This window comes from Onychostruthus taczanowskii, unplaced genomic scaffold, assembly GCF_017590055.1.
Source record: "Onychostruthus taczanowskii isolate IOZ18803 unplaced genomic scaffold, ASM1759005v1 scaffold11, whole genome shotgun sequence".
Taxonomy (NCBI): domain Eukaryota; kingdom Metazoa; phylum Chordata; class Aves; order Passeriformes; family Passeridae; genus Onychostruthus; species Onychostruthus taczanowskii.
The window spans coordinates 3972181-4043200 of NW_024497629.1; the positions used below are offsets into that span (position 1 = coordinate 3972181).

Consider the following 71020-nt stretch of genomic DNA (forward strand, 5'->3'; position numbering starts at 1 on the left):
CCACTTGTCACTCTCAAGCATGTATGAGTTTTCCAAAATTCTACTACACAATACCCATTCCATATCTATATAATATTATATCAACCCCTCTTACTTTATACAGTCTCTTTTTATAAGTTGCATCTCTGCATCTCTCACCCGCTCCTGGATGAGGAGATACTTGCACAGTCCCAGACCAAAAGGCCAATGGGCGCTGGAGTTACACAGTGCTACCAGTGACATAGTTCTTTTATTAATTACTGTTCTACCTTCTGTTGGTTAATGACTCTCTTGCTTCTCATGTTAATTAGTCCATGTGCTCAGTCTTTCTTTGCTTTTGGGTTGGTGCGTTTCCTGGGTCCGACAGTTGCAATCTGCTGCTGCTGGAATTACCCTTTACCCAGTCTGAGCCAACTGCCGCACAATGCTGAACTGACTTTATTCCTTTCTTTCTTAGTTTGGGAGTTCTGCCAAGCGTGGGCCTTGTGGCCCATAAATTCTGCTTTCTTTGTGTCCATTATCAGTGTGACATCCTTCTTCCCAAGCTTTATTAACCTCCCCCTAGGCCTGAGATCATCAAAACTTGTCCAGCTGTAACTAACATGGCAGTATTAGCGACAAGTAATTTATCTTTCTAATACCTCAACATCACTGAGAGCTTGCTAGTTGCTCTCTGTTCCAACGATTATGTCTCCTTCCTTTTTGATTAGGGACGGCTTTAAACTGAAAGAGAGCAGCTTTAGGTAATATATTAGGAAGAAATTTGTAACTCTGGGGGTGGTGAGGCTCTGGCACAGAGAAGCTGTGGATGCTCCATCCCTGGAAGTGTTCAAGGCCAGGCTGGATGGGTTCAAGGACCAGCCTGGTCTAGTGGAAGTCGTCCCAGCCCATGGCAGGGGGATGGGATCTACATGGTCTTTGAAGTCCCTTCCAACCCAAACCATTCTATAATTCTATGTTGATGTAAATTACACTACAAACACCCTGCGCAGACAACCTGCGGTTCGCAAACTTTGGAATTTTCGTGTAAAAGCAGCGTGACCTTTATTAACGAACTGGCAGAGCTTTCTTACCAAGAGGAGCGCGCCCAAACCGCCCGGGTCGAGAGACGCCCTCACGGCCCGGGTCGGGGCGCGCACACCGCCGCCGGGGCGCGCACACCGCCGCCGGGGCGCGCACACCGCTAATGGCGGCGGCCGCTCCCCCGGAAGCGGCGCCATTTCCGCTGGCGGTTGCCAGGGGGACGCGGGGCTGGCGTGGCCGCGCTGCCGTGAGGGCTGGCCCGGGCGGCTGCCGCTCCGCCGGGATGTTCATCTACCTGTGCAAGAAGGTGCTGCTGGGGAGGCGCGGGGCGGCTGAGGGCTGGCTGCCCTCGGGCAGGGGGAGCTGCCCTGGGGAGTCCCGGAGATCGGGAGCGCGGAGCTCGCGGGGGCTGAGGGGAGCCTCGGGGCGAGGCGGGCGGACATGGTGCGGCACGCCCGGAGCGCTGCCCCGCTCTGTCCCGCCGGTTCCCTCGGCCTTGCTTGGGGCTTTTTCGCTCTCCGCTGCTCCGGCAGCTCCGCAGCTTTTCCCCCGACAGGCTTTGGACGCGGCTTTTCCGCTGGAGACCGAAGCGCTGTGCGCTGTGTGACCCCTGCCGCCTGTCTTTGTTACTCAGACACCTTTGCAGGTGTCCTGTTATTATTATTTACTGCATGAGTTCAATTGCTTGAGGGTGGCACAGTTTCTCTAGTGCTTACAGTTCTGTCTTCTCTCTTTTTTTGCATGTACAGATCTGTTAATAGAAATAAATTTATCTCTTGTGCTGTTGTAGGTGTCTCTGAGGTGTTCAGACAGACGATGCAAAATAAAATGTGGTTATCGCAACTGTGTAGAGATACAAAGTACTTCTTTTTCAGATTGCAATTCCCGGTAATATTCGATTAAAATGTATTTCCTGGAATAACCAAGGTTACATAGCCTGTGGTGGAGAGGATGGATTACTGAAAGTTATAAAATTAGAAACACAAACAGGTAAATGGCGGGGGGGTGGGGTGGGTGGGTGGTGGTGGTGGTGATGGGGTGTGTGTTTTAGTTTAGTTCTTTTTTTTTTTTTAAATTTTTATCTTAAGAACAAAACCCACCACACTTAGGCATAAGTTCTTCCCCGAGTTACATGACAATGTTGCATATGTTTTAAATCTGTACATAGCTATTATGTATTTCTTCCAACATCAAATTTTTTCATCACTGTCTTATGTATACAATTTTTCTCCAACTGCTCATTTTTGGCACACAAATAATTTGTCTACCCATTAGACCCATTAGATCTGCTGAAGTTTTCTTCACTGCTGCTTCCTTTTTTTTTTTCTTTTCAGGTCATATAATTAATTATTTTTGTGTAGGCTTCCTGTTTATTTTGGAACTTACTTTGTTATTTCTTGATTTTATTTTAATGTTCTCTACCATCGTAATTATTTTACAGAGAAAACTGTGTATTGTCTTTTAAATAAGTATGTTCCAGGAAAAGTAAAATCCATTTTCAAAAATTTTTAAACTTCTTTTTCTGAATGCAAAGAAATGTGGTGACTAAGATATTGTTGTGGGGTTTGGGGTTTGTTTTTCTTTGGTTGTTGTTGTTTTTCTTTTCTTTTTTTGTTTATTTTGTTGGCTTTTTCCCCATATCAATTTTGATGACAGATGTGAACAGCAAGCACATGGAACTGAGGGGTGGAAATTTCATACTGCAGTTACTATGTACTTCTTTTTAAGTGGTTCAGTTTATGTAAATAGTGATTACAGCTTCAGTATTCATAGAAACATGGTAACATGTATGCTTTGTTAGGTTTATTTTCATAGTGAATTTTGTTATTTTTTAGATGAGGCAAAGATAAAGGGACTAGCAACTCCTAACAACATTTCTGTGACTCAGACTCTTGAAGGTCATAGTGGTAAGTGTATTTGGGCATTTGGTCTACTTTTAGTTAGAATAGAAATACAAGATTTTGTGAAGCTGATAGAGTCATTTTGGTATAACTTTTTATTGTAAATCCAAAATAAAGGTTGTGAGTATTCAGCATGGTATGTAACAGCTTAGCTGTATATTTTTACCATGATGTCCTGGATAAGGCTCTTTGGGTTTTCTTTTTAATAATGTCTGTGAGATTACGTGTTACAGTAGCTTTCCATTTTCTTCTGAAGAAATGAAAATTGGTTCAGTAAACTTGATTTCTGTGTTAAATGTATTGTAATTTTTGCTTTTATTGACAAATTACAGAATGTGTATATGGATAGACTGCAGTGTACAGACAAAGTTTAGAGAGGTTAGAAAGCAAGATGGAGAAGTGTAATGTGTGAAAGTAAAAATTTAATGCAGCAAAATTAGGGAGAACTTAACTTCTCACATGAGAAATGTTGAATGGTCATCAGCCATGGACAATGGGATATGAAGAGGATGCTAAAATCCTTGCATTATTTGAGGAAGTGGATTTTTTAATGAGGACTTGCAGTTGAAATCTTCCCAGAGTCAGGTTATTTTAAGGGCTTAACTAAATATGATTGGAACAAATTAACTGTGAGGAATTGATTTAGTGAATACTTTGAATAGATGTCTTCAAATCTGAAATAGATTACTATTACCTTAAAAATCCCTGACAATTAGAATATCTTTGATTGCATCTGTTGATAACGTTCTTGACTGAAACACTAAAAATGGAAAGGATACAGAGAAAATGGGTACCCAGCAGTGAGGGGAGGAAAAAGTGTGGTACAATTTGATCTGCAGTATGGAACTGATAAGATTTCAAGCATTTCAGATATTTGTGAGTGGGATCCCATATGAAGCTTGAGGGTCTGAAGGTGTATAGAGTGCTCTTTTGGGTAACTGTCAGGGAGATTATGTTTTAAAAGTGCAGCAATAGTGAGGCTCAGACTACTAAGAGGAATAAAACCCCCAAATGTCCTACAACTGTAAAATTTTGTCAGTGTCCCAAAGTGTCAGAGGTGGTCAGAAACTGCAAAACCATGATTTGGGTTTTGGGTGTGGAATCAACACTGAGCAGGATTTGGAGAGGGAGTTGCTCCAGTGGGTGGATACAGAAGCAAGAGGAGCTCTTGGGCAGAATTTTGAAAGAGGAAATAAATGACACTGAAAGAAGCCTACAATTAAATCAAAGTCAGCAATGTAAATTTCTGAAAAGCTCCAGGTTGATTAAGTTGGAAGTTGTATTTTTTATTAACTGAAATAATGGCAATAAAAAGCTTTTTATCAATTTCTAGGTTTTGTTCAGGTTGTGACATGGAACGAACAGTATCAAAAATTGACTACCAGCGATCAAAATGGCCTCATCATTGTGTGGATGATGTACAGAGGTATTCTGCAGGATAAACTTGAGATGGGATGATCTGTGTCATGAGAAATATTTTTTCCCTCACTTGCAGTTTTTACTGTTGTTTTTCAGAGTGTTTATTTTGCAGATTGTATAGCTCAAAATAGTTTTAAAATTATTTTCAAGTTTTATTGTAGTACTTGTCTATTTTTTTATAGTGTAGTCACATGAGACAAGGCACTTGTCCTGCAGAGCTACCATAGATGAAGATACAAGTGCTTAGCCATGTGCTTGATAAACTGCTCTAAATTTTTTATCTCTGTTGCTTGGAATGCAGTATGCAAAATATATTGTGCACTGAGCACGAACATGTTAGTAGACTACAAAAACTTATCAACATTGCATAAAGCATCAATGAAATACTCTCATAAAACCTATCTTTAGAAATGTTTAAGGTAGTGAACCAATATGACTAACCAGTGAATGACTATAATTATCTTTTATTGCTCTTGAGCCTTTCACACACACATACTGCGGTTCACTGGAATTCATTTAAAAGCCAGCAAACCTCACAGTCAAGGTAACCACTTTCCAACACATGTGGGAAAGAAAAAGAAAATAAAGGGTTTTCCTATTCTCTTGGGAATTTTAATTTAATGAAAAATGGAAAAAAATCCTAGCTGTTCTTCTAATTTCAGGAGTAAAGAATAAAAGTCTTTCTGGCTGATACATGGTGGCTACTGTCACATAAATAATCTGTTAGTTTTGAAAAATAATCAGTAAATTATTTATTACCTATTCCTAGCAAAGCCAGTTGTTCCCTCTGTTTATGTTTCCTATTTTATTGTCAGTTCTGAAATTACTTAAGCACAGAGCTCTTTGGTAGGCCCCTCTTGGACTTTGGCTCCCCTCTCCGAGTCCTCATTCATCACCATTGGCTTTGGAAGTGAGCAGCTCCCATGGGAACACTGGGTTTCACAGTAACTGTGTCTGTGTCTTCTGGGGACACTGTACTGTAGTCTTGCTAGGCTTTTGCTGAAAGGACAGTTCAGTGGTTAGCATGTACCTTGAGTCCTCTAGAGGTTTATCAAATCACAAGTGCAACTCAGTTTTTCTTTCACTTCTAATAGGCTCTTGGTATGAAGAGATGATTAACAACAGAAATAAGTCGGTGGTTCGAAGTATGAGCTGGAATGCTGATGGACAGAAGATTTGTATTGTATATGAAGATGGAGCTGTGATTGTTGGATCAGTGGATGGTAAGATTTTAAGCCCTACTAATTGTTGTGCTATCACACAAATTGATTTGTAGTGCTATATACAGAGTGTCTCTGTTTCACTAGGTAAACATAATTAATAGTTACTTACTAATTGTTGCTTTGACTTTAGCTGTTTTAGTTTTTACATTGGTAGCTTGCATCCTGTTTTTAATTTTGTGGTATGTTTATTAAGTCAATGTTTTGTTCCAGGCAATCGCATTTGGGGAAAAGACTTGAAAGGCAGCCACCTGTGCCACGTGGCCTGGTCCTCCAATAGCAAAATTTTACTCTTTGGAATGTCAAATGGAGAGATTCACATTTATGACAATCAGGGAAATTTTATTGTAAGTTCACTGTGGTATAATTAAGGGTTGTAATTATAACATCAGGGTATAATGATAATTATATATAAGGATTATAATTTAATTCAACAGATATAAAAGCTCACTTTTAATTTATTTAATGCTTTTTAATTGGTGGATATCAGTACTGAGAACTGCACAGAGCTTTTATTCAAGAGTTCTTTAGCTTTTTATTATAATTACTTTTTTTTTGGTAGCTAAATCATTATCACATCAACTAATGCCTCTTGGCCTTGCAATAGTTACTGAAAATGTAAAAGTAGGAATGGTCAGACTGCTGAAATTAAGTTAAACTCATTGGGACATCTGAAAATCTTTACTTTCAAAGATGTTTGTGATGGTAGGTCAGATTTAATATTTTTTAGCTGTTGTTTTTTTCTTTCTTTCATTATTTGGGGGAACTAAGGCTGGCTTAAAGGATACTGCCTTCCTACAGCTTCTGCTTCTTAAAGTATTAGCATGCTTTTGGAAAAAGCGATAGTTTATTTTCCTATTGCTTCTATTATTCTTTAGAGAAATCCTGGTAGTGAGTAGAAAAAAAAAGGGAAATAGCTATAGTATATTGTTGAATTCCTGCAACCTAGATTTATTTATTTATTTATATCTACTTAAAGTATTGGAATATGACTATAACAAAAGTAAAATACTGACTTTAAAACCTGTGTATTTGAGACCATGTTCTTAACTTTTAGATGCTTAATATGGTGAATTTTCTTCTCCTTTCCATTACCTTCCTAAGAAAGTATCTGCTATCCTTCCCATTTTCTTTTCTTTATCCTCCCACTGTATCTTTCTTTCTTTCCACTGTGTGAGTCATGGTATTCCAACTGCTACAAATTACTGAAATTCTTTAAATAATTTGCTGTCATTTCCCCCACCATATCAACAATATATATGGTTGTGCTCTCTCTCCCTCTCCCCCTCTCTCCCATAACTTACCTGGCATTCCTCTTGGAATTGATTCAGGAATACTCTTTGTCTTTCAGACAAACCCTTACTTGTGTTACCAGGTATTCTGGGCTAGTTATTGCAAAAGTTCTCTTAGTTGGTGTTATAATTTGGACAGTAGTTTTTTTCCAATTATTTTTATATGTTATTCAGCAAACTTTTGTCAAGAAAAAGCAAAGAAATGTTTTTTTGTTTTGTTATTTTTGTTGATGTTGTTGTTGTTGTTGCATTTTCTTTTGTTGTTTTTAAAATATTGTGCCTATGAATGGTTTGAAGTAATAATTATTTTTTGCTGTGTTCCAGGGGGTTTCTCGTGTCTGTGTACATGTGTCGGTGGTGGCTTTTTATGTTGTTGGTTTTCTTTGTTTTTAAGTTACTTTTCAAAGAAGGAAAACGCCAACATTAGGGTACTTCTTTGTAGTTAAAAATATATGTTTTTGTATGTCTGATCTGGCTTTTATTATATAAGGAAGTTTTTCAAACCCATAAAATTCTGAGAACTTCAAAATTTTTCTTGGGACAGGAAAACAGTTTTGCTTAGACATTTTGTCTTTTGCAAGTGTCAGTAGAGATTTAAATTATTCTTTAATTAACATGTTTTCTATGACTTTAATTAACCATTCTTGCACAGGTGAAAATGAAGCTGAGTTGTTTGGTGAATTTAACTGGAGCCTTCGGCATTGCTGGGATACACTGGTACCACGGTACCCAAGGCTACATTGAACCCAACTGCCCTTGCCTTGCTGTCTGTTATGATAATGGGAGATGCCAGATAATGAGAGATGAGAATGACTACAGTAGGTACAAATTGTAGGGTGCAAGTCACTGAGCTTCTCTTGACCCAAAATGCCTATTTGTGTTGATATTCTTAATGTTTATTCCTTAAAAACTAGATCCTGTTTTGATTGATGCTGGTATCAATGTAGTGTGTATTCAGTGGAACTCCAATGGAAGCATTCTGGCACTGGCAGGCTCCCTCAAAGCAACTTCTCAAGATAAAGATATCAATGTTGTGCAGTTCTACACTCCCTTTGGTGAGGTAAAAATATTTGATAAGTAGTATGAATGTTTGGGTTTTTTTTTTTTTTTCTAAATTTTGTTATGTTTTGCTACAGGGTCATTACTGGTGGAATTTGGATGCCAGAATGTAGATGTTTAGTGGTTTGAGGTATCCATCCATCTGGCATATCCATATGGATCTGAAAACAGGACCATGTACACTTTTAGAACATTAGCATAGGGGCCAGCATGAAAATCCCAAGTGCCTCTCAAAACATTAGTGATAGGATAAGTGTGGTGTCTGACTTTGAACACCAGATCCCTGAGATGAGACTATGGAAGAAAAGCAGTTTGGAGCTTAGGCAGCAGTCAAGATGTCAACATCTCTGTATCAAATCCAGAAGTACTTGTCTTTCTACACTGGCTGTGTAAGAGACCTGGGCATCTCTAGATTAGAAGCTGAAAATACAGCAGTGAATGAGTATTGGTATTAAATACTTGGTATGTGCTCTTTTATATGGAATGAGTAAAACTGAAAAAAGGCATCCTGTATCAGTAAAAGCAATGGCTCAGAAACCTCAGAAAAGCTAATTTTTTTTTCTAAACTTCTTAATTTGGCTGTTAGGGCTATTGTTTTGTAAATGGTTTTTGTCCATCCTGGCTTTTTATAGTAGATTAAATGTTTGATAGTTGAGAGACAACTGCTCAGTAAGTTTTTGTTGTGCTATTTTTGTCTTGCCAGGTAATATCCCGTTCCCTCTTAGTAATATAGGTGAAAATGAGTAAGTTAGTGTTATGTATCAGAGTGTGATGAAGTTTGTCCTTTGTACAGAGGAAGTACTGGCCAGCTCTGAGCTGTGCTGTGACAGGGGTTAAGATCCAACATCATCTGCAGGGGTTGCCTTAGTTGAAAGGATTTAATGGAACCAAAGGTTTTGGCAATAATGTTGCATCTCTGGTTGCTGATGTCCTTCGGATTAACTGAAACCGGTGTTCCAGATTTTGTATTTAGTGTTTCAATGTAAATTCTTCCGGTTTTAGAATTGTTTTGTACTTGTTCTGATACTCAGATATGGTCTTAACTTTTTGGAAGATGGTATTTTCCATGAATAATGTGTGAGCAGTATTTTGACTTGGTATTTGCATCTAATCAAAGGCATGAAATAGGTACTCAAAAGGAAAGTTAGACCTGAGCATCAATGCTCTACTCAGTAAAATGTATTTTTTAAAGCCTAAGATTATTCAAAAAAGTACAGTAAATAGTAGATAAGTGTATATTTTACTACATACATCTATATTATTTGCAACTAAAAAGGTACCCACAAAGAAGTGCTCTGTGGGACTAAGGTTATAGCTTTTGAAAATATTTTTTTTCTAATTGTTTCCTTCATTCAATTTAAAATTCTTCAGCAAAATAAAGATATTGGAAAAAAGATGGAAAGTGTACCAACTGCCTTTCTTAGATTCTTTTGGAAAGGGGATAGAGAAGAGGAAAATGTCCATTGCCTCCGTGAAAACTGTGTACCTCTGCAGCTAATTAATTGCATGCTCTTGACTTGGAGTAGGGATATGTTTTTATTTGTTTAAGCTATCATCTGTAGTTAAGAGTGCTGTACATGAACTGATTAATACACTTCCAGTGGCAGTGAAACTTCTGAGGCATGTCAGGATCAGTGCTACTGCTGTGTTTTAATTGTGAATGAATTCATAAAGGCGAGTCAAATTACCAACCAAAGAGAATAATGTTTATACTGTCATTCTCTATCTGTTTATTTTTTCAAGCTTGAACTATCACTGAGTCCTGTTGTATGTTTCTCTCTGGAGAAATAAAACACAAGCGAAAAAACAGCAAACCAAATCTGAGGTGAAAGAACACGTTATGGTGTACACCTTAAATATCACTCTTTCTTTGCATATGTATTGCAATCTGAGAATTGTTGTGGGGTACTGTAAAGAATATCTATAGGGTTTTTTTCAACAACTAACAAAACTGTCATTTATGTATTTTAGAGTGGCTTTCCTGTAATAAATTCAAATCTTTTTCTTTCCTTGTTCTAACCAAGCACTTACGTACGCTGAAAGTTCCTGGCAAACAGATTTCTTCCTTGTCCTGGGAGGGAGGTGGACTGAAAATTGCACTGGCTGTTGATCATTACATATATTTTGCAAACATTCGTCCACATTACAAGGTATGTAGTAATGTGAAACTTAGTTGTATTAATAAGTTTCCTGTTACTTTCTTTCTGATCAGATTGAAAAAGTAGCTTGCTCTAATATACAGACATACATACATACATATGTGTGTGTATATGTATATATATGAAACTGGTGCTTAACTTAGGATTGCAGCTTGATCAACACTACTGACCTGCAGTTTTAGTGGGATGTGAGTCTGTCTTGGAGATGCAGTGACTTAGCCATTGCCTGTACAATGCATTTGGACTTTCATTTTCACAATAAGGAAACAGAACTGGGCACGATTCTAAATTTGGTAGGACTTGAGGATGTCATTAGGTAAGGCTGCTGAGTTTTCACTGCTGTTTGCTTAACTAGGTTGGGCTGAGTCATATGATGGGAATTGTTTGAGCCTTACTTTACTGCCATTTTTTTTGGTGATTTATTCATTTGAGCTGGAAAGCTGAGTAGACACCTGAACAATAGGAGTGAGAGCAACCTGATAGATGTACTTCCTGCTTACATTTCAGTTCTCAATATACTTCTTACAAGTGTGTATCATCTAATTCTAAATGTTTTATCTTGTTTACCACCTGAGTTTTTTAATTTGGTGTCTTTTTTTTTTTTTTGGAGTTAGAACTATTTCATTTAAATTTACAGTTTAACAAATAATAGCAAGTACTGTCCAGTATAGAGTATTGTATACTTCTTTCCACAGCAGAGGACATGTTCTTTAATCATCAGTGTGTAGCCACTGTAATTAGAGAGAGTGCAATGTGAGGGACATCCTGCAGCTATATTGAAATGTATTTTAGTTAGGGAGTTGTAAACACAAATCTGCTAGGAGGCTTTTTCAAACAGTTTGTTGTAAATATTCTGGAAAGACTTTAGAAATCTGAGCTGGAAATTAGTCTTGCAGAAAATGCTACCTAATGTTTATTCTGGGAGATGTGCAACAGCTGGAACACAGGCTTGTTGCTTTTTCTTAAACTCATCAGCATCTAGGAGACCATGTGTGTTTCAAGATCTGGCATAGTTTGCAAATTAATAATTCTTTGAAACTTTTGTTTTAGGAACTGCATGTGTAAGGTCATTTTTTTCCATTTTGCACAATTGAAAAGGAAAGAGAGATGTTCAAATTAATTTATTTCTGCAGCAAGTAAACTCTTAATAAGTGTTAGTGTACTCTATTTCAATGTTAAATATTTTCATGGTGAATGATACATGAAGAAAACATGTTTTTCTTCATGTTTTACTTCTGCTATGTTTTGGTAATATAAGTAACTCCCTTTTAGGAGCTATGTATTCTAAAAGGTGACAGTCATTAAATGGGAGTGATTCAAATTTACAATTATCTGAGGCTGGAGTGGAATTAATGACCTGGAGATGAAGAGTTAATATCACATTACCAGTGTACTGAATAATCTGTTTTCCTCTCTTTTTCAATAAGCCATAATAAGACAAAGGAGGTTTTAAATTAACAGGACAGTAAGAACTATTAATTGAGCTGATCTTTTTCTAACCTATTCGTAGTTTGCAGGAGTTGTAATACTAGTTTAGAGTCTCTGGGCCTATTCTAGAAGTTCTTCTGTTGATGCTGTAGTTTATCACTTTGGTTTAATTTCCTGAGGAGTGTGGGAGCCTCTCTTGCCAACACTAATAAGCTTTCTCTCCTCCCTCTCTAGTAGATGTTGATGCAGAGAATTCTATTAGATTTTCTACAATTCCATCATCTGCCTTTAAGATTTTTGCTTCATGGCTCATTTATTTGACAGTTTCACCTCCCTCCTATTTTCTGATTCTGTTGTATTAGAAAGGATTTTCGTTATTATATTTTGTACTTTGAATCAGTCAAATGCAATAAATGCATCCTCATGTATATTCTTTCTTTTGCCTTTTTGCCCTTTCTCCTACTTGTTACAGCAATAATTACATTCTTCTGGGAGGAGGGGAGGGGTTTTCTCATGGTGCTAATACAGAAGAAGTGATGTGAGTTATTACAGTGCTCCTATATGATTGCACTGTTAAAGGTATTTATTGTATTTCCTTTGGGAAATGAACTTCAGGTTTCTGAATCAGTAGTCACAAAGCAAGCATTTTCATGGCAAAAACCATCATCACACTGGGTATTTCTGAATACCTGCTGAACCATATAAATATACCTAAATATACCTGCTGAACAAGGAGGAAACAGGGCAAAGTGAGATCTTGTCACATTTTAAGGTTGATCCTTTGGTTCTGAAGGTGGCAGAAAAAGCTTGCTGTGATAGAAAAGCTTCTTTTGCCAGTTTAATATTATTCCAATATCTTACTATGTGAGCTGTGTTCTCATAATAAATCAGTTTGTCACTTGACAGGTAAGAAATATTGAATACTAGTTGTGTATATGAAATAAACTCTTCCATGGCTGGAACAATTCATTATTGAATTAGTATAATTTCTGATGGTTTTTACCAACATTGTCTTTCTTGGCAGTGGGGTTACTGTTCCAATACCGTTGTTTACGCCTATACCCGAGCGGACCGCCCAGAGTGCTGTGTGGTCTTTTGGGACACAAAAAACAATGAGAAATACGTGAAATATGTCAAGAGCCTTATTTCCATAACAACTTATGGGGACTTCTGTGTTTTAGCAACTAAAGCAGATGAAAATCAGCCTCAGGTAAAATCTGTCTTAATTTTCAATCGAAATGCTCTGTTCCACGTGTCAGTTCTTTACAGCCAGAATAAGATGAAATGTAAAAGTCTGAATCTGCCTTAGAGTTGTGTCAGTTGTCATTTGACAGAATGGTGTGAATGGGCTCAGTGTTCAAAACCATAGAAACCCAACAAAGTAGCTGATTCAAAGTAACTGCATCTACAGATCAACTCCTTGTTGCCCTTAGTTACCTAATAAAAACTGCAACCTTCCAGATGAATGTTTCTTCAGAAATATTTGGAACAGTTCTCCAGAGACAAGGTAAAAGCATCACAATGGTAATGAATATTTTGTCAGTCAGAAATGGAAAAAAAGGGGCAATTTTTTAGGTGATATAAGTTACATTTTACTGCAAACTTCTTTGTTTATTAATTTTTTTATGTGTAATCACAATTGATAAATGTATTCTTTGGTTTATGAACGTTCTGTTAGTGTTACATGATACTGTTACATGATTTTTCCTGTGTAATTATTTCAGAATTATTTTCTGTATCACTTATATATTGCTTACAAAGGAGGAGCAGGAGACAGAATCATTTGGTGCCATGGTAAAAAACCCCAAACATGCTGTAGTGCTGCTTTGCTTCATTGTGTTATAAATGGTATACTGTCATATGGATTGAAAACATGGGATTGTGGCCATAAACATTTGGTGAAGTTGAGTGCAATAAAATAATTTTTTTTCTGAATTGTCATTTTAAAGGAGGAAACAAACAGTTGAGAGACTTAGTGTAACTCTATTGGGCATAAATAAGAGATTTAATTTTCACACTTGAAAGTTACAGGTAGTAAGGACCTATCATTTGTTTGGAAATGGCTCCAGTGTAATTATTAACACTGAGTTGCCAGTTCAGGAAATGAAGTGCATAGGCTTATGGATAGCAGTTCATTAGAGTTGAGTAATTATTAACACTGAGTTGCCAGGTTTTAGGAAATGAAGTGCATAGGCTTATGGATAGCAGTTCATTAGAGTTGTTGTCTGAAAACTGATTTGGTTTACAAGAGATTTTGGTCATTAAAATTGTGGTTTCAGAATAGCAGAATTTAAGCAATAGCTAATGGGAAAAAAATTACTTAATTTCAGCAGGACCTGTTTAAAGATATTGCAAAATTGTCAGTAAATTAAGAAGTACTTCATGTTGATTTCCATAACAAGGCTGGAATGGAAACTCCCTGCCCTGGCACTGCCTTGTGTGGGTCATACAGCCTGTCTTGGATACTGTTACTCCATTACTCCTTGACAGGCTCTGATCTGCTGACTTGGAGTCTCAGAAATTACTAGAAAGGGCATAAAAGAGAAATTTATTGTAGACTGAATGGGGGGTAATTTCCCAGAGAATAATTAATGTAAAGATGATGGAAATGAAAAACAGAGTTAATAAAGCCATGTGTGTTTTTCTACACAGGCAGAGGCACAACATATTTTTTGAAAATAGAAATCTGAGAATGCTGGTGAAAAGTTTTAACTCATGAACAAAGAAATAAAAATACTATTTTTGTGAGGTACTTATTGGTGGCCAAACCAGAAAAAAATAATGAAAAGAAATCCATGTTCAACTCTTTTTCTTTGGAAGAATGAAGTTCATACAGTAGGTGAAAAGCTAAATTGAGCTGCTCTCGTGATGAATAAGATGTCAGTCTATCAGTTTAAAAGGGTAGCTGTACAGTTACTGTAGTCTGCTACCACAATTACGTGGATTGTTGAGGAGGTGAAAGAGCCATGAAAAACTAATTATCTTTTATCTCCTGGAGAGTCAGGGTAACAGCTCATGGGTAATTCACATTTTGGTAGCCCTGTATATTGTATTTATTTTAAGTTTAAAAACTTGACAATAAAAGTTGCTCCTTTACTTCTTCATTCAAGGCATTTCCCTATGCAATAACCATTAAGATATTTAATCCTTGATTAGACCTGAAGAATTAAATACATAAACTGCAACAATGAAGCATTATTGTCGAGCGAATTGTTATGTATTTGCATCTTCCTGAATTTAACAGCCCAGTCTCTGAGGTAACTGTGCTAATAAAGCCTTCCTGAGTGAGATTACAAGAAGGCAAAAATTTAAAAAACCCCCTCATCACTTCTGTGGTACCTGTGGTACTGCAGGGCAGAGGGAGAGCCTTACTGACAATTCTCCCCACACTGTTACCCTCTTGGAGGTTCAAGGAGGTGGAGATCTGCAAAGGATAGAACAAAGATCCTAACTGCTGGGAGTTTATTAGATTACCTTTTTCATGAGCAGCTGATGAGAATGAAATCCCTGAGTCAGGGGTGTATCGTGCCTGTAAATACTCCCAGCGCAGCCTGTGCCTCACTCAGCAGCAGAGGAGACGCTGCCTGCCTTGCCCATGTGTTGTCTTTGGATTTCACCTGGTAGATTTGCTCCCATACATAAAGCAGGTGGTTACTTGCCTGTTTTGTGCTTGTTCTTAATTTATAGTGGTAATTGGCAAATAACTCTCATTTACTCTCAGTTGCTCTCATGCTTATGCTGCTTTATATTTGCTACAGTCGTGGTCTCTGTGTTTTCTGTGGCTGATGAGCATGAGAATGTGTGGCGTGGGTTATGAGATGCACCTTCACAGAAAACTCTGTACAGCTTACTGATCTACAAAAAGTGTGGTAGTAATGACACTTGCTTTTATTTCCACACAGTATGTGCTGGTTCTCTGCAATTCTATTGGCACGCCCTTGGACCCAAAATATATTGATATTGGTAAGCAACTTGCAATAGTCTTATTCTGTAATCTGTGTTGGAATTGACCTGTTAGTTATCTTTTAGTAAAGAAAATGGCTTATCAAACCAGTAACATTCCTTGTCAAATTGGCTGTACTTAAACTGATTCTTCCAGTTAATGCAAACTATGGATAATATAATTTTTAAAAATTGCTACTTTTCTTTATTTTTTTTTTTTAATGGATGTCTTTTGGCAATTCAGATTTTCCTTCTCAACAGTGGTAATTCAACTTCTTTATACGAAAATGTACTTTGAAAAGGGTCCAGTTGTATCAGAGGAAGTGAAATAATTAGATTTGGACTTTCATTTAAAAATAACTTGTTGCTGCTTCCCAAATAACTTAACTTAAACATCAATTTCTTGTGTTTCCGTGTTGAAAATATCCTTGTCTTTATCACAGTTGTTTTATCTGAGTAGTTTCAGATTATAAATTAAAATTATATTTTAAAAAATCAGTGGATTATAACACAAGTATGAATACACCCCCAAATCCTCACTAGTGCTGAATTCCAGGCTTTCCCTACTGCTTGTTTGCTGCAGGTGTGGTACAGAACATTGCCAAGTAATCGTAAGCCACTGTTTTCTGTGATTTTTGCTTGAGAATAAAGATCATTGATTATTTTCCCTTTAAACAGATGAGGGAATTGTAGTCAAACTGACAAATTAATCAGTTTTTTGACTAATTAATCCACTTTTATTTGTTCCGGTTTTTGCTTTATTTTTGGTTTGTTACCCAAATAGATCTGAATTTGGATTCAGAGTAGACACTGTGAACCTGTTTGTGAAACTGTTTGCAGTTTTCTTTTTAAACCTTGATTCTTTGATTAACTTTTCTGTTTTGTTGCAAGGCTAAATAACTTATTTAAATTTTTAAAAATATTGATTTGCTTTTGAATGAGAGGGAAGACTCTATTATGACAAGAAACCTAATTTTAAAAATTTTAATAATGTAAATTGCCTTCTAGAGCCATTGTTTTATCCTCTTTGCAAAAAGAAACTTTTCTGGCTAAATTAGTCTCAGTAGAGAAGTTAGTTTAAAGTGCTAATACTTGGTATTAGTATTAAACAACAAAAAGCCATTCTCTCTGATAAAATTGATGGGTAAAGTGTCTAGCAAAGTTTTGGTAAGATAGAAATGATGAGGAAAGTAAGGTGAAGAACAAGGAAGTAACAGCAATTCACAGAAGAATACAGGTAGGAAAAAAAATGTACCAAGGACTAGAAATAATCAAGATCATAAATGATTATTTTCCTTTGCTTCTAAATGGTTTTATACTTTATTATTTATAAATTAAATTGTAGGTATAATTTTCTAATGTTCAGTTTTTCAGTGGTAGCAGGAGGAAATCAGCTGTGACGCATACATGTATTTTGAAATTCATGCCCTATACTGTAGATCATAATTAAAATTAAGAGTATACTCTGGTGAATCAGTTTGACTACTCTGTCATATGGAAAGTTTATGAAATGTTGTGGTAGTTTTAGTCTTGTGATTTCTGGTTTTGTCCCTTTGATGTCCTCTTGCCACCTTTTGCAATAGAGGGGCCATATCAGAATCTGAAAGAATAACATGTCCAAGAGGTTCAATACCAAAACATTTGCCAAGACTGGAGGAAAAAACATCAATAAGACAACCAAACAATGCCCTCCCCTGCCAAAAAAACCCCAAACAACCCAAACCAAAAAACCTAAATCCAAACCAGAATCCCATGAAGTAAGATGATGTGATGGGGGTGGTGGTGTGAATTGGGTGTGTGATTTGTCCATGTCCCGTCTCTGCTCCTGATCAGATGTCTACACTGTTTGTGCCCACTGGTTTCTTGGATTTACTTGGCAGGCAGGATTGGGGTGGTGGGAGAGGGTTCAGGGAACTTAGAGGGAGTAGTTCTTCTCATTTCTGCAGCTGACATCTAAAATAAGTGGAGTGAATCATTGATGAAGGGGGTCTCTTTGCTCTCCACTGGGTATGAAGAAGCTCAGGGCAGCCAGCTCATCTCTGTCAGAGATGTCTAAAATTAGGTGAGATGAATCCCACTCACTGTTAAAATTAGCTTTGCATGTACATGTCTAACTGTGCATTTAAACTCTTTGCTTTGCACTAGAAAAGTGTTCAGTTTATGTGAACTTTCTGAGTCTATCTGTGAGAGTTTAATTTTTTTATTTTATTATAAACAAAGATTTTATGATTCTGCTAGTAAGACCCATCTCCTACAGCTGCCTGTACACAAGAGAAGAATCTTTTTCAGTAACTGGGAACACTTAAAAAGAAAGGCTATTTAATTGAAAAATGCTGTTGTTTTTCCAACTGTACTTGAATTGTGCTGGAGAGATTGAACAGTTTCTTCCTTTGGCATGACAAAGCTTTCTGCACTCTACTGCTGTTCCCTCCAGTACTGGAGGACCAGCTAAGTGCATAGAGTTGCTCTTTCCTAGAGTGAGTTGACTTGTGAAAATGCTGGGCCTTATAATGTTCAGCCTCATAGATGGACAAATACCTGAGGTTAGGAATATTTACATTTTTGAGTCGTGAAAAATTTCTGTAGCCTCAGTTACAAGCGAGTCTTTCATTACTGTATTACACAGCCAAAGATTCAACCTTTTTTTTTTTTAATATATGCATCCTGTAAGACTCCTTTAAAGTTTGCTCTCTAAACTTGAAGAAGGGATTGAAGGTAAAAGTGAAAAGCAAATGCTTATAAATGCAACTCTTTTGGAACACATTGTGCTGGTTTCATCATCTTTACTTTCCTCTTTTTGTAAAATTTGAAAATGCAACTTTATAGAACAACTAGAAATATTTACAAGATAAGGTCAGTTGGTGTGAGAGGTTGACAGCTGTACATAGTCAAGGTCCTATTGTACAGTATGTCATGCTGTTTATCACAGTTGGAGCTTTTTGGCAGTAGGAAGTGTAATTGTTCCAGTTTGACAGCATGCTGAACTTAAGCAGCTGTCTAGCCTTGCAGAAGACAGTAGAGAGAAAAGACCTTGTAAAACCTTAAGGGCAGGAGACCTTTCTGAAAGTTCTCTAAGATTCTGGTTGATGCATGATTTCTAACAAAATAATTGTCCCTCTGCTCTGTTCATAAATGAGGAAAATCAGCATTAATTAAATCAATTATCTGGTGAGAGTCATTATTAATAGTTTAAGAAATAAGCAGTTAAACATTAGCTTCTCTTTTATTCAAGATAATTGGACGGGTGTTACTGACTTACAAAAAATGCTGTTATCTATTTGTAAAATTCTTTTTTCTCCCCGCTTCTTTCTGCTAACACAAATTTTCAGGTTATTTTCTTTTCGTAAACTAATACATTGTTGCATACAGTTCTGTCCATAAAAAGTGAAGTAATTTTTGTTTTGAACTCTTGTACTTAAGTGCCATCTTGTACTAAGTGCAATCTTTCAGAGCGGCTTAAATACACTTAGGTTGTTATTTGATTTTCATAAATGCTGGTGAAAAATGATTTCTTATTTTATGGAATGTCCTCAACAGACCACTTGGTATCTGCGTGCTCCTGCCTTTTCTTGAGTGTGTGCTCTTCACTACCATGAGTCTAAACTGTATTTTTTGGCTGTCTGTAATTACTGCCAATTGAACGGGCACTATCTGTGGTTTCTAGCAGACTGCCCCTTGTTGGAACAAGAATTTCCTGGGGCTCTACTGAACATAAAACTCCTCTTTGAGACTTAGGTGCCTTGCAGGCCTCTTGGGCAAAGCCTCTTGGACTTTGTCCTGGTAGGACATGGATAGTGGAGAAAAAAGACTGCTCATGTAGGGATGCTATGTAGCTGACAGAGCATTTAAATAATGCATCTGAGAACGTGTGTTAAGACACAATTTGTCTGAATTGTCGATTTATAATATTTTATAATGCTGTTTCAACAAAGCACTATTAATCTCCTAATGACAAAGAAATTGTGACATTATGCAATGTTTGATTCACCCTCAGAGATGTAAATCTTTTGTTGTTGGGCTCTAAGCCAGTAGCTCAAGTAAGGCTCAAAAAAAGAAGTGCTTATTTCCTTTATTCTGTTGAATTTTTAATTATGTCATTAGCTTTCTAATGTTTGTCTCTTGGTGATAGCAATAAAGGATTAATCAGTCATTATCTGATGAAGGGTCGTCACTTCAGCTTTCTTTAGACATTGATGGGTGATTACACTTTCAGCTGTTCCTCATACTGCTTTTTGTTTTGTCCAAAGGCATTTTGCTTCCCCTGCTTCCCGTGCCTTGTGTTTGAGGTCCTTCACAATAGCTCGTGTTTGCTAGCTCATAAATTACTCTTTTCTTCATTGTCTTAACATTACTGCATTCCATCCTACTCTGGGACAAAAATTAACCAACACAGTGTCTTCTGTGCTTTTACAGGCTCACAGTCTTTCTGTCAAAGTCCTTTGATGAATAACTAAATATAAACTACAGAAGGTTAAATATCTTGTTATATAATATCTTTTTAATGGAAACACAACAGATGGTATCTGCTAAGAAAAGGTCACTCAGGCTGGATTATATCTTCTTCTTACATGTGCTTAGGAGCACTGACATAGTGAAGTGTTGAGTTATCTTTCAAGTGTGTGTTAGCACCCAGTGAAATTCATACAACAGCTTGACCAACATACAGGTGGATTAAAGGCAGAGCTGGAGTCCTGCCCAGGTGTCTTGACTCTCTCCTGGATGCCTTAACAGGGATGACTGAACTACATGTGAAAAGCACTTGAATTGCTGTTACTTAGTTGATCCTTTTAAAGTAAATTGTAACAGATTTTGAATATTTCTGTTCTGTAAACTGTGCTTGTTCATGACTTGTCCCACATGTCCCAACATGTTCAGTTGTCCCTGCTGTTGTCTGACGTTTTCTTCCATTTGTAAGTCAACACTTGTAGAGATATGTGAATCAAGCTCTAAAATTAGGTAGATTTATTGATTAGACTAAGTTCTTTCCAGTTTCTCAGGAACAGCCTGTAACAGACTTGTATGAAAACAACAGTTTAATATTGTGTCTGTCAGATTGCTTCCTTTCCATCAGATTTCAGTGGGATCACTTGTCTTTCTTGTTTGTGTGTGCTATCTCATAGACTAGAAAGATCTCAGCCTTTTCATGTAGTGAAGTAATGTAGTCGTGCATTGTTTGATTTCTGTTTATATTTTTATAAGAAGATTAGACATTGAAGCAGGTGTTTTCTAACAGCTTTGAAGTGAGATGGAGTGTGTGTGGATGAAATGCAAACATTGTAGAAGGTTATTCAAGATTCCTGGGTATATAGGAAAGAAAGTTTCTTTCCTTCAGAGAGGAGGCTTTATGAAGGAATAGTGAAGAGAAATGAGGTGAGAATAGAAAGGAGGGCCAGAAAGAATTTAAAGGGCAGTTGTTTCACATGTTTGAGTTATTTTGCTGGGGATGGTTTGTTTAGCCCTTTTCAGTATTTGATCAGCACCTGAAAAGTGAAGCACCTGTTTAAATGTTTCGCTCACATATTTTCAGCATCTGAAAATTAAGTATTAAGACATTAATACTGAAGTTGATTATCTGCAAAATCAGCAGGAAGAACTCAACAGTGTAAGAAGTTTACATATTGAGCACAGAAAGCTGCTGTGCAGTGGAAATGCTGGGCAGTGGAGTATCCAAATCTCTTGCCTCCTTCAGTCATTAGGTGCTTGCGTTTCTGTCTGCTTAATAGTCAGAGCACAGGTTCTGTGAAGGGCACTGATGCTCAGGTGAGCAGCACCTGCTGGTAAATCAATGCTGCTGTATAAGATGGTATTTCCCTACACTAAAGGAAACTTAAATAGTTAAACCAGCTGCCTGGAAAGGATTCTAGATCTTCCTCAGCCTGAAGGGATTGAAATGAGCATATTGTCTTTCCTTCTCTGCCCAGCAACAGCCCAAACTTGAAGAGACTGGGACATTCTTCCCTCATGTTGAATTTATGCTGTCATGCAATCAAGAAGGAAAACATTTTAGGAACAGAGCATAGCCCAGTGTGGAAGGCTCTGAGGTGAGAATGTGGAATGGAATACTTTCAGTTGGAGGGGACTGACAAGGATCAGCCAGTCCAGGATCACTCCAGGGCTGACCAAAAGCATGTTGCTAAGGGCATTATCCAAATGCTTCTTAAACACTGACAGGCTTGGGACACTGACCACATCTCCAGGAGGTTGGTCCAGTGAGTGTCCAACTTCTTGTAAAGAAATGTTTCATAGTGTCCTTTTTCCACAGATTTTTCTGTTTGTGACTTTTTATTCCCTTGTAAAGAAATGTTTCATAGTGTCCAGACTTGGATTTAAGTTCCTTTTTCCACAGATTTTTCTGTTTGTGACTTTTTGTTCAATGACTGACCAATATAAAATGCTAAAACAGTCTTAGAAAAAATGCCATGTGGTACTTTTATGCAATTGTTGAAGTTATACAGGCAATTCTGTAAAAGCATCAGTTCCCGCAGAGATGCTGCTCTCTCAGATGTAGCTCTGCATGATCTGATCCTGATGATTATGTCTCTGTGCTGTGCCCTGCAATTTCACATTTGGCTTAAATCCAGTCATTGCTGAGCCTGTTGTTGCAAAGAAGGGAAGGCCCTGCCTTCCATGCTGGCTGCTCATTCCTGCCTGCTCCAGCATTTGTGATTTTCTCTTTAATCCAACTTAATGTAATCTTTTATTTATTTAATTTTGAGGTCGGTTAGATGAATGAACTGATCAAACTTAGTCTGTTGTCCAGCTGCTGCTAGAGCTGATATGAAAGAAGTGGCAGGAAAATGTGTCAGGGGTTGGTGTGTATGTGCTTTTTGGCAGCAGCTGTCGGTTTAGTCTTAGGCATGTCCATAAAACACCTAATTGGTTGTATTCCTGTGGATAAAGCATGGATACTTTGCCATCTTGCTTCTGGATCACAACATACCATATATGAACAACTTTTTTTCCCAGATTCTGGTATTTCAAGGTGTGCACAAGTTAAGTTTAGGCTCTGTGGAAGCTGTAAATCAAGGGGAGAGTCACCTCTTGAGTGTGGGGAATGCCCATGAATTCAGATGTTGGTATGGCAATGTGGTTTAACATTGTCTTGGACCACAAGTACTCAAATGTTGACTATGTTGAGTTCAAATATGAGGCTTAGTACAAGTGCTGTGATTTGAACAAACCTTATTCCCTCACAGGTCAGGAAATTATCATGTTTCATTTTTAAAGCATAAAAGCATTGGTTATTATGTCACATATAGCTGGAAATTAATAAAAAACCAGAGCAAACACATAGAATTATTGTTAATGTTTTTGATGAAACAGGAGACTCTATCCTTCAGTTTGGATGTGACTAATTATTGAAACAAATGTGTCTAAGTACATAAAATACATGAGTTGCATATAATGTAAACAATTGTGCTGCTTATGTTAAGCATCATCACTAAGCCTTCTTGCCCAGTATTTTTACTAAAAAGTATTCTGCAGCCATTAGGTACCTTATATAATCCTCTTGGTTTCAAAGAAATGAAATCTGTTCAACCAATCTTCCCCCATCTGTCTCTTGTAGCACTGCTCTTCTATGTGGCAGGCTTATAGCTCCCTCCAGAGTTCCATTCTCTGCTAAAATACAGAGGAGAAAAAAATAAAAGAGATTCCCTGTAAAAGAATTGTATTTTCTACTCACATCATCTTATCTGCATGACTCAGTGTTCCACTACCAGGCTGATTTGCACAATTATTTTGAATTTATCTAGCTTTTTTTTTTTTTGGTATCATAATGATTTACTTGTAGAACTTAAAGACATTGACTGATTCGCATACATACTTCACTGTTTTGGTTTTTTTCTTTTTTTTTTTTTTTTACTGAGCATGGACAGCAGGAATGAGATACTCAATTTGTGTGCACATTCTAAATGGAATTAGGGCTGAAGTAAAGAAAATGTCCTGCATTCTTACACTGTGATTTTTTGCTATAATAAAGTAAGACTAAGTGTACTGCTAAATATTTAATTTGTTGCCATTCAGATAAAAAGTTGATATTTAGCCCAGCTATTAACTAAGGTACAAACAGCATTTCTAGGTCTTGTCTAACTCAAAATTTATGAATTGTTTTTAAGAAAACAAGTTTCTTCTAGGTTGTCAACTTTTGAATAGCCTTAAATATGTCAGATATGGAAGTATTTGATAGATCTTGTTAAGGAGATTCGAGATGTTCCTGAGCTGGTCATTAACCTGAAAGTTTGTCTATATGTATTGGCTGTTTTCTGCATTAGTGCATGAAGATTTGCTGAAATAGCAGGGAGAGGAAAGTGTTAATGGTAAAACCAGAACTTGTAAAGAAGTTCTCTGTTCTTCTGGACAAGGCCACAGAATTTGTTACCAGCTAATGAAAACTGCTGTTAGGTTGTGTGTGGGCAGATTTTTTGGTCGTTATTTTTTGCATTTAATATATGGGTGTATGTTTTCATCCATCTTGGAAAAAATGTATGAATCAGCATCTTCTCCAATGCTTGCTGCTCTAATTTTGCAACTCTTTGGGTTTTGTAACAGAGCCATTGTTCGTCACAATGACCAGAACTCACGTGATCGCGGCTTCCAAAGTGGCGTTTTACGTCTGGCAGTATCGGGTGGCCAAGAAGCTCACAGCCATGGAAATCAATCAGCTGGCACGGACCAGGAAAGAAGGCAGGGAAAGGTTTGTCTTCAGGCTTTGTCATTTTTCTTCCTCTGCTCTGGTATCATTGATAAGGTGGATTCCACCATGTCTAAAATGCAAACCCTTGTCCTCTCATTTTTCTAACCAGGTTTGTTGACTTTCAGGCCTGTAAGATTATATACTAGTTTTGTATAACAGCCGTGTGTTTGTTATCCACATCCCTCAGGTGTTTTCAGATTAGTTTCTGTTCAGTGTCACCATTTGCTTGCTGCATGTTTTCCTTACAGAGCTGTGGGTCTTGATGCCTTTTTACCCCTCTCCTGTTTCTTGTCCATGCTCTTAGTTTCCAGGCAGCTCTATTCCCTCTGATAACTTTAACTGCTTCTCGTCTGTCATTGCCTGTAAGAACTTAGTCTGTCCAGGTGGCTCTTCTCTAATACACTTGTGTCTGGTTGTGGCTTTGGCGACTAATCCTGTATGGACTTTTATCCTCTCAAACTAAACAAGCCAAAGTCAACATTGTTTTGCTTCCAAAATAGTTCTTTACTAGGTGCTCATTTGTGGCATTAACTTTTCTGTCACCTCCACAAAGCTTGCAGCTTTGTTATGGTTTTCTTTTTAGTTATTTTAAGTGTTCTTCCATATAATCTTTACACCATATCATCTTTCTATAAACCTACCATCTCCTGTCACCATATATTTCTAATAATGAGTAATTATTTGTACATGATGCAATAACTTACATTGTTGTAGGACCTAGGTGTCCTAGCCTTGGACAGGATTATAAATAGATAAAAATATCGAAAAATGTAGTTACTTGTAATTCAGCATTAATGAGGATTTTAGCATTCTGAAATCTTTCCTAATGCTGCTTTTGAAGGCAGATGTGTTGAATAATACAGTAATACATAAGTTTTTGTGGATGTGAAGGCGAAGTGCTTCATAATTACGGAGAAGAACCTGGGGAAATATGGACGTGCATGTTTGAAAAGGACAACTGAGTGGTTGATGGTTTTCAGCAGGACACCTAACTGTAACAGCAGAAACTTACTGTTAAGGATGGAAGTTTACAGATCATAGGGGATAGACCTTTAGGAGCTCTGAAAGTGAAAGCAACTGCCATATCTTTATATCAATATAAAGCTGGTTTATCAAAGGGGATGCTTTTGAACATAAGAACAGGCATAGGTTTTATTCTCTTCTCCAATCCCAATAGTTTCTTCTCCAAGGATGGAACATGCCGATGCTACCAAAGCTGATCCTTTCTTTGCACTCACTTTTTCTTCTAACTTTCCTTCTATACAGGATCTATCATATTGATGACACCTTATCAGGGTCTGGAGATGGTCAGCTTGATTACAGCAGAGCTTTTGAAGTGAGTGATGTTATGAACTAGTTTATTGTGGTGTCACTGGTAGCTTGAAAGAGCAGTAATTAGTGTTGATTTATTTATTTTCGTAGATTTTCATTAATAGAAGTACATGGTTGTACTTAAAATTTCTTTTACTTTTACCTTTTTTACATAAGTGTTATGTTCCTTCCCTCTGGTTGGTGCTGTTACTGTGTCATTGTGTATTACTGGAAATATACAGCAAACTATAGAGAACATGGAAAAAGTATATTTTGGGTGTGTACAGTATATATAGACACCTGCTGTCTTCCTGGTCAGAAGCAGCTCCCCTTCAACAAAATATAACTTTGTTGAAACTCAATAACCTTTATGATATTTTCTAGTATTTTTGGCCATTTTCACTTCATGTGTGTGTGCAAGTGCTGGCTGTCCTTACTAATATACCTGAAATTAATTACTTAACAGCTCTCACAAGCCAGGGATTGTTGCTTTCTTGTGTTTTCTGTTAAACACCTGTTATATTTTGGGTTTCTTATTTTTCTGTGGGAGGGGCAGGAAAAGAAAGGAAACTATTAATATTATTGTTATGATTGCCATAGCAAAGACTACTGATACCATAAACTATGCACAGACTGTATGCTGACAAGGTTTGATAGCCCCTTTTCATGTGGCTACTTAGCAACACTCTTGTTTATTTAAATAACCTTCTTTCTTTAGCAGGTATGCTTACCTTTGCAGTAAAACTGATACTGATATCACTTGTTTACTTTCAGGGAACAAGAGATCCAATTTGTGCAATAACAGCATCTGATAAGATACTCCTTGTGGTAAGCTACGTGATTAACAGAACTCTTAATTGCCTCTTGGCTTGTAGGCATAAGATTCTCTATGTTCATTAGCAGTCATAATTTCAAAGCATTTCTGAATTTAGAAATTATACAGAAAAAATCTCTTTCTAAACTTCTTCAAAGATAACTTTAATGGTTTCTTCTGTTAACTTGGATTTTTTCTTTAGGAGGGCTAATTCACTAAGTACTTGCAATTTAATTACAGACTAGTTGCCCGAGTTAATACTTACACATAGGATTTTATAAAGTCTAGGTCAGGATTTAATTCTGTAATCTGAGTCCTGAGAAGTCTCTTTGAGACAGTATGTTCTAGACACAAAGATTTACAAAGTTTGTCTGTTTACATATTAATGGTATAATGCATGGTACTATACTATATACAGATGGATGCACTTATGGATTATACAGTTGTGTGAGGTATTGAATCATGCCAAAGAGCTGGTGCATTTTTTTGTTCTAAGCTGGAAAGTGATCTCATTAGATGAAGAAATTTATATGTGGGCTTTAAAGCAAGCTAACTGAACAGAACAAAGAGAGAGAACAGTTGTTTCTTCCTGTTATCCGCCCTCCAGGAAAGATCTTCTTTTGTCATGTTCTGATTCTAGTGTGGATTTTCGTTTGTTTTTTTGTTTTATCCTTTGACTGGGTTTTACAAAATCAGAGGGTCATGGGAGACCGCATGAACAAAAGAAGTGTGATGGTTAATAGGTGACTATGGGATTGTTGCTGCTTGAAGAATATGAAAATTAACTTCTGACAATAATTAATCTGTGACTTTTTTTTTAAAAGGAAAGGAATGAGAGGAAATGCCTTTGAGACCAGATCTGGATAAATGTGCTGAAGCTGAATGCAAATGATAGTGGTTCAATTTTCTAACACTTCTGAACTAATCTGCTTTTTAGTCTATAGGGTATATGTTTGTGAAAAAGTCAAAAATGATAATTTATGCTGAGGATGTTAGGGACAGCTTTGGGGAAAGAAGGAAAACAAGGAATAAAGTTTTCACTCCTTTGAAATTTAGTGTTTATTCATTTCCAACATAAGAGTTGAACAGCAGGCAAACCAAGCTGGATATGCTATTCATTTGACAGACACACCATGAGAAAATAGTGGCAGTGATAATTTCATTTCGGGGATGTCACTCCTTTCACCCTGATGGCCTGATGGTATCTTGACGTGGGGAATCAGTGTTTCATTCAGCAAAATAAAGATAAACCACACTGGTACTTAGATTCGTTTTCTGTTACTCAAGGCTGTGAATAACCAGTATATTTTATAGCATTTCCTTTTAAGTCTAGCTCTGGTCTTGCAGTAACTGGTGAGACTTGTTGGTAGGCAGACAGCCCCACATGAGCAGGGCTGTCCTGCTTTCAGATCTGGGCTGGTGCTGCTATATGGACCTCTCCTGTTTTATTATGTAGACCCTGTCTTGGAGGGTCATGGCTCCTGAAATTCTGTGAGCTAGATGTGGACTGTAACTGTTTGTTTTAACATCCCTGATTTAAGCAGACTGGCGATTGTAAAATCTTAGAGTATCTTGTTTAAATACCAGAATTCAAAACTTTTGGTGTGATGATTCCCTCTTTTCACTCATGCTCTGTCACTTATCCCAAAGCTCTTTCATCTGAAACAGCATATAAATAGTACCATTTTAAGGGGTTTGCTGATGGACAAATTCTCTCACTAAGGTAGCATTGCTTCCCTCTAGGGAAGAGAATCTGGGATTATTCAGAGGTACAGCCTCCCTAGTGTGGCTGTGGTGCAGAGCTATACCCTGGACCATCGTGCCCATCAGCTGTCTTTGAACTGCAACTCCAGGTAAGTTACAGACCTGTTTGGACCACAGATATCCAATTTCAAAATGAAGCACTAAAATTTGTGAAAATACTAATTCTGTGAAATGTATAATTATATACTAATTATGTACTAATTTTAATTTAATATAAACCATATATTAATTTTAGTTTTTCTTAATGGTTGCTTAACCATTTATTTATTGCTAATTATTTCCATCTGGATAGTCATTGTTCTGAGAGACTGTTAGTAAAGGTCTCCTATGTTTTACACCCTGTGTACATGAAAATACCTTTTTTTTATTAGATGAACCAAACATAACCTTCCTTTGATCATGACAAAAATTGATAAAATTATGTAATAACCTGAAATTTTATATCTATGACTTCTTTCTGTTTCTGTATCCTTCTAAAGCCTGGAAACTTTGTTAATCCCATTTAATTTTCCATTGTTATAGGCTATAACTAGTGGTAATGTTTCTAGTAAGTCTGGTTCTCCTGATCTTCATCTGTGCTGATACTGAAGTTGATTTCTACTCAACAGCTTTTTTCTTTTTTTTTCCAAGAGAGTGCATGAGAATGTTAGCAGAAAAGGCAAAAATACATAAAAATTTGCAAGGTAATTTTAATCACTTCAAAATAACTTTAAAATTTCAAACAAAAATTCATAATACATGTGTAGAGATCTCTTGCCTTTTCAGGTATAGCCCAAAAATAGAATGCCTTGCTTAAAAGGCAGAGTGATCTAGTCAGAGCTATATTCAATTTGTTTTGAACCCAAGCTGTTTTCATTTCCTAAATGACTTTGTTCTGGGGAAATAAGCTCAAGTCCATAAGCATTTTGAGGTTAATTTTCTAAATTGCATTTGAAGTTTTAATAGGGACTAAGGCTGTCTACCTATCAATATTCAGAAATGCTTTTTATATGGCCTTGTAGTAAATACAGGTTATTATGATTCACTGAAGACTTACACAACTGTAAATTTTCAAGTCTAACCTTTTAGAAATTGTATTTTTCCTATATGTAAGCAATTTCAAAGATTAATTGGATTATACTTAACATTGTCTTGGAAAAAAAGTGAAGAATACCCTTTGTAGAAATGCAAGAAATCACATTTTAGGAATTAATAGTCTGCATCACCACACTGACTTTTTAATTTAATAATCTGCTTCATTTCCTCCTAGTAAATAAGGAAAACCCATTCTGTTCAGTTGTTAATTTTAGTCCTTGTCATGAAAAGTTTGGCAAGGGACAGACCTGTAATTTATTCATCTTGGTATCGGATGTATCTTCAAAATGCTGGATATAAAAATGGACATATTTCAGAACCTTTGCTGGGCCAGATCCTCTGTGAGCAGATGAAGAGCATCTTTCCATGTGTCTGGTCTGTGCTATGCAGATACATGAAAACCATATGGATCTGTGCTGGTTCTGGCACACGACAGCATCTCATGGAATCTATGGAATTATACTGTGCCAGGCTAGAGAGCTATTTCAGATTTACAGCCTTGAGTGGTGTCATTTAGCTGCCTTATTTTTTCCCTGTTTGTTTTTCTGCAGTCGCCTCGCTATCATCGACCTCTCCGGGGTTCTGACTTTCCTGGAGCTGGAGGCGCGGGCTGCGGACAGCGCGGGGCAGCCCGAGGCAGGCGGGCAGCCGAAGCTGGAGCGCAAGGACGTCTGGGACATGAAATGGGCCAAGGACAACCCCGACCTGTTTGCAATGATGGAGAAAACAAGAATGTATGTCTTCAGAAACTTGGATCCAGAGGTAAATATCAACATACATAAACTTCTCATTTAAAAAAGTTCATTCTTAAGTTAATGGCTCTTTCTTGAATAGTATTATTCTTGTGCTTACCATTCAGTTCTGCAAGTGTTGTTTATATGAACTTGCTTCAGGTTATGTAAACCTCAAAATCTTATCAACTCTCATGTGGGAATGTTGTTTTGGACCATATAGGTAGAATGAATGGTCAGTCCTAGAAACATAAAAATGGTGTCATATTTTTCTTAAATGCATGAGATTTTCAGGAGCATGTTTTTTGTATGCTTTGGAATACATAAATGCAGTTTTAGTAGGGGTATTTGTAAAACAGTTCAGTTGAATCTAAATATTGGCAGGTGTTATTCTATCTCTTTGTTATAATTTAGTTGCAGAAAACGTGAGGATTTTTAATGATGTCTGTATTTACAGAATTGTCAGTAATGTTAATGATTATAGTGTTTGTTTCTTGTTGGAAGTGCAAGTATATCCTAGTTTGGAGAAGAATGTATCTAAATGTATACTTAACAGATTTGACTAGGATTTAGTCAGACAGAATACAAGTTCATTCCTTTATAACTAATTTAACTTGCAGGAACCTATACAAACATCTGGATATATTTGCAACTTTGAAGATTTAGAAATCAAATCTGTTCTTCTGGATGAAATATTAAAGGTCAGTACAACTAATTTTATTTTGTAGGAAAAGTCGGTGTCTGTCTTAATGATGGATATCTGTTTTGTTGGGTGAAAATAAAAGTCACCAGGAATAAAAATATGTTTCTTTATCCATTATGTTAGAATCCTGAACATCCTAACAAAGATTACATCATCAATTTCGAGATTCGGTCATTACGAGACAGTCGAGCACTGATTGAAAAAGTTGGCATTGAGGAATCTTCCCAATTCATAGAAGACAATCCACATCCCAGACTTTGGTAAAATCTCCTATAAGCCACATTTGTTTAAATTTGTCTTCTTTTCTAGTCTTTTCCTGTTCAGACAGATCTAGTATGAAAATAAAAAAACCTCACATTAAAACCAGCCTAAGCAGTATATATTTTACACACAATTATTTAGGATTTAATGGATGTTGGAGTACACTCAAAACCAGCCTAAGCAGTATATATTTTACACACAATTATTTAGGATTTAATGCATGTTGGAGTACCTAGAATGTCAGGCATGTGCGTCATAATGGTGGGTATAGGGTGTAGACTCAGGACACCTTTTTGCTCTGTGCTATATGGGTCCCAAAACACAGTGTTCCTTGTGTTTTAGAGGGAATTTAAAGGAAATGAAAAGCTTACAGCAAGATAGTCAAGTTGGTTAAATTAAAATTTATATATTTGATATTGAACATTAAAGAGCTTAAATCCTCGTAAAGGGAGCACATCAGACTGATAGAAGGATAAGAGTAGTTTGAATAACTTTGTAGCATTTGGACAGGCCTCCACGGACAGAAATGAGAAGGGCTGGGTGTGCTGTGTTCCCATGCAGCACCTCAGAAGTAATCTGAGAAATGGAGACAGTGTCATGCTAAACTAAACATGGCTCAGCTGTTAAACTAAAGCTGAAAAGCCTGCAGAGCAAACATGTGGGGGTAAACCTGTGAAAACAGGAGTGCTGGAAATCTGTTTAATATTGCTTGTAAGGGCTGGAAGAGTAAAGGCCTCAGTAGATAATTTAATGAAAGTCAGTGCAGAACCTAAAACTTAATTGACAAGTTCCTTGATGAAGAAGACCAATTCTCTTTAACTCTCTGGAGACTGTTTACTTATCTGTACCTTTCTTTAGTAATTTTGGCTCTGTTTTGAAGCTAAATGGTCTCTTGCAGCATTGGATGCTTAGCTTGCATCAAAGGGGGTTGGAGAGTTCACTGCTAGTTCTGATGTTTCAGAGATGAATTTAGAGTTGCTGAAAGACTGGACAAGACACCTTGCTTTAAAAGCTTGTCTCAAACATGCCTTTCTATCTAGTTGTGCCTTTGTCTCTAGAATGTTAATTTTGAAAACCAGGATTTTCTAGCTATATATTGAAAGTTTCTGTAATACTGTAATTTTATTAGCTTGAGTGTGTAGGGTAAAATGTTAGTGTTTTGAGTCTTCATTTTTACAAACGTCATGAACTAGCTGAAGATTTTTGGAGCTTTGAAATTGTTCATGATTTTTTTGCTAGTACTGTCTGTTCAGTTAATATAAAATGACTGTTAGTTTTGCAAGTCTATGTCTCAGTAAAAGTTCTATATCATAAAATCACGAAATAGGGTCAAATTCTGTTCACCTTGCTCTGGAATTGCCGTGAATTTTATTTTACTATGAGAGAAAACACGTCACATATTTATGAAGAAGAGATTGATTAGAAGTGCTGGATAAAAAGCCAGTATATTCCAGATCAGAAGAAAACAGCGACCTGGCTTCTAGAATGCAACAAATGTGATGTGTAGATCAGTTGGTTTCTTTGATGTCAGTGATGAGCACTTGAGTTTAAGTGATACCAGCCTTCTCAAACTGATTCAGAGATACACAGCAGACACTGCCTAAGCATGGCTTGGGTCACTGAATACAGCAATACTATTAGTGGTTTTGTCAGTGCCTCACTGCACTGAGCCAGTCTAAACTTTAAATAGTCTTACTTTTGCAGAAAATTCTAGAGCTCATTCAAGCACCTGATGCACACAGGTTGGCCTGAATTCCCTATTTGCAGAACTAACCAATGGGGCAGTACCAATTATAAAGCTCCCCAAAGGTTTTCCCTGCTGTCCCAAGCTGCTGTCCTAACAGGACCAGGAACATCCAGATGGATCAGAAGGATAATTTATTTATTTGTCGTGGCCAGTGGAGCTGGAGGCACTTAGATTGAGGCTGCCATCAAGGCTTAAAGTTTCCACAAAAGCACAGGGAGAAATAAATAAATGGAACTGCACTGAGACCAGCAACACATTTCACATAAGTGTGACAGTCAAATCTTGCCCATTCCTCCCAGGCCAGTGCCCATCTGAACAGCTGAACTAAAGAATATTAGCAATTATTTGAACATCTCTCCCTGACCAAGTACCAGGCAGATCACAGAATGTATTAGGAATAAACACACAACTGTATTAAGATTAGCTAGTAAACAATAAATTGCAACAACTTGTATGTCTTCTTAAATAATTACTAGTCAAAGGTACCCTCATTTAATTCACTCTGTAGCTGCTCTTCCATCTGCCATGTTTGTTTTTCACACAGGCGACTCCTGGCTGAAGCTGCTCTGCAGAAGCTGGATCTGCAGACGGCTGAACAAGCTTTTGTGCGTTGCAAAGATTATCAAGGCATTAAGTTTGTGAAGCGCCTGGGCAATCTGCAGAGCGAGTCCATGAAGCAAGCAGAAGTGGCAGCCTATTTTAGCAGATTTGAAGAAGCTGAAAGAATGTATCTGGATATGGACAGAAGGTAATTGCATGTAAACATCTCAGCAGTATAAAAGTCTGGGGAAAAAAAAGCATTCCTTAATCAGGAATGGCTGTTTTCTCTGGAGAGTCTTTACCAGTTTCTGCAAAAACATAAAAGGATCAGATGGGGAGAATTTTGGTTTATCCATAGATAACCAGTTCTCTATGTAAACCAGTGCATTCCAAACAGTTTACAAAACCTTGGCTGCTCTAGGTAGTGCTGTGTTTTATAGATGTTTTATTCACAAGTATTTTGTTGGTATTTCAACTGGGATTCCAAAAATACAAACAATCTTAAATGATGTTTAATTTATGTGGTGTTGGTCTGTGCTGGTAGCCAAGTACACATTCTTCTCAATTACATATACAAACAACAGAGTTTTTAATGAACTGTAATCTTTGGAGAGACAGACTCTGTATGAAACTGTTAAACATTGAAACCAATCAGTGTAATTTTTGCTCAGGAATGAAAGCAAACAAAGCAAAATTTTAGTATTGCTGGGAATATAAATTAACATTAAGTAATTAGCTACAGCACTGTCTCTACTGAAAAAGGATAATGAGAAATCATCAGCAGCAGTTGTGCAGTGTAGCCTGTAGATGGTGGTCAAGCATGGAGAAACATGAATCACTTATGCACACATTTTTAAGCTTTGATTAATGGAGCCATGAAAAACAGTAGGGAATGATGGAGAAAAAAATTAGTTATTATTTCATGCTGTAAGAATGAAAGTAAGTGGGACAGGGTGGCAGGGCAGAGGGAGAAGGCAGGAGCTGGGGAGAGATGCCCAGCAGTGCCTGGTAATGAAAACTTCCTTGCATGTCATTAATTATTTGCTGGCAGTTGGGTGGTTTGGGGATGTGGGCTGCCTCCTCAGCACTTCAGTCACACTGCAACACCCAGTTTTAGACATGACATATTCCTTTTCACATGGCTGAAGAGAAATTTGGACATCGAATTGCAGAAGTCAAAAACTTACTTTTTTGTTTACTGGTTTCAATTTTCACAACAAAAAAAGATCCAGATAAGGATCTACTATAAATGACAATGAAATAAATTTATTTTTCAAATAAAATTATAATGTTTTTAGATAGATGCTCTTACTTAGCTGACTGCATTGACTTTCTCATGCCTTCTTTAAGTTACTTGTAAGGTGAGGATATTTTTAAAAGAAGGGCATAGGTCTCTCCCATTTATTTTCTATGCACCTGCAGAATTACTTTTATGTGAGGTAATACAGAATTATTCTGTTTGGTGGAAAAAACATGCCAGACAGACACACAGTGAGTCATATGTATGCATGAATAATAAAAAGGAAAAACTACTCCTGAGTCCTTTCTCCTTTTTCCAAAATCACCCTGAATCTGGAAAATAAGTCTCTGAAATCCATTTTATTACATATCAGCTTTAGCTTCCATTATTCATATTTGCTGCTTCTTGGTCTTTCCCCTCACCTTCCTTCTGCTTTTAGCCTTTTGCAGCTGCTGCCATCTCTTGCAGTGGGTCAGCAGTGAAAGATGCAGAACAGAGTAAGAGGGAGCCTACAGTAACATCAGCCCAACTGTCTCACTCATTTGACTCCTCACACAGCAGTGTGGCTGATAAGGAAGTGCATACGTGTGATATAACCTGGCAGCTCTCCTGAGTGTTTGCTTTAATGGAATAGGGTTTAAATTGGAAACAAGTTATCTGGGATCACTCTGATACCTGCATTGCAGCATTTGGATGCTTTTCTCGAGCTGTTTGTTACCTCTTTTGTGGTGTTTGACTTTTCCCTGCTGTTTCGTGTCTAGAGACCTTGCCATTGGGCTGCGGATCAAACTGGGCGATTGGTTCCGCGTGCTGCAGCTGCTGAGAACGGGCTCGGGGGGCTCGGACGACGCCCTCCTGGAGCAGGCACACAACGCCATTGGAGACTACTTTGCAGACCGGCAGAAATGGTATGGGCTGTACAGGAACCAGTAGCAAGGAACTGACGGAGGAAATTATTAAACTGATGACAAGACTTAATTTATGAGGAGGGACAGATATCGGGAAAGTTAGGATGCAATACATTGGAGCATTTTGGAATAATGAGATTTAGCTCATACTTTTATGGTTCCATGATATGATAAACAGAGAGCTGTTGATCAGCTACCTAAAGGATGTGAAGGTCCTATAAATCTCTACTTTGCCAGAAGTCTGTCTGCTTCAAAAGAAGGGAAGATAAATACCTATACACTTGTATTAGGCTGGATATAGAACGTATTAAAAAAAAACCCAAAAGGGATTAAAAGTAGTACATAATTACTAACTATCAGTGAATTTTCTAAAATACTTCAAACCGCAAATATTTGAGAAGGTCCAGAGTTCTCTGATCTGGATCTGTCTCCAGCTGTTGCTCAAACTGGGCACCCAAAGAAGATTTTAAGGGCTGTGCACACCTGTAATGGTATTTCTCCAGAACACATAGTGCAGTCAGGTGCTTACTGAGCCAGAGGTAATGTCTTCATAGCTAATAACTTGCAGAGAATTTTTTTCATGAACGTTCCTCATTGCCTTCTAAGCCCATGTATTAGAGTTCCACAGCTCCCCTATGTATTGTCACAATGCAGCTGAAAACTTGTGATTAGGTTTTGAAAGTTGAGTTTTACATGCTTTAGGTAACTTTAGAGAATGGACTTGGAGGTCTTGCTGTTTTCATTTTAAAATACAGAAGCACAACAGTAAAGCCCTTTTCTGGAAGTTTAGCTGTAAGTTGTCCTCCCTCATCTCTACAGACATGGGAATGCAGCTTGAAGAATTCCTTGACTTATTAATCTTATACTAGTCAGAGAATCAATATTGCTACACTTTTAATATAATGATCTGTGAAAATTAAAATTTTTAGTGCATTTTGGAAAAACAGTGAAATTCTATCTATGAAAGTTTTTCAAACAAAGTTACCTGTTTTAAATAATGTGATTTTAAATTTACAAATGCAGAAGACTTACAGAATTAAAAACTTTTCTTTGTTTATATATCAGAAGCCACCACATTTTTTTGTCTTATTAGGTTAAATGCTGTACAGTACTATGTCCAAGGACAAAACCAGGAACGTTTAGCTGAATGTTACTACATGCTAGAAGACTACCAAGGACTGGAGAATTTGGCCAACTCACTTCCAGAGAATCATAAATTGCTTCCTGTAAGCAAAAAGCGCCTTTATTGTTCATTGTCTTTTACCCAACTATTTATTTAAAATTTCCCGTCTTGGGAGGGTTAAGAACGAGAGAATGAATGCAGTGGATGACCTACTCACTTAAGTGCAGTGGTGTTACTGTGGTATTGATCTCTAGTATTATTGTTATTTTCATACTCTGTCATTCTTCCTTTCCCTTATTGTCCCAATTCCCCAGAAAGACCTGACTGACAATACTCTGAAAGGAGGGAAAGTAGATGGGGTAGGGTGTGTAGGATATATAGGTGTACAGGGTATAGGTCTGTATATGTAGCAGGAAATTACCTACTAAACAATAGCTAATTTAAAACTATGCTGTGGTTGACTTAACCCAAAATGTGTGAAAAATGCAAAACATGCTCCTTTAATGCCTTTTCCAGTAAATCAAGACGTAGCATTTTCTTTTAACCTTATTGTAATAGCTTTCTTGAATTTAGAAGCAGTGTGTGAGCCTAGCACACTGTTCTAAAGATTTAAAACAATGCCTGATGCCTTCACAGGGTCCATGAAGCAAACAACCCATTCCTTACCCTCTTGAACTTAAATTAACCAAACAGGAGTATTGCTGTTGCTGCACAATGTACTAAAAATGCAGAAGTGAATTTAATACAGTGATGATCCTTTCTGCAGGATATAGCTTATATGTTTGTGAGAGTGGGGATGTGTGAACAAGCTGTGTCAGCCTTTCTGAAATGTAATCGACCAAAGGATGCCGTGGATACCTGTGTGCATCTCAACCAGGTAAAACAGCAGGAGATAATCTGTAATAATACCAGGTTAACAGTGAGATTTCTATCCTAATGCCCAGTGGAATACAAATCCTTGTTAAGTGTCAGATGATTTGTCATAATTTCTGGAAAATTCATACTTCAGTGCTTAAACCAGTTCTCTGAGATTAAGATTGAAACACTGGAGGGGCTACATGCAAAGCTACATGCAGGGTTTGTGGGCAGCATGCTCAGCATACAGACATTTGTAGCCTCTGTGGAACTAGGCTGTGCTGCCTTCTGATGGAATGGGACAAGACTGGACAAGAGATAGATGTCCATTCTGGATATTTTCCACATCCCTCTCCTTTGTATAGATGGAAATAGATTTGTGAAAGCATGAGGATGTAGCTGGAAAAAGCTGAGCTGGAAACTGAGCTGCATGTTTATAACTAGAGCTCTTTCCTGGTATGACTTAACCTGTGCAAATGTCAAACACAAATAAGGGAAAAACTGAGGATGGCTATGAGGAACTTGATGGATGGGAATGGCAGGATTGCCTAGGGCTGGCTTTTTGTGAACAATTTCTTAGTTTATGGATCCAAAGAGCTATTAGGTGTGAGATTCAATTAAGATCTCAGTCCTGCCAAACTTTTCATCTGGGGCAAACACAGTAGCCAAAGAAGGTTTGTACAAAAAATTCACAGACAAAATGAGGTGTATATAAGGATAAGTAAAGTGTTACTGTGTGCTTTAAGCTTCTGGGCTGAGGTCCTCTTTCAGACATGCTTTTGAGAGTCTGGTTTAGGCTTTTCTTGGTTGAAATCCACATGTCCAGCTATGAGCTGCAGTGAAATGATTTTGCATAGCTTTCATAAAAGTAGAAGCAACTGTTTTATATGTGGTTTAGGACAGAGGTCTATCAGCGATGAAGAGAGACAGGGAAGACTTTGAGATGGTCAAAGAATCTGATTTTATTGGGGACTACTAATGTTTATATACTGTTTTAGGAAGGCTACTAAGGTTTTACTACAATGATTGGGTTAAAGATCACGTAAACAAACTTATATTTTAAACATCTCTTGCTTGCAGATGTCTGATGTAATTTTCTTTTTTTCTGGCAAATCTGTCTGATTTGATCTTCTTGCAGTCTTGATTTAATTCTCAAAGTTTTGTTTGCTCTTGCCAAGGCATCCTGTTATCAAATCTCTTATGCTAATAAGGTCCAAAATAATCTCTGTTTTGGGTACACTAACATTGGTCCAGGATTTTTTTCAGTAGTGCTGCATCACACAATTGGCAATGATGTAAACATTTGTATTCTCTTGCTTTTTATGTTAATTTTATAGTAGTCTGGTTCAAAATGGTGATGAAATATTGCAGACAGTCACTGCAGTCTGTTCATGTATAATTGGTTTGTTCTGAGAGTGTATTTGAAAAAATGAGATTAATAATTGTCTCCTTTAATTTCCAGTGGAATAAAGCTGTGGAACTGGCCAAAAATCACAATATGAAAGAGATCGGATCCTTGTTAGCCAGATATGCAAGTCATTTACTGGAAAAGAACAAAATCCTTGATGCTATAGAACTCTATCGTAAAGCAAATTATTTCTTTGAAGCTGCTAAGCTCATGTTCAAGGTATGGCAGGTTTTATTTTTATGTTGAGTGACTGGGATTTTTGGACTAGCTCTTACAATTTTTGTGCTACTTTTATTCCCTTGGGGTTATTTTAGTTTTAACAATGTCTAGGCAATAAGCAGATGTCATCATACAGGGTACTGCAAGGATGAACCCAACTCCCAGAGTTCAGATATCTCTATGTGTAATAGTTACCCTGGGTGTCCTCTGTAGCTAGTGGAGAGGAGACTTTGGGGACACACTCCATCTATTTATTTATTTCACTTCAGTAGGAGATGAACTGCACCTCAGAAAAAGGCCTGATGACTTGCATTGCCTAGTAAAACAGTATAGTAGACTGGCCTGGGGTGCAATGTCCACATTATTTTATATATCATGGGAGTTATTTTAATCTCCTTAAAAAACCAAAAAAAAATCCACAAAAAACAAAACAAACAAACAAACAAAAAAACCCACAAACCAAAAAACCAGCAAGAACTAGAAGTTAAATTTTGGTATTTCTTCAATTACTTCTTTCAATTAGAAATGGCTGTGGTGTGCTTTTAAGATAAAGATGTTGCTTAGATTTGGTTTGGCTGCAGAGATTTCTCTACATAGCTTAAAGTCTTGTAGGAGTGATATGTAATTTTTACAGCAAATATTTATAGCAGTGTGTGTGTGTATATATATATATAAAATATGTTACTTTCAAAAGCCATTCTTCTTTTCTGGGAAAACCACCAGACCTTATTGAAAGTTATGTATGTGTTTAAAAATTTTAAAAATTGCTATTTTTTTCGTTTATTTTTATACTAGATCACTAGACTTATACATGGTTACACTGATTTATCCTTCCTGAGAATCTGGCTTTATATACATGTTAGCTAAATAAATATAAAATAATGTGCATACTTCACTTTGACATTTTCATTTATAGTTCTGTATGCAGTCTAAATTATTACATTTAAAGGCAGAATAATTTTTTGGCATGATTTCCTAGGTTTGTACAAGCATGCAGTTGTCCAAGACAATTAAATCCCTTTTTTTTTTTTTTTTTAAGATTGCAGATGAAGAGTCAAAGAAAAGGACGAAGCCTTTGCGAGTTAAAAAGCTTTATGTGCTGTCAGCTTTACTTATGGAACAGTGTCATGAACAAATGCAAAATGCACAAAGGGGAAAAGTTAAAGAGAAAAGTTCAGAGGTAACTTTTTCCCCCCCCTTTCTGAATTCTGCTATCTGCTAGCTACTCACAATAAAGCAAACCATCTTCATGGGTGCCTATGTTTTTTTAATAACCCTTTTCCCTGCTAAGAACAAAGCTTTCCTTCAAGCAAGTCCCCCATGAAAACATATTACTTTAAGTACTATTTTAAAGCATTTAAATAATATGTATTAATAGATATTTTTCTTCCTAAGTTTAACATGGTTTTCTTAATGTTTTCACTATAACAATGAAAACCACACTAAGAAACTTCCTGCAAAACTCTTGTGTCATTTAGGAGTAGGTATTGATCCCAAAGGGTGATCTGTGAGTAGATTAAGCTGTGTTGCCTGTAATTCAGCAGGGAGATGTCTCCAGATACACGGGAAGCAAATGGAAGAATTTTTTTTCTCTGCTTACACATTCATCTTCATATGCACTAGTGAAATAGTTTAAACAAATTTTTAAGAGCTCTGGTGTTGAAATGCAGTATTAATCCAAACTATGAACCAGTCTGCAGATGTGCACAAAATGTATTTGTATACACACATATATGATATTTATCTTTGAAAATCTGCACCAGATGCTGTGCCTGTGCTCTGTACAGAGCTCTGACAATGCTCACTGTAGGTCCATTTGTATTTTTCCTACTTAACAAGGACAGTGTTTTGTCTACTTAACACGGACAGTGGTGTAATCACCAAGTATAGAAAAGCTCTTTGCATATATCCCATTTCCTGCTGTATCTGTTTCATATAAAAATTACTTGTGATGCTGGTTTGTTTTCAGAGTGCTTCAGCTTTGGCTGGTTTGCTGGAAGAAGATGTTCTTTCTTCAACAAATCGCTTTGCAGACAATGCTTGGCGAGGAGCTGAGGCTTACCACTTTTTCATACTTGCTCAAAAACAGCTCTATAAAGGTTCTGTAGATGCAGCACTTAAAACAGGTAAGAATTAATTTTCAACCCTGTAAAGACAGCACATAACTTCATTTATAGCTGCCACTTTTTTTCAGTTCTTAATAAATTCATGGAATTTAAACCAGAACCATACAATGAATCGAATACGGCTGCAGTCACAATACCTGGAAAGGACTTTGCTGAAGAAAATGCAAATCTTTCCAAATATTACCTGGTAAATTGGTTCATCTCTGTAGATGTTCTGCTGACTGTTTTGTTTCTCTCCCTGAATTATAAGGCATACCTGAATTTACATCAGACCTCCTTGTAAAGCTTCACAAAAAATCTGTGGGAATTAGACAAACAAATAGCGCCTTGTACTTTGTCCACGTAAAGAAGACTTCAAATCCTTCTAATATTTTTACAACCAACCAACCAAAACAAAGTGTTTCAAGAAGACACCAATTTCCAAGTGAAATCTGCTAATTTGTTTTTTAGAGCAATGCTTCACAGTCATGTCAATAAAAAGACTGTGATTTTTGTCCTATTTTTAGAATTAATACTGTCATCTATTAGCAACTATTTCATACAGATGCTTGCACTTCTCAGAAGATATGTAATAATTTCCTTGGATTTCTTTTTTTCATTTTTTTAGCTCTTCATTTGCGAGATTATGAAGACATTATCCCTGCAGTTGAAATCTATTCCCTTTTGGCACTCTGTGCATGTGCAAACAGAGCATTTGATACTTGTTCAAAAGCCTTTGTTAAATTAGAATCCTTGGAAACTCTTAAGCCAGAGCAGAGGCAACAGTATGAAGAGCTTGCCCTAGAGATATTCACAAGATACAGACCAAAGTATAACAAAACACCTGATCTGGATGACGTTCTTGAGAGGTGGGTTTATTTTTATGATACTATAATAATACTGTCACTTTTTTCCTGCTGTTTGCTGTGTTTTGGGTTTTAGCAGGTTTTGTGTGTTACCAAATTAATGAAGTGCTTTGCTGCTTAAACCAAATATTGGGCAAGAATGAGGCAGGAGTTAGCCAGTTTGGAGGAAGGTAATACAGGACTGTGTTGTTTGGGAAAAAAAAAAACAAGCACTGACTGCATCTGAGGATCTGGGCATAAAGATGTAACTTCATCTTAATTTAAAATGCAGGTAGACAAAGAACAGGAGTTTTAGGACCTTTGAGACTGTAAAAAAGTAAGAATGTTACTGTTTGCATCTCCATGGAGTAGTGCTGAAAGTATCAACAAGGGACCATTTAACCATTATTAACTAACAGGTCTCCAGTGTTTTGTGAATTACCTAAATCTACATGGTGTGAAAAGAGCAATATGTGAAGTTAAAATTAGTATGAAGGGCACATTTAAGGGGTAAGTCCTTGGAGTGGCTGTGCCCACAACAGAGTGTTTGACATGTTTCCTGCTGAGAGCATGGAACTTGGAAATATGGAAATCAATTGTGAATCAATTTTCTTCTAGCAAACAGGATTTTAACCTGTCTTGACTGATCCTACTGTGCAGCTGTACAGAATCTCAGTAGCTGCTGTGACTCTGCTGACCCTTCAGACATCAGAGGACAGAGTGCAATAGCAGTGCAGGTGTCTAATCAGGCCTTACTTATCAGGATCTGCTGGTTCTGATTTTGTTGACTGTATGGCTCTGGGGGTGGGCATTCTCTGGTGTGATTTATATACTTGGTTACTTGAACAGTGAAGTGCTACATAAGCTAGTAACAACTGGCACACTGCATTTTTATTCTTTCATCTTTTTTATTCTTTTCTTCTTTTTTTTTTTTTTTTTTTAATAGTGGAGATGGTAAACTTCCTGTATGTGTTGCAACAGGAGCCCCTATCCTGGAGTATCAGTTCTGGATGTGCAGTGTGTGTAAGCACTGCATGAAAGCCAAAGAAGCAGGCCATTATAACGCCTGTCCTCTGTGCCACAGCAGCATAAGCTGAGGAGAAAGACTCTGTATCTGCATTTATTACTGCTAAGAACAGCCTCTAAAATGTTACTGTCTTTTGAAATACAACTCAGGTACTGTATTGTAGCAGTTAGTGCTGCTATTAGAGAAACATTAAAAAAAAACCCCAAAACCAAAACAGAAAACCCACAAGAGAAACCTTTACTGCTTCCATTTAGCTGAACAAATTACTGTGTAAATAGATTCCATTTTTGCTACACTTTTAATAAAAGATTTAAGGTAAAAGCATTATTTTTGAATTGTAGATTGAGCCTAGTTTCAAAACCATATGAGTTGAATGTAGGCTTATATCAATATGTTCTACTCTGAGCAGGCTCCATTTTTTTGTCTAATTCCATAGGAAATTACTGGGTTTTCTCAGAATTCACAGTTTTTTGAAGGAGGTGATTCCTGGGATGAAATAACGTCACAATAATTTTGATAATATTACCATATATGTTTTTGTACTACTGTTAAGAGTTACTAGAGTGATGATACCAGTATAAGCATACATTAGTGCTAGTTTCTTTTGCCCAGTGTATTTAAACCCACCGTAAAATAAAGGGCTTGAAAACACGCAGCAGTCCGTGTGTCAGTCAGGTTCCTGAGCTTGGGTGATCCCATCTTCAACAGCTTAAGGAAACCTCCATGAACTTGCAGCCTGGAATCTGGCATTTTTCATGTAGCTTGGCAGAGCAGCTTGCATCTGTAGAACAGATTTCAGGAGCTGAATTGTCACCCTTGTGACACACAAAGGTGCAAGGAACGATGTCTCGCTGTCCCACCTTACTGCTGGTTTGTGCTCTGGCAGTGCTGCAGGGCCTTGAGCCCGTACAGGGTGAGCTGTGCCCAGCTGCCTGACAAGAGCCGTGAGCTGTGACGTTCACATCGTGCCCTGGCACGTTTGAGAGGAGAGCAGAGGAGCTCTTCTGTGCTCTCACTAAGCTTAGGCCAGGTAAGGATAAAGCCCTCCTCCACAGAATCACAGAGTAGCAGAATGGCCTGGGTTGGAAGGGACCATAAATACCATCTTGCTATAAGCCTGCTGACCAGGGCTGCAACACCTTCCACTAGGCCAGGTAGCACAAAGCCCATCCAACCCGTTCTTGAGTATTTCCAGGGATGGGGCATCCACAGCTTCTCTGGGCAACCTGTTCCAGGGTCTCACCACCCTCACAGTAAAGAATTCCTTCCTTATGTTTAACCTAAACCTTCCCTCCTTCATCTTAAAGCCATTCTCCCTCTCCTGTCCCTTTATGTCCTTGTAAAAGTCCCTCTCCAGCTCTCTTAGAGCCCCTTTAGGTACTGGAAGGTGCTCTGAGGTCTCCACCAGGCCCTCTCCAGGCCGGAGACCCCAGCTCTCCCAGCCTGTCTCCCGAGGAGAGGTGCCGCAGTATCTGATCGTCTTGGTCTCCTCCGGCCTCGCTCCAGGGGATCCATGTCGTGCCTGTGCTGCGGCCCCAGAGCTGTGCTGCCGGCGGGGGTGTCAGGAGAGCGGAGCAGAGGAGCAGACGGCCCCGCTGTTGTCACTGTCGCCATGGCCGCGTTCCCGCACCCCGCGGGCAGCTGCCCCGGCCCGGCGCCGTCCCTCACGTGGCCGCGCGGGCCGGCGTGCCCGTGACGTCACGGCGCGCCCGCCCCGCGAGGCGTCAGCGCCATGGCGGGGGAGGCGGCGGCGCTGCTGGCGGAGGCGCGGGCGGAGCTGCGGGCGCGGCGGCTCTCGGCGGCCGAGGAGCTCTTCAGCCGCTTCATCGCCCGCAGCCCCGCGGGGTAACGCCGGGGCCGGGAGCGGGGCGGGCGCGCCGGGCCGGGCTGGGCTCCGCTGATGCCGCTGCCTCTGTCCCCGCAGTGCCCGTAGCGACCTCGCCACGGCGCTCAACGACCGCGGGCAGGTGCGGTACCTGCGCGTGGAGTTCGCCGCCGCCGTGCAGGACTTCACGGCCGCCATCGAGTGCCAGCCCGGCTTCGAGGTGCCCTACTACAACCGCGGGCTGGTGCGCTACCGGCTGGGTACGAGCCGGGGCAGGGCAAGGCAGCGCGACCGGGCAGCCCCGGGGCACGGGCGGGACACCCGCCTGGCCCGGGCGGGACACCCGCCTGGCACGGCGGGACACCCGCCTGGCTCGGGCGGGATACCCGCCTGGCTCGGGCGGGACACCTGCCTGGTACGGGAGGGACACCTGCCTGGCTCTGGTGGGACACCCGCCTGGCTCTGGCGGGACCCCTGCCTGGCCCGGGCGGGACGAGGGCCGCACGCGGGCCAGCAGTGACAGCGCCTGCCGCTGCTGCCTGCCCCGTGTGCGGTGACAGCCTCCTGCTGGCCGTGCTGCTGGGTCATTCCGAACGATGCTGTTCCGTGGAGAATGGGAGGGAGGAAAGGTGTACTTGACTTGTGGGAAGATCTGCACTGGGGTCAGACAAGCCAGTTCCAAACACTGCCATTAAATCTGAGATAAAGCATCTCCCAAGCGCCTGTAGCACAGCCTTCTCGACTTCCAGCGGGCTGCCGGCCACCTCTGGGGAATTTCCAGCCCCGTTTTTGATGTTTTTGATGATGCCATCACAAAGTGACAGCCCTGTGCCTTTTGTTAGAGCTTGGCCATTGCGCAGGTCAAGGGACTGGAGAATGGAGCTGGGCCATGGGCAGCAGCTGGAAGCTCTGTGCCTGTGTGCCAGCTTTAAGGCTGCCTCATTATTGGTGTGGGCCTTTGTCTCCTCCTCTTGGGAATAAACAGGCTGAACTGAGCTTTAAGTCCATTTGAGGTTCAAAAATACATGCTGTGGTTGTTGATGTGAAACACTTTGACTCCAGGTTGGGCCTGTGGGGATTCCAAATGCCATGGGTCCAGGAAGTAGCTGCTACCTTGTGGGTGAAAGTATTAGTAGGTGTTCTTGAGTTGTCAGAGGTTTGTAAGCATGAGCAGTTACAGAAAGATAATTTTACTTTTCTTCTTCTTTTTTTTTTTTTTTTTTTTTTTTTTTTTTGGGAGGGGGAGACTTTGATGAGGCCATGAAAGATTTCAGGAAAGTATTAGAGTTAAACCCCCAATTTGAAGATGCTGCATTGAGTCTAAAACAGGCTATTCTTGATAAAGAAGAAAAACAAAAGCGGGGTTATTGAAAATGCAGGTAGTGATGCGATGTGAAAATATTCCGCTAAACGTGTGATTTTTGTCATTGATGGATGAAACACAAGATCGTTTACATCTGTTATGACCTCCTGAAGGACTTCATTCTTAGAAAAATAAGTTAAAAATTGATTATGATTGCAAAGTAACCTGGATTTGGGATTTCTGTTCTTGAGGGAAGGTGTAATGTTGATCTCTGTGAGACACATGTACAGATTTTGTACAGAAATACTTTATAATTTTATAATAATTGTATTGGCCAGATTAATTGAAAATAAAAATGAACATGTACTTTTTATCTCGTGATTGTCTGCAGAGTTTACCATAGAAAATATTCACAGAAGGAACTGTGGCTTTCTCTTCCTTATTAAAGAGATCAATTCCCTGGAAAATACAGTGTGAAATCCATCTGATGGAGCTGTCTGTGAACACCCAGGCAGCTTCATTTCTCACATGGTAGGAGGGACCATTCCTGAAATCCATAAATCATCAGCTAGAAGGATCCTTACAAGTTCATAGCAACACAAGTTTAATACAATAAATACTCTCTGATTGCTGACATGAGCATTAGGATTTTGTTTTTTAAATTATGCCAGTGACATTTCTGCTTCTCACAGTGAGTTCCTCCATGGATGAGCCCAGAGCCTGCAGAAGCACAAAGCTCACTGAAGATGGTGGGACTGCTGGGGTGAGTTGTGGGAGCAGACTGGAGCCTCTGGATACCCTTCCCAGCAGCCTCACCAAGATCATTTTTAGTGTGGGGTTGAACCTGCAACAGCCACAATGAGCAAATTTGAAACAGGGCTGAGAAAATGCTGCATTTGCCCCTCATGCTCTTGACACTTCCCTGCAGCCGTTTGAAGTTACAGAAATGTGATATGTAATAGCAGGATGTGACCATTCACAGTTTGAGAAATAGGCAATGACCATTTTTCCCCCTCAGAAGTCTTAATTTTGGACTTGATATATTAAGCACATGGTTTGCTACCATTTATCTTGGTGTTCTGTCTAAACACAGATAATTCAATGACTTAATATACTTCATGCCACCTCAGTCTTAAAAACTGAGAAATCCTCCCAACTCTTGACTGATGGTGAGAAGGTGAGCTAGAACTAAGCATGTTCCTGACTGACCTTGCCAAGACAATTAAAAAAGCAGTAATGAACAATTGAATGTGTCTTAGGAAGTTTTACTGTGAGAAGAGAGATCACAGATGTGATTCTGCACAGAACACTTAAAATGACAGGATATAGATCAAAATATTAAGTGAACAAGTATTTTAGAAAACAAAGATGCTAGAGATAATATTCCAGCTTGCGTTGTTTTGTGAATGTTGCTTAATTACTTCTCATGCAATTCCTGGCACAGAAATACTGCACAGGGCTGGGGAGCAATTGCCAATTCTCCACAGTATGTCCTTGTCTCTGTGGAAGGATGAACTGTCATCATGCATTTCAGTTAATCTGGAATTTTTTCAAGGTGATTTTGGCCAGTAGGGTTTTCACATTTTCCCCTTTCACATGCACACAAGTCAGTTCTTTGACTTTCAGGTTTTCAGCCTGAAATTGTTAAATAGCCCTGCTGGTTTCAGCTGGGGTAGAGTTACTTTTCTTCACAGTGGCTGGTATGGGGGCTGTGTTTTGGATTTGTGCTGAACACAGGGTTGATAATATGGAATTTTTTTGTTACTGCTGAGCAGGGCTTGCACAGAGCCAAGGCCTTTTCTGATTTTTGTACAGCCATGCTGAGGAGGAGGTGGTGGATGCCTGGGAGTGTGGGAGGAGACACAGCTGGGACAGGTGATCCAAACTGACCAAAGGGATACTCCACACCACAGGGCATAATGTTCAGTATATGAAGTGTACAAAAAATCCCAAAACTTGAAGAGGAGGATGTATTTAGTAACTCCCCTTGTCCTGCAAAGTTTCCTGTTATAAAAGTTTAAGAATTAAAAGCCTAATGGAGAGTAATAAAATTCTTTTATGTAATGTTTTGTGAAATTCAGGCAACCTCTCAGCCTGTAAAAGGAGCAGGGTTGTGTGCTTTGGATGCTTTGCAGTGTGAGGTGCTGTAGCTTTATACCTTCACTGGGCTTTAGGGGTTATCTCTGCATGGGAATTCCAGACCTCTGTGGAGCTCCGGGGTCAGTCCTGCCCATTCCACTGCCTTGTCAAAGCCATGGGGCTGCACCAGTAAGTGAAACAGATGGTTGCTCCTAATGCACTGTGACTCTCTTTACTCTGGCCAGAAATATTTCAGACATTAATAATTCTCAGCTGCTTTCCCAAGATTTCCTACCTATAAACCTACTCTCCCAAGCCCTTGACTTTCCTTCCACAGCTGTCACTGGCAGCCCCTCTGCTTGGCTTGTTCCCTGTAGGCATGGTTAATTTGGCAATGAGTAACTGTTCTCACCTGATGATTTACCTCTAAATGTAGGAAAAACCCTGTGAATTCCATAATATGTTACAGAATCTCAAAGAATAACATCACTGCCTTACAGAGCAAGGCAAAGAGTAACATCATCATCCTGTGCTTTTCCCTAGGACTCCATTTGTCCTACTGAAACATGGGAGGAGGAGTTGTCATGCAACTATCTGTGCTGCAAGGCCTTTCCCTTGCTTGTGCAGAAAGGTGGGAAAAGCTGACAGAATGCCAAGGTTAGCAGGGCACCGAGCAGTGTGAGAAGGGTTTCATGCATGTTTAGTGTGAGTGCAGCATGGGGAACAAGGAGAGCCTGTCCAAGTGGAAAGCTGAAGCACATTGAGGCCACAGGGTTTGGTTGTCAGGTAGCCAGAATAAGCCCCTCTTCCAGATGCCTGCCTTCTGAGTGAGCAAGGGAGCTTTGGTCAGCATGGAAAACCTGAAACCCTTGGGCTGCTGCAAGTGAGGGCTGCACTGTGCACTTCCCGTCTAGTAATTAACCTTGTTAAAAAGTGACTGGGGAGAGAAAGGTGCACTATTCCAGTTTTGTGGGGATTGAACACCTCTATCTCAGTCAAGCTCAGCTATGCAGGTCATGCTCTCTGTTGCCTGTCAGGAGGGGAAGGATTCAGAGAAGCAAAAACAATATTCAAAACTGAAGATTGCTAGTGGGAGGATAATATCCAAAATTCTTTTATGTCAGCAGATGTTCATCTGCCTCATCATTTTAACAGAGACATGGGTTGGATCAGTGAAACAGATTGACCTCAGCCAGTGGCTTTCATGCAGAATGGAAGGTCTGGTTGCTGTGTATGAAAGCAGTTTGCTGAGAGATCTGGTCAAGTTGGAAGCCCCACTTCCAGAATGTTGTGACCATTTGAGCTGAATGCTGGTCTATTTCCTAAGATTATTTCCAAGATTCTCCTTGTAGGATCCCCTTAGTGCATGAGCAGGGAGGGATTGGATGCAGTCCAGAGCATTGCTTCCTACAGCTCATGGGGATCAGTTCTTTTATCACTCATGTTTGTGTTGTACAAGGAGCATGTGAACTGGGCCTGGAGGACATCCTTGTCTCCCAGCAAGGAACAGCTGGTCCAGCTGTGTCCCAGTTCACAGCAGTAGGTTTCAGCCTAACTCCTGTTGCTATGGGAAAGGCTGGTCAGTGCTTTCCAGGCTGGGGACTCCCCAGCAGGGGGACTCTGGTGTGACTCTGTACTTTAAAAATAACTTCTCTCCCAATTCCTTTTCTCCACTTTGGCTGAATAATGAAGGCTTGTTCAACTACAGTGGTATGACCAGAGTGGCTCCTGAAAGCTAATCCAAGGAGCAATTTAAGCCCATAGGCCTGAAAACTGCAATCTAGGACAAGAGTTAGGTGCTGAGATTCCCTCTGCAACACCTGAGAGGTAGGAATAATCCCAGAAGAACAGAGGTGCAGAGCAGTGCACCTGTGCAATAGCGTGGCTGAATCACACCTTGGGGAAGACATCCTCAAAGGTAAACAGGGAATGCCTAACCCAGCACACTGTGAGATTTGGTGTGAAAATCATCATCTACACCATGAACAGCAACCAAGGTAGGAGAAAGAGACCAAGGACTGGAATTGCTCTGGCTTGTCTTTGGGAAGGGGGAAACCTGAAATCCCTGCTGAAATGGGAATGCAAGTCTGTCTCTCCTTTTCCATCTCCCTTCCAATGTATGTGGAAGAGAAAAGTCTCTTCATCTATCAGGTGGTGGAGGAAGGGTATGGAATGCTGCTGCACCTTTTCCTGGTTTTCCAGGGCAAACGGGGAGGATCTGGGATAGCCCACTTATTGCAGACAAGTTTATCTAAATATACTCTGCAAAGCTGCAAGTCAAAGTGAACCTCAGTTACACCAGACCAGACCTGGTGCTCACCTCTGTGGTCTGAGAGTGCTGAGAAGAGCTAGCATTTGGTCATTATTATTTTCCCTTCATCCTAGTCTACAGATTTCTAGAGGACTGCTTTTCAGATTAATAGAAAGTTAACCTAAACTTATAAATTTGCTGCTGTTGTTGAAAACAGGGAGTGTGCTGCCCTGGCAAATACATGCATGGCAAATGCAGCCGCTGGGCTCTGCAGTGTGGGCTGTGGACAGCAGAGTGCACTGCTCATGCAGCAGAGGAAGGCAGCACCCAGGCAGCTGCTGGGGGGCCCTGGGGTCACAGCGCCCTCCCATTCCTTTTCACAGATCTTACTCCTTCAGCAGGTACAGCTTTAAGAGGGCATCTATTCAGCAATCATGTCAGGCAAGACTGCAGCTTTTGGGAAGTGGGCCACGTGTGTGCACTGACCAGGCAGGCTGGGGAGGCAGGGGCTGCAGGAGCTGGGAAACCCTCTGGAGACTGCACACGAGTGTGCTGTCAGCACGAGTGTGCCATCTGCCCCCTCTGCACCGCTGGTGAACATCTGCATGTGCTGCAGCCACACCTGCAGGTACACTGCAGGCACATCCTGAGAGTGATTACAGGTGGTCATGTGTCAGGTTTGTACTTGATCTCAAAAAATTAATAAGAATTAAAACAAAAAAAGCAAACTTTCTGTGTGCACATAAACAAAAAATACCAGGTGTCATTTTTGCTCATACTACAGTATCCATCTACTCACAATTTGTAGAGTTAGCTTTTTCCTTACAGAGGCAGGTGAGAGGAAAATGAAGAACTAACAGGTTTCCAGGAAGGTCAGGTTGATGTCATGATACAGACAAAGCTCTGCATTAGTGGGAAGAAGTGTGTGCCCTAGTGCTGCAAGCTGGAGGGGTGCTGGCAGTGATTGCTTGGCTCTTTGAAGCCAGTGCTGGTACAGCAGATGGCTGCTCTTGCGCATTAGCAAGGAGATGTTCTGTGCTTACATTGCTCTGGTGTATTTTTATTTGACTTTTCAGATTTGCACTTTACATTCAGATGGGAGGATTGGCAGTCACTTTATGAAGTATTACAAGAAGCAGCCATAATCAGGGCTGGAATAATTTTAGTGATCTGCAAGTCCATATTTGAGCATCTGGAAGAGACACTAAGTGTTATTTTGCAGCCTTGGGTCATTTTCTGCTAAGTTTTTTCTGTAGCCACTTCAGAGAGGCAACAGGTTGCAAGATTTACTGATCCTGTTAGTAGACTCAAGAACTTTTCAGTGCTGTCCCACCATCTGGTATTTAAGCTTCATGCAAATAGTTCTGGTGGTTCCTGGAAGCAGTAGCTCCTGTGTCCAGTGGCACCATTTGGAAAGCAGCCAGCACAGCAGAGCCTTCAGGTGCTGTTGGAGACACACACATTGGCTGAAGTGAGGAGTGATGCTGGAGCAGACAGCTCAGCAGTTCTGGTTGTCCAAGGGTGGATGAAGCTATAGGAGAAACCTTACTCTTTGGAGGATTTGAACCATTCAAAAGCGTTTGGAATATGGCAGCATGCCTTAGTGCCTTAGTGTTTGTTTCTAAAATTTTGGATCTGTTTTCTCTCAGACTGGGGGCACTCCTGTTGAAAACCTGTTGAAATAATACCTGGCTCCAAAACTGCCTGCTATGGCCCAAGTCCAGCCTGCCCTGCTCTGTTGCTGGCATCTGCTCCAGAGCCACACCAGCTGTGTTTGGCTTGGCAGGGAGCTCTCCTTCCTCCCTCTCTCATGGGCTCAAGCTGAGACCATGGGACTGCAAACCATCTCCATTCCCTGTTCTTGTCCCAGAACTTTTATTTTTGAGGTCCTGGAGGACAGGCTCTGCATCGCTTGTGTCACAAAGCATGGTGACCTCTCGGGGAGAGTACACAGGGCCTGGTGTTCTTACCAAATTCAGTTTATGTGTGTCGTCTTCGATCTGGAGCAACAGCCCATACTGGTCCAGCAAGGACATAGCCCTGGAGACTGTCAGAAGGGTGACTTGGAAAGCCTGAGAATGATACACAGGGTATTTGTGTAGTTTTTAAAGAACACATACATGCTTAAAGGTGACATCCATGTTTACAGTCCATGCTCAAGGCATTTCAGATGCCAAAGTCAGAGCTCCTAAATCTCTGAGAAACATCAGGTCAGGGGTGCATTGCAATGGTTCTTTTCCTCCTCCACAACCTACCCTTCCTCTCCCTGCTTGAGCTGCACTGTCCTCTGCAGGTGCTGCCACGTTGTGTGTTGGTAGGAAAGCACACTGCCACCAAACAGTGCACATACATCTGAAAGGAAGAAAAAATACAACATGATCCACATCAAATCTCACTATGCAGAGCATTATTTTGTCCTTGCCTTTTGCAGAAACTACATCTGATTAGACTTATACTTCTCTGGCACTTATGCCACCTCCATGTGGCACCTTCTAGCTGAACCTGCCTTGAATTTAAAGTTGGAGTCAAGGAAGCCCTCAGCAGTTTGGTAACTGAGAGGCTGGGACAGGAGAAGTTAAAATTCGCTCACGTGCTGCAGTGTATCAAAACTAGAGAGGAACTCAATCTGGTGCCTGCTGCAGCTGCACACTTAGGAAGCAGCACAAGCCAGAATTGCATTGTGTTCATTTCTAGCAAGTTCAAGAGTTGAGGTGCCTGTGAAAGGCTGAGTAAATAACGATGCAGTTACTTGAGCTGCCCAGGCAGGGCGAACACACCATGGCTGCTATCAGTACATGTCAGGACAGACAGCTCACTCAGCTGGATGCACAAGGAGCAAATTACCCTCAGGTGACTGTCCTGGGTTTTTCTCTGCTCTCCTTAGTCCTTAGAGACCTTTAAGGCCAAACCCACATGCCTCTGCTTGTCTGATGCCTGAGGAGATGGATGACTGGCTAGGACAGATGAGTGACAGCAGAACTGAAATTCATATGGATATTGGGACATATAAGTTGATTTTTCTCCTCTAGACATTTTGAGCTGAAGTGATATTAATCTGATCCTACACAAAGCCAGAACCACCATATAAAAATCATATTTACATACCAAATGCTTTTGTTTACTCCAGCCTGTCCAATCTCAAGTCAGCTAGGTGGCAGAGGAGATTTAAGAAGAGAACTGAATTAAAGCTATGCACCAGTTAGGGTAGTTGAGTTGAATGCTGGCTGGGGTTTAAGTCTGTGAGGTGCCTAAATCTATTTCTCAAAGCATAAAGTCACAGAATATCCCAGGTTAGAAGGGACCCATATGGATCATCAAGTCCAGCTTCCTGCTCCTTGCTACCTCCAACTAAACCACATGACTGAGGGCATCATCCAGACTTCAGATAGGGTCCATGAGTGGGAGCTGAGCCTTTCACTCAATCCTACCTGTTCCAGTTGCTGTGCCAGGGTCCTTACTGCCAGCCTTTTAAAGTGAGGAGGGTGTCTCACCCTGGGGCTAACAGGTACCGGGCAGAACTCTGCAGCAAACTCACTGCCATTCATCTCACACCTATTTGAGAGGAAAGATCAACAGATATAAGTAGACATTAGGGCTTTGCTGATGAGTGCTGATGGATATTTAACAATACTTGCCCATCCACAGTGATGTTCCATCTTGGGGTGCTGTTGAAGTCTGGAGATGTGGCTACCCAGCAGTTTTCCAGGTATAACTCGGCACTGGGGCTCTCGTCCTTCAGCTCCACCTCAAGAAACACAGGCTCCATGGGTTGTTTGAGAATTGCCATGCTGGGCCCATAGAACTCCATGAAGGATTCATCTTGAGAAAATGTCAGGGGATTTTGTTGTTTAATATGATTTAAACTAAAACATACTTGGATATTCTTTGATTTCTGTAGAAGGAGATTTACCTTTGGACACTCTTGAAACTACATTCAGAGCTTGTCTTACCCTTCTGTAAGCTGCAGAGAAGGAAATGTTAGTGAGCTTCTTTAGGTGAAAGTAAGGCATGTCTTAACAAGGGAACTTAGGATGGAAAGAATCAGAGAGGTTTAAAAATGGAGGAAGGGAATTTCACACCTGCAGTATTTGAATGTGGGAACATGGTCCCAGAGCCAAAGGAAGGGGACGTGGCCAGGTCCCTGGAGAAGGCACCGAGCACTAGGGTCTCTTTTGCTTGGTAGTAGCACAAGACCGTTAGTCTAGAATAGAAGAAACAGCAATTTTTATGTTCACATCTGTTTCCCAGCAGCTGTACAGAAGTGAGCAGTGTCAGCGAGCAGCAGCTCCTACCTGTAGTCTGGATCTCTTGTGATTGTTGGTATGCTCTGTCCTGGAAGAGTCTCTTTCTCATAGGAGATTTCATTTTCATAAATAATGTGGTCACCTTCAAACTGTGCATATAGGAAGCTCATTGTAAATTGACTCTTCTCAGGAGCTGGGGCAGGGGATCAAAAGGGAAAATGCAGGAGAGGCAGACAGTTCCAGCAGGAGTATCTGCTCTGGCCATGGACTTACCCTTACTGAAGTGCCACAGGTAGTGACATGGAACTTGAAGAAGGCATGGGCTTCATTATACTCCTTAGGCTTGCAGGAGCTGTCCCTGAGCTTGGTTTTACTCATGTCAATGGCAGGAACTGTCTTCATTTGGGCAGATACCATTATGGTACCATCTGGATGGCATACTGAGAAAGACAGAGTTGGTTATGAGTTCAAGAAAGAATCACACATCTTTTATTGATTGATCAGTTGTATAGCTTACTTATAAATGCTGAAGAATTAAAACTGCAGCTAATGGAGAACATCTGTAAGGTCTCCATAGTTCTCACTTTCCTTAAGGCAACATCAAACCTTGCTTTGATTTTCTGAAAGGACACTTCCTGTGAAGGAGGAGATGGAAGAGATCTGTGATCTCCTGTACATCATCCACATGTACCAAGTTCTGCTCCATAGCTTGTGCCACTTGATTACTAACAAGTCACAAGAGTTAAATCAGTGTGAAGCCTTAAGCCTGAAGCTACATGGGGGCAGAACTACAAGTACAAATTTTCTTGTATGAATTTATCAGTCACTGCCACAGAGATAAATTTGGGTTGATTATTGTAGAATAGTTCAAATTATTACAGCATCAATTTTCCCCTGCTGCCATGTCCTTAATTTTCTGCAAAATTTCCTTTAAAAGAGCTTCTTTCATAAAAGATATATTGAAATATTGTTTCTGGCTCAGTGCAGATGGGATATTTTGCCTCATCTTACTAAAAACACTGAGGAGTTTGTTTTTGAAGGCTTGGTGCATATCTTTTAGAGACAAGTGTGGACTGCAGATTGCACAATACATGGCATTACCATAAGGGTCCATGTCCAATGCCTCTTGTCCTACTTGCTCTGTCTCAGAGTCCTTCCCTCTGGAGGTTTTCCAATATGTGCAATACCACGGCACTACTGTGACTGTAGAACTCTGTGAGAGCAAGCAGTCTCATGTGCTTTAGAAAAGGCATTGCTGAACAGCTCCTGTACCTCATAGATGAGTCCCCCAGCAAACAGAGGTATTTGCAAGATCAGGTGTGTGGAGTTGGTGGCTGCAAGGTACCCATTGGTGAGGGCAAGGTGCCGGTTCAGGAGCTTGTTACCAAGGTACAGCTCCCAGTACTGGTGCAAGCCAAAAGTGGGCAGGGTTAGATACAGGTTTTCTTCATCGCAGGAACCAACTGCTTCGGGTACTTCTGTGGGAAGAAGGTGGGATGAAGAGTTAGCAATGAAGGAAGTTAGAGTGCTGAGGTTTGGCCCAGGCAGGGATTTCTATCACAGGTGAGAAACCCCAGCAGCAATGTGCATGCTGGCTCTGTCTGCAGGGCTTGGCTGTGTTGTCGGGGGTGTACCAGCTGACATCTGAGCAGGGGAGTCCTGCTCCAGCAGGGGCTGCCAGCTTACTTCCAGGACTGTTCCCTGTTTCAGTAAGGCAAGCTGAGCTATGTATGTAAATACATTTTTTGATCAGCCTTTGAGCTGAACCAAGAGCTATTTCAGAGATAAAATAGGACAGCGAGGAGACTGTCATCTTTGTGGCATGCAAAAATCTAATAAATTTGAGAAAATACCAAAGAGACCTGACTGTTTCAGCAACCTGCTATGTACAGCTCTTAGTGGATGATTTCTCCTTACAGAAATACTGTCTTTGGAGATTACAGCAATGTTTTTGAGTCAGTTAAGTTCTGCCCTGGATGTGCAGGCAGAATTGTGTTTGAGGACAAACTGAAACTTGTAGCAATGTCTGAAAGTTTTGCCAGTAGATGTATGTTCATGTTCTGAGGCATCTTGTTCACACTGAAGTTTGCAAGCCAACTTCTTCTACACACTTGTTTTATTGCTGTCAGTGTCTCGAGGGCAGACTGTCTTGCCAGTATGCAGAAGAGCTGCCATCAGTGGAGCAGCAACTTGGCTGTTACCAACAATGAGCTGTGCAGGGGTGGGGTTTTCCCCAAAGCTCTCACCCTCACTCTGATGCTCTCACTGAATTCAATGACAGCCATGCTGTCGATGCAAACCAGTTAATGTCAGGGGAAAGCTTACCAATATCAGCAATCACACACTCCACCTCTGCTGAATGATAGTAGAGTGTCATCTCCGGACCCACGCTAAGGGTGTAGTTGACCAGGAGGGTGTATTTTGTTTCATTTCTATTCACATACTGAAAGAGAGAGGAGTAAAGCTGCAGCAGCTTTCAGAATAGGCAGGCATGTATATTCTGAACAACATTAAATAATTATTCCAACACCCTCCTCTCCCCTGCAAATAGCTCAGGTTCCAAAAGCATCGCTTCAGCTGGCCTAAAGCTATTCAGAAATCTGGCCTGGATTCAACAGCTCTTTCAGCCAAACATAAACGTGGAGAATGTTGTGCCTTTTCAGAAAATGAAGACAGAAGTGAACACAGTGGTGGTTCCTCTGTAGCCCAGTGGTGAAAGAGCTCATAGAGGGAGATCCAGATCCAAATCCTTATTCTTCTTTAGTCAGAGCGTGGGCTGAAACCAGGAGAGTAAGTGATGGTTGAACAGAAGATGTGAGGAGATGCTGTGAGAGTTCCCTCTCAATATCCTCTTTTCCTTCACTGAAAGTGCTCCCAAAGCAAAACCTGGTGCTCAACCTGAAAGAAATACTTCTAGATTTTTCTTTTCTTGCGTTGATCCTTAATGCAATTTGGCTGTGGTTTGACTGCAGCCTGAAGACTATCTGCAGAAATCCTGTGTGTTCACAATGTTATTCCTTGTAACAGCATCACAGCCCTTTAGTGGTTTGATTGAAAGAGTTGTAGATGACTTGCTGTTATGCATCCTCCCACTGAAATGTGAGGTTGAAATCCCTCTGTGAGTATATACCTTTTACAAATATTTGGATTACAAATGGTCTGAAGCTTAACAAAATTACATTTAGAGTACCCTGAGCCTGCCTGTAGCATGCTCACACGGGGCATGGCCTGTGCCAGCAGTCAAACAGTGGGTTCAGGAGTTACTGTATTTTTGAAACTGGTATTTGCCAGCATTGCAATAATCAATTTATTTTTCCAAGACACTCCTGTTTCAAAGGGCAGCATCTAATACAGACTTGACAAACCTCTTCCTGTTGTGTGTGCACCTGGACATTAGCCATGCTGACAGGCGCTACAGGAAGTAACATTTCATCCCATCTAATTACACTTGATGCTGATCTCCTAGAGATCTATGGAGAGCAAGGTGGGGACATAAAAGCCTCTAATCTTAACTCAGATGATCTCAGACTCATTGACACCTTTATGATCAAGGAACAGTTGATGGTGGATAAAAGCTGGACCATGCTTTGCAAAGGGACTGCCCCACCTCCTGCACTCTGCTGCTGAAGTGACCTGCTGTATCCTACCTCTTTCAGAACATATGGATCATCAAAAGAGACTTCCAGGATAAATGCTTTTGTTCCATTAGAAAAGGGAGTTTCATAAATCTTGAAGCCGTGGTGCTGTGCTTCCCTCAGGGAAAATGGCACATTTCCTACTGTGATTGCCACCAGAGAGACATCGGGAAGAAAGTGTCCAAATGCAAGATTAAATAGCCGTTCCTCTGGCACAGTGTCTGCAGGGAGAGAGCATCAAATTACTGCTGATGTGGATCAAATAAGGAAGACGTTGGGGTGGCCTCGCATTCAAATTCCAGGAAACTTAGCCAACAGCCATCTCTTTAATGGCTCTGATTAATGAGTGTTTGTGTTCTAGTCAGATCTGAAATCCTCTTGAGTACATGAGAATTGCTTCAAGATGCAAGGGATTAACAACAAATACATAGAACTTTCTATAAAGTGGGTTCAGTGACTTTCTAGAGGTGCACTATGATGTGCAATACCTTTAAAGAAATCTAGAATCTAGTTCAGCTACATAAAATTTGAAAAAAATATCATAATGTATGGTAAGAGGCTCCTTTTTCTTTTTATATCACTTATCCAGACAATTCCAAGAATCATTAGTGCCTTAATGCATCGGGAAATAAAATTTAAAAACCATGACTGCAGCACTGGGTGGCACATTGATTTCAGTGTGCTCCCAAGGTATCAAATGCAGGCAGTTTGGGGGAGAAAATACCATCAACGACTGCTGTCCTTAGACAGTTCTTCCCAGTGTGATAACTGCACATCACTACATCTTTATTCCAGTGCTCATTGGAAAAATCCAGGTATTAACACGAAAGGAATGTTTACATTTTTATCAGCAACTTATAAGTTAAGACTAAAGGGCTTTTCTTTGTTTTGTTTTGTTTGTTTGTTTGAATATAACACTTGAATCTTGACTTTGCCTAGAAAATTGTAAGTGGGAGTTGAGAACATTCTGGTGAATGTAGATGTGTGGCATAGGTTGGGTGGAGCAATGTATAGCACAGCAGAAGATTAGTAAGAGTCAATGAGAGGAAAGACTTACTGTTGGTAACAGTTGGTATTTGTGGCATGAAAGGTGTGGTGATGGATTTGATGACTGTATACTTCGTGGTTTGCCAATCTGCATCCGTCCACGTGTGCTCCAGAAACAGGTCAATGCAGTAAATGACTCCATAGACACCACCAGATATGGAGCTCTAGCAGGTAAAATGTGTGATTAAGTCTTAATTCTCAGTAGCTTAATGAAGATTTGACTGAATATGGTTAAAATTCTCACACTAGGAAGAGCAAATGGTATTCTAGTACAGCCTGGGATGGATTTTGCTAGGAGATTTTGCTTGTTTGTTTGGTAGTTTGGCCCATTAGTCTGGTCCATGTGTGGCTCAGATACTGCTCAGATCTTTAACAAGGAAGTATCAGGGGTGTCCTCATTAAGTTTATCACATCACCACATTTGTTTTGTTTTTTTTTTTTTTTTACCATCCCTGTATTACCAGTCTCTTGTTCTGTCTGTTACACAAATAGGGAACTCAAGAAGGGGATAAGTAAAAATCACACCAGTGCCATCTTGAGGAATATTGCCAACTCCTTTCTAGTTGTTCAAGTTGGGTGGAGTTTTGAGTAACTTGATCTAGTGAAAGATGTTTCTGCCCATGGCAGTGGAGTCTGGAGTAAATTGTCTTTAAAAGTGCCATCTATCCCAAACTATTCTCTTCTGTTCTACTGAACATTCCTTATGACATTGCCTCTGTATCTGTAAATTATATATTGATGAGGAATAAACTATGTTCAAAGCAGGTGACTGCACCCCAACAACATGCAGAGAACCTGTCCCTTGCTAAATCATGCTGTCTTGGAAATTGGCAGGGAAATTACTCATTGAGCTAGGCAAGAAGTTTACCAGGACTAGTTTAATTATTGAACAACAGAGACAATTAAATTCCAATGTCCAGAAATCCCTTCACTCTTAATGTATTAGTATGTCTTATAGATTATTAGCAAAAGGCAACCTCTTGCTTCCACCGTGTTTTGTCATTTTAAATTCCTAGTTTCTGAGTAAGTGCTTTCAAAGCACTAACTTAGAGAAGCATCTAGCTCTTCAAATATTTATTGTATCTGCAAATTTTTAGCAGCAGTCAATCAGTATTTGGATTTGTCATGATTGGGAAACACCTGTAGTACAGGCCCTCAAATGTATTTGTGTGTGCCAGGTCTGTACTCACCTCTAGCTTGCCTCCTTCTGCTCCAGTAGGGATGGTTATTCTGATGTGTGTCTTGTTGTACTCCAGTAAGTAGTTCATCTCCTCTGGATTCACTATGACTTGATCATCCACTCCCATTACAATGCTTTTAGACAGAAAGGTGGATTCCTGGACCACTAGTGTGGGGATAACTCTTGGCACGGTCCATGTTAGCGTGGTATCGGTGAAGGTGATGCCATCTGTGGAGTTAGATAGACAGTTCCAGAAAAGGGGCAATTTGAGTTACCACTCAGTCCTGTCTCTGCCTTTCCCTGATTCCATTTCACCAGGATATCTCTACAGCTTTCACTGATGCAACACCTTGTAGGATATTAGCCAAATGATGGCTATTTTGTCACAGAGACCCTGGTGCTCGAAGCAGACCTGAATCAATTTCAGGTGAATAATTAATTTATTCAGAAGAACTGGAGGTAAAAATTTATTCAGAAGAGTGGCAGCTGTGCTCCCAGCTACCTGCTCTGTTGTCCCAGGGCTTACTGGCAGAAGGAAGAGGGCACAGAGCAACCTGTTTGGACCTTCTTGAAATACTGGCTTCAAGGTCTCGTCAACTTAAAACCTTGTGCTTCCTCATCACTTGTTCAAATTAATAATCTTTGTGAGATTATTAATGGCTGTGAGAGCCAGGTGCAGCCACCACTTCTCTGGAAAAAGCCAGGCCAGTCCTGCCTCTCCAGAGAAAAGGATTATGTGAGTTTCAAGGATGCAGAGCTGTATGCCTTGCATGGAATAGTATGGAAAAAAAAGAGCCAAGGCTGTGGGATTAGTCCAGGGGAGGCTCCCTGGCTCTTCTATAGTTTTGCTTGTTTCCAGTTCCCTGCATCTAATGTGGGGATTTGAGAAACCAGAGACATGACACTGCACTGGGAACACAAATAATATAGTGTCACAGCAGGGACTGTGTCCAGGACTAAAGCCACAGACTCTTAGCTCATGTTGTTCTGAGGGAAGCTTGTAAACCTCTTCTCTTAGTGAGAATGGGAAGACTGTGTTTTCTACTACCTCCTTCGGTGGTTATTTTTAGTGCAGAAGGAAGAGATCCTTACCAACAGGACAGGAGACCGTTGTGTCAATCAGCAATAGCAGCCACCGCTGCCTGTACATGGAAGTGGAAGTGATCATGTTCATATTTACACCACTGACCTGTTTGAGCCCAGGCAGAAAAAGAGAGCTGATGTTCTGGAGAGACAGTGAGAACAGCAGAGCTTTGTGTGTGGCTGGGATCAGCAACTCACCACGCTGACATCAGACTCGTTGCTGTGGTAGGGCGCTCGCAGGTACACTCGGGACAGGCTGTTATTGAAGCTGTAGCCCAGTTTTACTGCATCACTTACTGTTATTCTCTTTCTCCCTGATGGAGAAACAAACATCAGTTGCCATTGCTGGTATGCAACATTTTGAGTCTGCAAGAGAGAGATGAGCTATATCAGTTCCATGTCTCTTAAAAAGCTGAGTAGTGATACTGTAGTGCCTGTTTTCCTGCTAGAAGTGGGAGTAACTGAAATCACACTAGGAGGTCATCTCAGGCAAGAAATACCCTTGAGATATATATGTGTGTATATATATATATATATATATATATGTATGAATATGTAAAGATAAGGAATTCTAGAGCTCTTTAAGGCATCTGTAGGGATACTCTTCTAGCAGCCCTGGAAGAAATGTAGACAGGTGGCCTTGTACAAATCCACTGTGGAGAAAATATGTGTTGTTAAGAAACTGATTGTCCCCATGTCTATTGACTGCTGGAGCAGTCCAGGGACCAAATGACAGACTACCATTTGCAGTGTGTAGCCATACTGTGTTAAACATAAGAAGAGAGCAATGCCTGTACTGGCCTAGAACACAGTCCCCTGCAGTGATGGCCATATGGGAGCACAGTCAAAAGGAAAATGGGCATCAGGAGCAAGTAAGACATGAGAAACATGGGACAAGCATATGTATTTGACAGAATCACACAATGGTTAAGGCTGGAAGGAACCACTGGAGGCCATCTAGTCCAACCTCCCTGCTTAAGCAGGTTCCCCATGAGCGTGGTACTCAGGATTGTGTCCAGGCAGCTTTTGAATTTTTCCAGATGAGACTCCACACCTTCTTTAAGCAATCTGTTTCATTCTTACTCACATTCAGGTGGAACTTCCAGTGGATCAGTTTCTGTCTGCTCTCTTGTCCTACTGCTGGGCACCACTGAGGAGAACCTCTTCATCCTCTTGACACCCTTCCTTCAGATACTTGTACTAAGATCCTCTCCTAATCTTTCCCAGTCTAAACAGGCCCAACTCCCTCAGCTTTTCCTCATAAGATAGATGCTCCTGTCATAATTTTCCACTCATTCTTTCCAGTCTCAAATATTTTTCATCTCAGTGACTCCTGAGCTATCTGTACCTTCTTTGTATTTTGTGTGTCTTATTGGATTTCTCTTCAGTCAACTTTTCCAGACTTTCCTTGGGATCAAGTAAGATTTTAGCAGCCACAACATCTTTTGGTGATGAGTTTGACAGTTTCACTACCCATTGTGTGAAGAACCACCTACCTTTGTTTGTCTTGAACTCAGTTTCCACTAATGGAACAAGTGTATGACTCTGTTCTCCCACCTAAATGTCTTTTTGCAGCCTAGAGGTCTAAAAATACTTGAGAGGTTTTCAGTACTTGACGGCAAATTTGTCATCTCCCTTTTTTTGTCTGAGATGGAGCTATGCCCCAGGAATGACTCATAAGAGCAGAGAGAAGAGGCAGGCTAGGAACTGTTAGGAAAGACTCCCCTTCATACCTCTGGCAGTGCTGACATCCATGCTACGGTGTAGTCATTTGAAACTGCTGGGACATCAGTCTTCACTGACACCTGGGGACACAGGAGATTCTTTAGGAGCAATGGGAGCAAACAGATCTTCAGTACTATTACAGGCATGGGGGACAGTATCTATCAAGATTTATCAGTTTGCATTCATTGGAGGTAATTAAAATGTTTCCATGGAGGTTCTTGGTAGCAGTAATTTTTGTGGCCTTAAAATGAAAGTTAGTTTGCCTGGGTCTCTGCATTGGAGGTGTAGGAAAGCAGTTGTTGGCATTAACAGGATTGGTTGTCTCCTCCCATGCAGGCTGAAAACCTGAAAATGCAGGGTCCCCAGTACCTAAGGCAGGTGCTGTGGTGTAAATCCTTCCCACATGTGCTGCAGAGTGAGGCAAGGAAACAGGACAGTCAGAAGACACTGGTACCATGGTTTCATTGTGTTGCAACACCCAGACATGACTGCGCAGCCTTGAGTTCTGACAGGAGAAATCTGCTTTCTTTCTCCTGCCTGTTGCAGGCATGCACAGAAAGCAATGAAATTTGGATTGTTTGCTGCCTCATTTCTACACTGGTGTGGAGGCGATGGCAGCAGGCCAAGCAGCCCAATTGCACACCTGGCAGGAGTCAGCTCCTGTCTCACAGTTACGTCCTGTGAGTTGTGTGATTCAGCAGAGATGCAGCTCTGCAAACTCTAGGTTTTATTATTTCAGATATGAAGATGACATTCTCACTGCTGCAGCACTTTATAACCAAGAGGGACTCTCATGAGCTTAAGAGCTTGGCCTTAAGCCTCTCTGTTGATTTGCTTGCAGAGGCTTGCCTTAATTCATCTGTACAGTTAACTGAGTTTTGCTGCATACAAAATATTTATGGCATGTAAATGTGTTACTAATCAGATCTACAGTTACACACTCTGATAAATATCAGGTTTCTGTTATGCCTGGTACATGGGGTACAATCAACTTCTGACAGGAATTTGTGGAGGTTGCTGTGCCTGGCAGGGAGCTTGGATGTAGCCTTGCCTTCAGTGGGAAGGTTTTTACCTCCATGTAGTTTTCTTCACACACAATTTCTCTTGAAGCCCAGGATGCATAGGAGCAGTACATGGGGTAGGTGTAGGTGACAGCTGCCCTCATGCTTGAAAATGAGGAGACCTTGATGTTCACAGTCAGTGAAAACAGCTCATCTGCCTGGGAAGAAAAACTGGCAATTCAGCAGATGGTGTGGAAGGTTCCAGGAGTGGCTGCATGGCACCGTGCAGCCCAGTGTTCTTTTTCTGAGAGCGTTTTATAATGATGAGAACAGCTTGAGAACTGCAGTAACAGCTCCTACAACATACCACCCTGTCTGAAATGGTTTGTATGCAGGGTCTTACTGAGCCAGGGACATTGTCTCAGCACTCACAGCCTTTGCCTCAGACCCTGTCTCAGCTCTGTTTTTGCCACACTATAAAGGAGCAGCCAGTCAAGGGCAGACCTGACCTACCTTACCATGAGATTCATGTTTCTCCTCTTTGTGACTCTGTGTGTCTCCACACAAAGAAAGTAGTGGAACTTTTGTTTTGATTTAAGTAGTTCAGACCTAATCTACAATGCTATTTAATGTTTAATACTAGACTAAGTCCAATAAAAAATATCCTTTTGGTTCTTCAGCTCCCCAGAAGCCACACACAAAGCCATGGACTGTCCTTCTATCTGACATAGATGTGTATTTTTCTACAGAAGAAGGCAAAACCTTTACAGAGAAATTTCCAGCCTGGAAACCCAGGTCATTGCACAGCACACTGTACACCCCCGTTCTTGTTAGCTAACTCTGCCTATAAAGTTTTACCATATTTTTTCTGTGGGGCTTCCAGGACCAACCAGACTAAACATGGACAAGCAATGAAGTTTCTACTCTGATTTGTTCTGGTTCTGGGTATATTTCATCTCAACTAACATTTAGAAATTAGAAATCCAGGCTACATTTTTACACATATTTTTGGAAGGGGTGAATCACCTTCTGGAGATGCCTGCTTCTCTCCATTGACTATTGTGGAAGAGCAAACAACTAGTTTAGACTAGACATTATCTTTCAGATGGCTAAAGTTACGTGAGGCAAATCTGGGTCTAATAAACGTGTGTGATCTATGTTCCTAGGCATGTGTTAAAAGGCACATTACCACACAAATTAAGCCAGGAAATGATCTGCCAGAATCACACTGCAAACATTGCTTTTTCAAGCAGATGCCTACTTCTTTCCAGAGAGGCTTTCAAGAAACTCTCTGGCAAATCAGCAGCTACAAGGATATGCTTGAGAACTGGCAGCTACTCAGCAGCATTAGGATAAGTGTCATTCCATGGAGAGAGGAAATCCCATGTCAGTCACACTGGGCAAACCTCACAGCAGAGAGCCATTGCCTATTCATTTCCACACTACACTCCCAACACTAGTTCCTTGAGTTCAGTATTCTCAAATCATGCCATTAGAATGCCATATACTATCTCAGTCTTGTGTTTTTGGAGGAGATGTACTGCCTGAGCTGCTTCCAAGGCCTGGAAGTGCCTGGGCCTTACCTCATTGGCCACGTGACAGCCGAGAGCCGAGGCGCGGAAGACGGGATTGCCCCACACGTCTTCTGACAGGACATAGCCACAGCGAGATGCTAATTTCTCATCCAGCAGAACAGGGCCAGAATGAGGATCTGCAGAAAAAGGGAAGGATATGTGGGATGTAAAGCTCAAGGCAAGTCCTGGGGCAGAGTGGTGCTGAGGCCCTCTCATGCAGCGTTTCTCCACGTGGGCTGGGTGCTCTCCAGTGACGTGTGCTGCTAAGGAGCTGGTGACACTGTGCTGGCATGTGTAGGACTGCATGAGACAGTTTGGCATGACTCAAGCTCACACACACCATGTGCACTTCAATGCCTGTTTCCTTGCATTGAGAAGCTTGTGCCATTGCCACTTTGAAGTGCTATTATGGAGAGTTTCTCTGAAGCGTCACCTACATTTCTCTCTCCTTGATTTTGGCCTCTGGAAAAGTTATGGGCTATTAAACCCATCTGTTTCTAAAAATCATCAAGTTGGGATAATCTGCTGCTCACTCTGCTCAAAGGATGTGGTCACAGACCTGTTTTGGGTGGGCACTTTTACATATTGATCAGGTTTTCTGCTTCTCTCTGTGTGCTGTGAGGCCTGTGGGGAAGCCAACAAGAGACAGGACAGGGACTGGCTGTGCTCAGCTCTTGATGATGGTAGAACTAATAACATCATATTTTGTTAATCATCTGCCCTCTGATTAAGGAACTATTTTAGTCTTGGGTTAGACACAAGAATCTGTACAAATAGATAGGGTTTAACTAGCTGCCACTGCAATTTCTAGATTTGTCTGTCATGCCTAAGTGTTGGTCAGTTCTAGAACTGCTGTTTCAGTAGATGGATGCCTGCAGGCAGGATAGGCTCAGGAGATAAGTGGGAATAATTTTGGAAGAAGAAGGAATAGCTTTTATGAGACCAGCTGATAGAGCTGGAAGAAACAAACAGCATTTTGTGCCTGAAGGCTGGTCTGTTTTTTCCAGCAGTATCAGTTACTCTCATAAATGCTATCCCTTCTGCCCACACCCTTTCCGTACTTGATTTTTTCAGTTCTGCCTCCAAATCAAATGAAAAAAAACTTAACCCAGAAAAGAGTGCACTGATCTCAAGAGGAATTAATTAGGTTTGGGGTGAAATCACATACTTTTTACAATCTGATGTGAACATTTTCTGGTTTTCATTTTGGTTCTGAAGATTTTTGTTTTCTGCAAAAAATGGAACCCCTTTGTCCAATCTGAATAGTGGTATTTAAATGCTGTTGTGGTGTTAAATAAAAAGGAACTAAAGATGGCCTCCAAAGTCCTTTAATTGCTGCAGCACTCACTCAGCTCTCATTGAGAGTGTGTTTTCTGAGTATTACCCAGCCTACACTGCTGTTGTCATTATGCTGTTCGGGACACATCCAATCTTTAACGTTGCCTTTGTTTTCCTTGCTAGACATGGGTAAGGGCTCAGCAGAGAAAAGAATGAAAGCCAAATGTCAGTCCTTGCTCCTCAGACCATCCTTTGTCCTTTCCCAGCCCCGTAGCAGCACAGGGCAGAGGGGGCTGTGGCTGTAGCTCTGCTCCTCTGCAGGCGTAGTGGCCAAATTGAGGAGGGAGAGGCTGGCTCAGGGTGACAAGGATGTGCTGCAGGGTCCTTGGGTGAGCTACCAGTTATCAATAGATGGCAGCAGCATCCACATCACAGACTCTGGGATCACTTAGGTGATTCCCCAGCTCCATGTTATTTGGGGCTGCCACTTGTAACTCACCATAGATTTCCAGCTGGAAGAACTTTCCCTGGAGCAAGAGTTTATTCAGTTTCATCCAAAAAATTCTGGAGTGGCAACTGCTCTCTACAAAACCTAGTGGGAGCACATATAGAGCTGATGAGTCAGTGGGACTGGAGGGCAGAGAAGAGGCACATTGTGTTATGAGCAAAATAACCGAGTTCTCATCCTTGCCTCTGTCCCCACTCTGCTTTTATCATGTTTCACCAACCTGGGGGAGCCATCCGCCTGCCTTGTCCCAGCCAGAACAGGAAGAAAAACAGCCAGATCCTGCAGTATAAGCACATGAACTAATAATAGGGAGAACAGAGAGAACAAATAAAATATCAAAATGGAAAATTAAGGAGGTGGAAACCAAAGTCTTGTTACCTGTGCAGCAAGTGACCCACAGCCTCCATGTGTCCCCAGAGACCTGTGCATGGGCAGCAAAGCCCTCCTCCCTGTGAAGTAAAGCAGACCCAGGTGTGCAGGTGGAACTTGGTCAGACCCAGGAGGAGGGGTACAGGTTTCCTTTCACAGACTGTGCTGTCTTCTCCAAACCTTTTGTGTGGACCAGGAGAGGCCAGTGGCTTCTGCTGTGGAAGGACACCTGGGTGGAATCCTGCAGTGCCCTCCAATGTTATCAGAGCTCACTCCCAGCAGGGGAGGCAGCTCCCTCTCTCTGGGAGGGCACAACACTCTCCTGCCAGATATTTGCAAGGTCAGAGGCTGCTGCTGAGCCTAATGTAATGAGTACAGCAGACTTGGTGCTTTCCATCAACCCCTGGGAAGTATTCTCATTTCTTACAAGCCAGTTGGGTAGCTCTAGCTTCAGGTCTTTAGAACACAAGAAACATTTCTCCAGAGGTATTTTAATTTGGTCTACACAGGAAATACATTTTTGTTTCTGTGAAATGTCTCAGTGACCCAGCCATGCCAGAGATAACAGCAGTACTTTGGCAGCAGCACGTTTTGCTTTTGTGGATCCAGTTAGGTTGCCCTTTGATTTGTTTGATTATCAGAGAGTGTTTTGGTGAAAACATCTTGTTTTCAGAAGTGCTGCAATATCTCTGTATCAGTCAGGCCATGTGCAGGTCTGTAAATGGCCAAGCATCTTGCCTGGGAAAGTCTTTGCTCATAATGGGAGTTGTTTCTCTGGGACTGCAAGTGACCCAGGAAAGAAAGGCTGAGAGGCTTGGAGAGCTAAAAATACAGCTTATGTGCCATGGATGAGCCAGGGCAGGGTGAGGAGTACAAGAGACTTAGGTTGACATTTTAGCCATTTCAACCCAGAGCTCAGTTTCCTTTTTGCCCCCATTTTGGGCCATTGACCAAACATTCTTACCTTACTTTGTTTCTGTGAAACAGACAGAGCTGTGCTGTAGAACAGATTGTTTTTGCTGTGCACTTCACACCACTGTGGGATAAACAAAATCCAGTGGGCACATCCACTCCCAGGACACAGTGCAATCGGTGTGGTCTCTCCCTGTCTCAGAAGACCTGTGCAGTAACAGCAGTACCCCCATCACTGCCCTGCCAGACAGGGTCACTTTGCACAGCAGCAGGGAACAGTGGCACACATCTTGTGTGGGTGCTCTGGAGTGGAGCCCCAGGGCTTTAGCAATCTCCTAATTAATGTCCTTTGGCCACAAGACCCTTTCTCATTCACTGGGAGCTGAAGTCCAGCTTCTGCCACAACTTCTCACGAGCCCATGCAGGACTGGCTGCATGATCCTGGCCCCATTAACTCTGCGTCCGAGTGACTCTTCATGGAATCCAGCTGGAGCTGGAATTCTGCTGGAAATGGCCGTACTCAGATACCACAGTGATGAGTGTGGTGTAACAATGAGATTTTGAATTTTGAGTGAAAACTTCAGTATATTTGGATAGCAAGCTGTTCCAATTTTGATAAGCCACTTCCAAGAGACGTGTAGCATCTCCCCGAGATACTGTGAGTCAGGGTCTGAGGGAGCCATGTTTGACAGAGCATGATCGCAATTTATTAATTAGCAGTCAACTGTCAGGGCAGGTACACAACTGCAATTAGCTGCCACAAGCAGTGAGACTGCATCTTTGGGCAGCTCATACTATCTTGATTACTGTGTTTCTGGCATTAATTTGGTTCTAAGTGTGGCAGAAGTGACTTTGGATGTGACATAGAAATTGTGGTCAGTGTGTAATAGCAAACTCTTGGCCTCGCTGTCAACCAAGCAAAGCAAAGCATGTCCAGGTCAAATGCTTTTGGCTTCCAAGGATCCCTTAAGTGCTGTGGAAAGCATTGTTAGCACTGGGCGTCTGGAAGCATCAGCTGCTTGTGGTCCCTAAAGTTCCTCTGGTACTCATTATAAAGGTAGGGAGGATAAGCCTATGTGTTCCAGGTTGTTTTATTTGTCTACTCAGTTTTTCTTGCTGTTTTGGCTGCAAAGGAGCACCCATCTTAATGTTCTTGCAGGGTAATAAACAGCTGCTGCATTTCAGCTTCAAGGTGATGGCATTCTGCGGTGGATAAAATGATTCATGGCCTGGGTTCTTTTGAGCTGAAAGGTACTGTTTGAATGTAATGTTTTGGTTTCTCTTTTTTTCCTGCATGGGTCTGGACCTGGGCTTTGTATTATATAATGTGTTAGAAGGTTTAAAACCAGCCACTTGGAGCAGCACCTCTCCCAGTGAGGCTTGTTTTCACTGGTGGAAAAAGGCTCCAGCCCTTTGAGTCATGGTGTTTGTGTCTGTATTTCTGTGGCACTGAAATCCTCAGGTTACATGAATACTACAGAAAAAGATTTTCAATTTTTTGTGTCCCAGGCCTTTTAATGGTAACTTTATTTCTACGATTGGTTAAAATGCAAGGAGGTTGGTTTTGGTGGGTTTTTTTGTTTGCTTGTTTTTGGTGGTTTTTTTCTTTGGTTTTTGGTTTTTTTCCCCACTATATCCTGTGTGTTGATCTGAAGTAAGCGTCATTGTTTGATACTTAGTCTGAGTGTGAGATATAGTAAAATGGCACCCATTACTGGACCAAAAAAACAAAGTAGTGAGCAATGGGAGAGGGAATGGGGCAAAGTTTTGTTTTAATGTATCGAAGGCAGATTCACAGAACCATAAAATCACAGAATGGTTTGGGTTGGAAAGGACCTTAAAGATCATCCAATTCCAATCCCTCTGCTATGGGCAGGGACACCTTCCCCTGGATCAGGTTTCCCAGGGCTCCATCCAACTTGGCCTTGAACAATTCCAGGGATGGGGCATCCACAACTTCTCTGAGCAACAGTCTTTGCTTATATAGAATCTTTGCTTATGCTTATAAGTTGGGAAAAGCCAATATAAGGTATCTCTGCCCTGCTCGTCCTCTTCCTACTGCAGGACTGGCAAACCTTAAATAGTGATAGAAATATTTTTGTCAGTGTTTCTAAACCTAGAAGTGGCTGCCCAAGAAGGTAGGATGTGGCTGTCAACTAGAGACAGACTCTAGAAAATCTTCAAGGAGATTCTAGAAGAGATGCTTCTCCATGG

General features: G+C 40.5%; 3 protein-coding genes across 3 annotated transcripts; 2 read left to right on the forward strand and 1 right to left on the reverse strand.

The window, feature by feature from the left end:
• Nucleotides 1-1181: 1181 nt before the first annotated feature.
• Nucleotides 1182-43426, forward strand: WDR35 (WD repeat domain 35). Its single transcript, XM_041421626.1, has 27 exons — nt 1182-1309; nt 1878-1992; nt 2838-2909; nt 4237-4329; nt 5417-5545; nt 5756-5889; nt 7487-7652; nt 7749-7894; nt 9918-10043; nt 12505-12690; nt 15383-15443; nt 23973-24117; nt 25384-25453; nt 26203-26256; nt 27986-28095; nt 29632-29842; nt 30432-30512; nt 30638-30774; nt 33067-33270; nt 35064-35210; nt 36304-36436; nt 37100-37210; nt 38651-38815; nt 39855-39995; nt 40785-40941; nt 41549-41789; nt 42712-43426. The coding sequence occupies exons 1-27, from the start codon at nt 1286-1288 to the stop codon at nt 42860-42862; spliced, it is 3510 nt and encodes a 1169-aa protein (XP_041277560.1). The 5' UTR covers nt 1182-1285; the 3' UTR covers nt 42863-43426.
• Nucleotides 43427-44506: 1080 nt separating this feature from the next.
• TTC32 (tetratricopeptide repeat domain 32) lies at nt 44507-46283 on the forward strand. The gene is made up of 3 exons (XM_041420959.1): nt 44507-44637; nt 44717-44877; nt 45861-46283. Exons 1-3 carry the CDS (start codon nt 44525-44527, stop codon nt 45986-45988), a joined length of 402 nt encoding a protein of 133 aa, XP_041276893.1. The 5' UTR covers nt 44507-44524; the 3' UTR covers nt 45989-46283.
• A 5775-nt stretch (nt 46284-52058) lies between these two features.
• On the reverse strand, nt 52059-67803 carry LOC121344252. The gene is made up of 19 exons (XM_041420052.1): nt 67746-67803; nt 67517-67609; nt 65749-65876; nt 64237-64383; nt 63173-63244; nt 61638-61805; nt 61449-61545; nt 60367-60584; nt 59187-59340; nt 58142-58350; nt 56820-56937; nt 55767-55972; nt 55596-55707; nt 54768-54934; nt 54543-54643; nt 54330-54451; nt 53886-54069; nt 53679-53802; nt 52059-52322 (listed from the first exon to the last, which is right to left on the reverse strand). Exons 1-19 carry the CDS (start codon nt 67756-67758, stop codon nt 52059-52061), a joined length of 2697 nt encoding a protein of 898 aa, XP_041275986.1. The 5' UTR covers nt 67759-67803.
• Nucleotides 67804-71020: the final 3217 nt, after the last annotated feature.

Coding starts and splice junctions, on each gene's coding strand:
- WDR35 (XM_041421626.1), top strand. CDS start 1,286: ATGTTCATCTACCTGTGCAAGAAG. Junction 28,096..29,631: donor TCTTTGAACTGCAACTCCAG/GTAAGTTACAGA, acceptor GTTTTTCTGCAG/TCGCCTCGCTATCATCGACC. Junction 29,843..30,431: donor TCAGAAACTTGGATCCAGAG/GTAAATATCAAC, acceptor TTTAACTTGCAG/GAACCTATACAAACATCTGG.
- TTC32 (XM_041420959.1), top strand. CDS start 44,525: ATGGCGGGGGAGGCGGCGGCGCTGCTGGCGGAGGCGCGGGCGGAGCTG. Junction 44,638..44,716: donor ATCGCCCGCAGCCCCGCGGG/GTAACGCCGGGG, acceptor CTGTCCCCGCAG/TGCCCGTAGCGACCTCGCCA. Junction 44,878..45,860: donor GCTGGTGCGCTACCGGCTGG/GTACGAGCCGGG, acceptor TTTTGGGAGGGG/GAGACTTTGATGAGGCCATG.
- LOC121344252 (XM_041420052.1), bottom strand. Junction 61,806..63,172: donor GGATGTCAGCACTGCCAGAG/GTATGAAGGGGA, acceptor TCTCTCTTGCAG/ACTCAAAATGTTGCATACCA. Junction 54,070..54,329: donor CCCACATTCAAATACTGCAG/GTGTGAAATTCC, acceptor CATTTTCTCAAG/ATGAATCCTTCATGGAGTTC.